This window comes from Mustela lutreola, chromosome X, assembly GCF_030435805.1.
Source record: "Mustela lutreola isolate mMusLut2 chromosome X, mMusLut2.pri, whole genome shotgun sequence".
NCBI lineage: Eukaryota > Metazoa > Chordata > Mammalia > Carnivora > Mustelidae > Mustela > Mustela lutreola.
This window is the reverse complement of record NC_081308.1, coordinates 38,010,015-38,082,103: the sequence shown is the minus strand read 5'-3', so window position 1 is coordinate 38,082,103 and position 72,089 is coordinate 38,010,015. Positions and strand designations below refer to the sequence as shown.

Sequence of the window (72,089 nt, the reverse complement as noted above, 5' to 3'; positions counted from 1 at the left end):
AAATCCCAACATTCCTGCTGGATAGTATCAGATAAGCCTTAGGTGGGAGCCAGTACTCTTACCTCCACAAGGTAATAATGAAGTTCCCCAATCCTCCCTTACTTTACCACATGGCATGAGTGGAAATGACATAGAAAACTTAGACTTCTTCTACCTGGTGGTAACAAAATGTCTCATCCCTTGTTCTTGGGATGGTGCCAGAGGAGACCTAGCAGAGAGTCATGATTTTTACCACCACTTAGTGGTAACAAGGTAAATCTCTTGTGGTGTCAGTGAAGGCCACGTGGTGAACTTCCCCTTACTAGCCATCATGGTATCAGAGAAGCCAAAATGGGAAGCCTGAATTCTTACCTGTGCCTAATAATATAAAGAGCCCTACTCCCCAGGTGTGAGCAGAGATTGAGTAGAGAAACTGGCAGTAACAAAATGGCACTGTCTTCACTCACCTAAGCAGTGTCACAAGAGGCCTGATAAAACACAAGATTTTAGGGGAGTTTGGGTGGCTCAGTTTATTAAGTAGCCAACTCTTGATTTTGGCTCAGGTTATGGTTTCAAGGTCCTGGGATATTGGGCTCTGTGTTCATCGGGATATCTCCCTGAGGATTTTCTCTCTTTTTCTCTCCTTCTGCCCCTCCCTCTGCTCATGCTCTCTCCCTAAAATGAATAAATAAATCTTTATTAAAAATCAAGATATTTTAAAGATCCCTAGAATCTTTTTTAAAAAAGACTTTACTTGTTTATTTGGCAGAGAGAGAGAGTGTGAGAGAGAGAGAGAAAAGGAGGAAGCATGAGCAGGGAGAGGGGCAGAGGGAGAGGGAGAATTAGGCTCCCTGCTGAACAAGGGGCCCAATATGGGGTTCAATCTCAGGACAATGAGATTATGACCTGAGCCAAAGGCAGATAGTTAACTGACTGAGCAGTTTAGGCCCCCCAGAATCTTAAAATATCTAAATATCCAGGCTTCAACTGAAAATCACTTGCCATACCAAGAACCAAAATATTAAACTGAACAAGAAAAGATAATCAACATATGCGAACATTGAGATGACATAGATGTTAGGATTATCTGACAAGAATATTGAAGCAGACATCCTAAAAGTATTTTAATGAGCAATCACACAGTCAAAAACAAAACAAAACAAAAACAAAACAGGAAGCCTTCACAAAGAAATAGAAGATACATGGAGTACCTAGGGGGCTCAGTCAGTAAAGTGGCTGCCCTTGACTCAGGTCCTGGGATCGAGCCCCACATCAGGCTTCTTACTCAGCAGGGAGCCTGCTTCTCCCCTGCCTGCTGCTCCCCCTTCTGGTGCTTGCTCTCTCCCTCTGTCTCTTTGTTAAATAAATAAATAAAATCTGAAGAAAAAAATGAAATAGAAGATATAAAGGGGAACACAAGAGAAATTTTGGAACTAAAATACTCAGTAACCAAAATGGAAAACTCAATGGATGCATTCATCAGCAGAATGAAGAGGACATGGGAAAGGATTGGAGAACTTCATAATAAAACAATAGAAATTACAAAAACTGAACCACAGAAAGAAAGTTGAATAAAAAATATAAAGAGATCCTAAGAGACAGGTGGAACTATAAAAAATGATCTAGCATTCATGTCTCTGGAATCTCAAAATGAAAGGAGAAATAGAGTGAGTTGAAAAGGTATTCAAAGAAATAATGACTGATGATTCCCTAAAGCAAAAGATGTAAACATATGGATTCAAGAAGCGAATGAAACCCTGAGAAATCTGCATAAACATATAATAGTCAAACTTTTGAAAACTGAAAACAAAGAAAACCAGATTGGAATCTGTAAGAGAGAAATAATACCATCCCAATTCAAATGAAAGCAGATTTTTCATCAAAGAACATGGATGCCTGAAGGAAGTGGCATGACACTTTTACAGTGTTGAAAGAAAAGAATCGTCAGCCCAGAATCCTGAGTCTATTGAAAATATCCTTCAGAATGAAGAGGTAATCAAGACATTCTCAGATGATGGAAAACTAAGAAAATTTGTCACCAGCAGACCTACCCCAAGAGAATGGATAAAGAAATTTTTCTAAACAGAAAGGAAATGATGCAAGAAAGAATCTTGGAACATTACCAAGGAAGAAAGAACTCAGAAAGACCAAAAATATGGGTAAATAAAACATTATTTGAATACACACACACACAAATAAATATATAAGTATATAAAAATATATATTATAATATAACTATATATAATATATAAATATATAAAAATATATAAATATATAAATAAAACATTACTTGCATACACACACACACACACACAAACACACACACACACACACACATATCCCTACAGCAACCACCAAGTAAGCTATATAAAGAGATACACTAAATGTACTGTAGATAAATCAAAATGAAATTTAAAAAAAATTTAAATTAAGCAATTAAAAAATTTCTTTAAAAAAAGAAAACAGAGAGAGAAAGAAGAGAGGAAGAACAAACAAACAAAAATTAATAAAATATCAAATTTAAGCCTTACTATATACATAATTACATTAAATGTTAAGGGTTAAATCCACCAATTAAAAGACATTGGCAGAGTGAATGAAAAAATATGACACCTCCCCAAATCAGTTAAATTAAAAGATAGAAAGGGAAAAGAGAACAGATGGGACAAATAGAAATTGATTAATAAGATGATAGATTTAAACCTGTATATCACTAATGACATTAAATGTAAATAGTTTAAATATCCTGGTTAAATGGAAGAGATTGCCAGAAAGGCTAAAAAAGCAATATTCAAATATATGCTGCCTATGATATTGCCAGATTAAATAAAAATATAAGGCCCAAGTACATGCTGTCTATAAGTAAGTTTAAAGTAAAAGGATAGAAAAAAAATTAATGGCAACACCAGTCAAAAGAGTGCCAGTTAGCCTTTATTAATATCAGATAAAGCAGATTTCATAGCAAATACTATTAGCAGTAATAGAGATACCATTTTATAATGATGAAATGTTCAATCCTTCATACGAGCATAATAATCCTAAATAAAGGTATTTGTACAATTCTATTCATGAAATTCTGGAAAAGGCAAAACTGCAGGGCAACAAAACAGTGAAATATTTGCCAGAGTTTGAGGGGTTGGGGTTGTTGGCCATAAAGTTACTGATTAATAATTTCTAAAGAATGGATGTTGAGAAAGTGGCTGGCTATTAACAAGTAGAGAGATATTTTCAATGACACTGTTCTTCATGGTACCACAATAACGGATACATCTCTGTACATTTGCCAAAACATACAGAAGTCTACACTACAAAGTGTCATTTTTCATGTATGCAATTAAAAAAGAAAGACACAAGATGCTGTGGAATCCCAGGTTGAAATGCAGACCATGACAAATGAAAATAACTGCATTTCCAAGAATGACATCGCACTGATGGGAGTGGAGAAGAAAAGAGGTGATGTAAATGTTTTGGAAATAGCATGTTGACTGTAAGGACAGACTACAGAATTCTATACAAAACTTCTCTAACTGGTAAGTTTATCTCAGAGGTATGGGTTAGCAATTCTGAAACTATATGAACACTAGGATTGAACAAACAGGGATCAGTTTACCAGGGCCCCATTGGCCAAATCTAGCTCATTTTTGGATGGCCTCAAAGAACTTTTTTTTTTTTTTTTTCAGTTTTAAAGGCCTGAAAAAAATCAATGGGAAAATAGTACTTCATGATATACCTGGCTCACTCATTTGGCAGAACACTTATCTCTTACTCTCAGGTCATGAGTTCTAGCCTCACACTGGGCCTAGAGATTACTTAAAATTATATGAAATTCAAAGCTGAGGAGGTATAGCAGTGACAGTTTGACCCACATATCCTAACCTATTTAATATCTGGCCTCTTATGGTAAACATTTCTTGACCCTTGTGGTAGATAATGAGGTTCAGGTTTCTCACTGTTGGAGAAAGCAGTTATAAATCAGTAAAGGGGGAAGACCAGAATCAACCTTGTGGTGCTGGATTAGAGTCAGAGTCATCACTATAAGCTCATGCTTACTTTAATAAACATATGAACAGAAAGGTAGGTATGTGTGTATACATGGGTTAGTATAGCTACATATATTTTCTATCTCTGTCCATTGTTTTAAGTGATCCTTTCTCATTTCTACTGTCTGTATTAAATATAAAATATGTTTGACTAAGCTGAACAATTCCATTAACAAATTAAGCACAAAAATGCTATTAGACCTTTTTTTCAAAAGCAGATCATTTTAAAAAGATTTATTTATTTTAGAGTGAGAGAAATAACACAAGCGTTGGCAGGGAGTGGCGGAGGGAGAGAAAGAGAGAATCCACAAGCAGACTACTGCTGAGCACAGAGCCTGATGCCAGGCTGGATTCCACCATCCTGAGACTATGACCTGAACAGAAATCAGGAGTCAGATGCTTAACTGACTGAGCCACCCAGGTGTCCCTCAAAGGCAGGTCTCTAAAGATTGTGTGAAAAGCAGAATCTGGACAAGAAAATTGAACTACGCCTAATCTAAGGAAGAATAGTTTAACATATTTCAAAAATCTGGAAAATAATTACCACCTCTAGTAAAATGCTTGGCAATTTTCCATAGACCTAAATGAGATTCACACCTGCTGCAACATTCTTTTCCTTTCCATATCAATCCATCAGTCAGGATGGTAAAGATATTAACCAGAGGTTCTGTATTATTTATTTGCTTATTCTTTTGTCGTGTCCTTTTGAACAGAGACTATCTAGTTACTCCTTGCTCCCCTACAAATATTCTGAAGTTGAGAGAAATCTTTCAATTTGTTTCCTTGCAGAAACAAATCTTGCAGAAAGCAAAATGTAGAACTTTTATACACCCTTGTAAACTACGTATTTTTCCAAACAATGGAGATATGTGAAAAGGACAGTCAAGGAAGAGAAAATGTGTGCAAAACAATACAAAATCTAATATATCAACATGGCCATCCATCCATCACCTCTCCACTTCTCCCATGTACTTACCCCAAAGCAGAAAATTTTTCTCCTCTCTAAACCTCTCTACTTTGACTTTTTTCATGTATAGAAATTATCCCTCCCATGAATATGTGAGCTCCCTGAAAGGCTAATTCTTGGACATATCTGCAGAGAAGCAAAATGCTATTCATTTGTTGAATGAAGAGCATTTTGCATAAATAGTAGAGATAGTATATGTCTGTGTGGCTCATCACAGAACATTAAAATAAAACATTTCCTAGGATTAATGCTTCTCCTTCTTATATGCTTTTCACATGTATTTACCTATATTCAGTGGGAGGTAGGGACCAGGAATCCTGCTTTCAGAAGCCAAATCTCCTTGCAGGAGTTCCTTGGCTAATCAGAATTTCAAAGAACACCTACAAAGCTTCTACTCTTTGTTCTGTTTTCCTGAGGTGTTTTAGCAGCTTATAGTTCTCCTCTGTGCCTCCTCCCCCCCCCCCCCCGCAATAACTCTTAGATTATACCAGAAGACAGTGGAGTTTGTTTTTACACAGATTTATTTATTTATTTATTTATTTCCTTCCTTCCTTCCTTACTTTGGTTTACCCTCACAGAAGAAAAAGGAAAAAAAAAATCTTACTGGTAGTCAGTAGAGGTAGCAGCAAATGCATAATGGAATTCTTGATCAATTTTATTAATTTACTCATTCCTCATTCAGTAAGTATTTGTTGATTTCTACTCTATGGTAGCTGCTATGGGGAATCAAATAACAAAATAGACCAAGTCTCTGCCCTTAAAAGATTTATGACCTATAGGGAGGAGTAAGTTTTCCTCAAGCCTCTTAGGGTCCTTTGCTGTGTCCGAAAATTAAACTGACAATTGACAGATTAAAAGGAGAATTGCATACATGTTTACTTAATATAACTCTGTGTGACAGGCAAACCTTTCATAAGGTAATGAAGACCCAAAGAAACAGACCTGTGTATATTTTGGTTGGTTTTGATGAAGAGCGGTCAGTCATGGAGGACTGTGAAAGGTTAAGGAGTATGCAAGAATTAGCTTGAAACTTAGTAATGTTTGTTTGTTAGGACTTTTGGCATCTCTTTGTCTTCAGTGATAGGGATGCTTCTTTCCTCTGGGTATGGGAAAGGCACCTCTCACATGAAGATTTTGTGACCTGTTTCAGGGAAGAAGTATGAGGGGGAAGGAGTTCATAGTGAGCTCCTATTCCTGTCCATAGTGAGGTTCTTGCTTCTGCTGTTTTCTCAAACTTCTTCAGCTTAAAATATTCAATATGCCAAGGTGCTGTATTCTGAAATAGCATGTTGTGAACCTCACAACCGATTTTCACAGTCTTAAATTGAAAAGTACATATAATGCTAATATGAAGTATTTCATTTCAGCAAGTTTAATCAACATGAATATAATCAACAAAATTCCTTTGGGCCAAATGTATAAATACATCACTACCATTAACAAACACATCATTAACCAAATACCTCACCATCTTTTCATCCCCCCAAATAGTAGGAAAAGGTAAAAAGCTTCAGAATTATACTTTATCAAGAAATGTCCGAAGTAATCATCATAATAAAACTCAGCATTCCCAAGCTAAATCATCCTTACTACAAATAGGTGATTAGGTAATATAGCAGGACAGGAATTCGGACTCACTCTGTCATTAAAAACAATGAAAAAATCTAAAGTTTAAAATCCTTAAAAGTAGCAAAGGACTGACATGTCAGAAATTCGTGAGGCCAGATCTAAGTAAGATTAAATCAGAGGGCTAGGAGAGCACTGAAGTTTCCATTGCATTGAGGACATTCCATATTTTTTAGGGATTGGGGAAAAAAATAAATCCCAGCATCTCCCCAAGTGTAAAATTCTGATGAGACACCTCTATTCCTTAAATTAGTAACCTCAAAAGCTATACCATCACATGTTTAATCAAGGCTGAATGAGAAGTATGTCTGTCCCAGTCCCTTGACTCTAGAGTATTGGTGCTGAATAAAGTACATAAAACATTTCCAAAAGTTGTAAGCATGAGTCAGGTCTTTCATGGTTTACAACCTATATCATCTGGTTGGTCACAAAAGCTTCAAGGAAATAATTTAGATTAATGTGGTTGAGGACTGATAATGTCATCCAGTATTGAGCAGGAGTAGATGCAGATCCTCTTTGTATGAATCATATTCATGCTAGACATCAAAGAGCTCATGTAAACAATTTTCCAAAAAGTGAGCAGCTGGTAATAAGTACAAAAATAAATAGAGCCAAGCACAAAAGAAACAAATTATAATGGCTAAGTATCAATAGAAAAAAATAGAACCCCCAAATTTATGCCCCCTGCCAACCATGACTTCAGATACTGAAGTTATCAGAAACAAATTTCAGAAACACTCTATAGCAGATGTGAATAAAAAACAACCTTGAAATAATTTGCATGGTACAGAAACCTTTAAAAAATGTATAAATATATTTAATGAAACCATACTAATTGAAAGTTAAATCTAAATGGATGGATTTATTAGCTAATTAAACCTAGGTGAACATAGAATTAGTGAAATTGTGGAAAAGTCAAAGGACATATTTCAGAGTGAATTAAAAAGACAAAAGAAATGGAAAATAAAAGAAGAAGATTAGTGACATAAAGGATAAATTAAGAATTTCTAATCAAGGTTCAAAGAGTTGAGGAAAGATAATGAATGAGGCAGAGTTTATATTGAAAGTGGTAATGCTCTAAATTTTCCAGAATGATTTAAATTCAATAATCTACAGAATAAAAAAGACCAGTAAATTCCAAATATGATATATAAAAAGAAATATATTGTGTATCTCTAAAATGCCAAAATGACTAAAACTTTGAAAAAAATCCAGGTCCAGTTGCCTTTAATGGGAAAATGTAGCAAATAGTTTAAAAAGAAATAATTTGGGGGGCTTAAGTGGGTAGGAGAAGAATAAATGAAACAAGATGGGATTGGGAGGGAGACAAACCATAAGTGACTCTTAATCTCACAAAACAAATTGAGGGTTGCTGGGGGAGGGGGTTTGGGAGAAGGGGGTGGGATTATGGACATTGGGGAGGGTATGTGCTTTGGTGAGTGCTGTGAAGTGTGTAAACCTGGTGATTCACAGATCTGTACCCCTGGGGATAAAAATATATGTTTATAAAAAATAAAAAATTTAAAAGTAAAAAAAAAAAAATGAAAGAATTTTCATCTTACACAAACTCTTCCCAGTCAACTGAGGAAACATACTACAAAGTTATTTTATGAAGCCAGTATAACCTTGATATTGAATGGTGGCAGAATATGCCACCCCAAAATATTTCTCTTGGCATAAAGATTGCATTGAGCTGATTGTTTTAGGAAACAGCAAACACAGGAGAACCTCTGAAAACAGTGTAGAATTTATTCTTTTGTAGAGGACACTTACATGTGTAAGGGAAATCTCCATATGTATCTCCCTCTGTACCAGGAAAAGAAGCAAGACTAAATCACAAGAAAGAGGTATTTCTTTTGTCCTTCAGTGAAGATGGTATTTATGTCTGAGTTCTTTTTAATTATTTTTTAAAAGATTTTATTTATGTATGACAAAGTGTCAGAGAGGAAACATAAGCACAGTGGAGCTGGAGAGGGAAAAGCAGGCTCACCACCCCAATAGGGACCCCAATATGGGGCTCGATCCCAGGATGCAGGGATCATGACCTGAGCCAAAGGCAGATGCTTAACGACTGAGCCACCCAGGTGCCCCTCTTTTTTATTAATTTTTAATTAACATATAATGGATTATTTGTTTCAGGGGTACAGGTCTGTGATTCATCAGTCTTACACAATGCCAGTGCTCACCACAACACATACCCTCCCCAATGTCCATCCCCCAGCCACCCTATCCCCTCCACTCCCCTCCAGTAACCCTCAGTTTGTTTCCTAAAATTAAAAGTCTCTTATGGTTTGTTTCCCTCTCTGGTTTCATCTTGTTTCATTTTTTCCTCTCTTCCCCTATGATCTCTGCCTTGTTTCTTACATTCCATATGTCAGTGAGATCATATGATAATCATTTTTCTCTGATTGACTTATTTTGCTTAGCATAATACCCTCTAGTTCCATCCACATCATTGCAAATGGCAAGATTTCAATTTTTATGGCTGCATAATATTCCATGGTATATATATACCACATCTTCTTTATCCATTCATCTGTTGATGGACATCTGGGCATTTTCCATAGTTTAGTTTATGTATTGTGGACATTGCTTTTATAAACATTGGGGTGCAGGTGCCCCTTCGGATCACTACATTTGTATCTTCTGGTTAAATACCTTAAGTCTGAATTCTAAGGCATTTCTGAGACTTACTCATTTTCCCCTGGGTGTTTCCCATGTATACATGAGGTATACATGTTAATAAACTTCTCTTTGTTTTCCTCTTGCATCTCTGCCTTTCATTATAGGGTTTCCAGTTGAGAAGTTAGAATGGTAGAGAGAACATTTTTTTTTTCCTCCCCTACAATATTCAAAGCCATTCAAAGATAATACAAGAAAAGATAAAGGTATATCTCACTCATGGCTATAGATGCAAATTTGCTAAACAAGATGTTAAACCCAATGCAGCAATATTTTAAAAGGATGATACATCCTGCTATATTAGCAGTATCCAGGAGTACAAGGATGATAAAACAGAAAATCTATTTATGGCATGCCTGGGTGGCTCAGTCCATTAAGTATCTGCATTCGGTTCAGGTCATGATCCCAGGTCCTGAGATCAAGCCCCATGCTGGGCTCAACTGCTTAGTGGGTACCCTGCTTCTCCCCCTCCCTCTGCCTCTTCCCTCACAGGTGTACACTCTGTCTCTTACCCACTTCCTCTCTCTCAAATAAATAAAATCTTAAAAAAATCAATTTATGTAATCTACCACATGAACAGATAGATTAAAAAAGAGTCTCTCTCACACATTTAAATATATTTACATAAATTCTGTTGTATTCAGAAAATTCTATTCAGAAATGAAAATGAAGGAAAAACAGCTGTATCCTGCTATTATAAACATAATGTTGAGCTAAAGAAGACAGTCACAAAAAATTCTAATGATATGTGTTCATTCATAAAAAGGTTCAAAAACAAGACAAAATAAACTATATTGCATCAGAATGTATACTTAAGTTAAAAAAAAAACTATAAAGAAAATTAAGGAAATCATTATCACAAATGTCAGGACCATGGTGGCTACTAGAAGAAAGGGAAAAGAATATGATGAGGAAGAGCCACAGTGGGGTTCTTAGGTGCAGGCATAGTTGTATTATTAACACGTATGGTAAAAATGATAGAGTTAAGGTGTCCTGCTATTTTTACATGGGTGCTTAATAACATTTTTAAATCTCTGGATTTGTTTTTTAGGACCCATCTTGAACTTTGCTCTGTATAAATTACATTAGGTACTTGATGAACATCATCTTGTAGGGCACCTGAGTGGCTCATTTGGTTGAACATCTGTCTTCTGCTCAGATCACAAACCCAGGGTCCTGCAATCAAGCCCTGCATTGGGCTCCCTACTCTGTGGGGAGCCTGCTTCTTCCTCGTCCTCTGATGCTAATCCCCCTGCTTGTGCTCTCTCTCCTCTCAAATCAGTCAGCCAATCTTTAAAAAAATAAACATCATCTTGTAATTCCTTCTGAATACTTCATTTTAATCATAAGTTTTTTTCACTGTAGATAAGTTGACTGAAATTAGGATCAAAGACATTATAGGAAATCCTGAAGCTTTACTGCAACACTGTAACTAAACCCATGAATTGTTCCCCGCCCTATCCCTCCCAGCCCTGGGGATAAAGAGCAAAGAAGAATCTTCACAACATCCTTAGAAATATTTCTACTTGGCCAAATTGTTTCAAAATATCAAGAAGCCTTATCAATGATATAATCCTAATTCAGGCTTTGAAAATTAATATAATGGGCAAAGTGAAATTACTAGACCTCACCTGGGAGAACATGCAACTGTTGATCTTGGAGTCATGAGTTCAAGCCACACACTGGGCATAGAGCTTGCTTAAAAAGAAGGGGGTGCGGGGGTCACCTGGGTGGCACAGTCAATTAAGAGTCCCACTTTTGGTTTTGGCACAGGTTGTGAGACTGAGCCCTGAGTGGGGCTCTATGCTCAGCAAGGAGTCTGCTTAAGACTGAACAAAATCAATGTACAGAAATCAGTTGCCGCCTTATATACTAACAATAAAAATACAGAAAGGGAAATCAGAGAATTGATTCCATTTACTATAGCACCAAGAACCATAAGATACTCGGAGTAAACCTAACCAAAGAGGGAAAACATCTGTACTCAAGGAACTACAGAACACTCATGAAAGAAATTGAAGAAGACACAGAAAGAAAGAAGACCATTCCATGCTCATGGATCGGAAGAATAAACATTGTTAAAATGTCTATACTTCCGGGGCGCCTGGGTGGCTCAGTGGGTTAAAGCCTCTGCCTTTGGCTCAGGTCATGATCCCAGGGTCCTGGGATGGAACCCCACATTGGGCTCTCTGCTCAGCAGGGAGCCTGCTTCCTCCTCTCTCTCTGCCTGCCTCTCAGCCTACTTGTAATCTCTGCCTGTCAAATAAATAAATAAAATCTTTTTAAAAAAAGTCTATACTGCCTAAAGCACTCTATACTTTCAATGCCATTCCAATAAAAATCCCACTGGCATTTTTCAAAGAGCTGGAACAAACAATCCTAAAATTTGTTTGGAACCAGAAGAGACCCTGAATTGCTAAGGAAATGTTGAAAAAGAAGAACAAAACTGGGGGCATCACATTGCCTGACTTCAACCTTTACTACAAGGCTGTGATCACCAGGACAGTGTGGTACTGGCACTAAAACAGACATATAGACCAGTGGAACAGTAGAGAGCCCAGATATGGACCCACAGCTTTATGGTCAACTGATCTTCGACAAAGCAGGAAAAAATATCCAGTGGAAAAAAGACAGTCTCTTCAATAAATTGTGCTGGGAAAATTGGACAGCTAAGTGTAGAAGAATGAAACTCGGCCATTCTCTTACACCATACACAAAGACAAATTCAAAATGGTTAAAAGACCTCAACGTGAGGCAGGAGTCCATCAGAATCCTAGAGGAGAACATAGGCAGTAACCTCTTCGAAATCAGCCACAGCAACTTCTTTCAAGATATGTCTCCAAAGGCAAAAGAAACAAAAGCGAAAATGAACTTTTGGGACTTCATCAAGATCAAAAGCTTCTGCACAGCAAAGGAAAAGGTCAAAAAAACAAAGAGGCAACCCACGAAATGGGAGAAGATATTCGCAAATGACAGTACAGACAAAGGGCTGATATCCAAAATCTATAAAGAACTCCTCAAACTCAACTCACACAAAACAGATAATCATGTCAATAAAATGGGCAGAAGACATGAAGAGACACTTCTCCAAAGAAGAAATACAAATGGCTAACAGACACATGAAAAAATGTTCATCACCACTAGCCATCAGGGAGATTCAAATCAAAACCATGTTGAGATACTACCTTACAACAGTTAAAATGGCCAAAATTGACAAGTCAGTAAACAACATGTGTTGGAAAGGATGGAATGCAAGTTGGTACAGCCACTTTGGAAAACAGTGTGGAGATTCCTTGAGAAATTAAAAATAGAGCTTTTCTGTGACTCTGCAATTGTACTATTGGGTATTTACCCCAAAGACACAGATGTAGTGAAAAGAAGGGCCATCTGTACCCCAGTGTTCATAGCAGCAGTGGTCACGGTCGCCAAACTGTGGAAAGAACCAAGATGTCCTTCAGTGGATGAATGGATAAAGAAGATGTGGTCCATATATACTATGGAGTATTATGCCTCCATCAGAAAGGATGAATACCCAAATTTTGTACCAACACGGACAGGACTGGAAGAGATTATGCTGAGTGAAATAAATCAAAAAGAGAGAGTCAATTATCACATGGTTTCACTTACTTGTGGAGCATAAGGAATAACACGGAGGACATGGGGAGATGGAGAGGAGAAGTGAGTTGGGGGATATTGGCGGGGGAGACAAATCATGAGAGACTGTGGACTCTGAGAAACAAACTGAGCATTTTGGAGGGGAGGGTGTGGGGTATTGGGTGAGCCTGGTGGTGGGTATTATGGAGGGCATTTATTGCATGGAGCACTGGGTGTGGTGCATAAACAATGAATTCTGGAACAGTGAAAAGAAATTTTAAAAAAGACTCTCCCTCTCCCTCTGCCTCTCACCACCATTCTCTCTCAAATAAATAAATAATCTTTAAAAAGGTGGGAGGAATGTCCAAATAGGAATCAACCACAGATGAGTTATCTGTGATGGTAAAAGATGTTTCTTATGCTTTCAAGTTTTCTTTGTCCTGTCCAGAATATTATAGGAAAACACAGATGACTCAATTACTTTTTCATGCCTCTCCACTTAGCTTTGCCTTTTCCTTTTGAATCCTTGATACCATCTTTGTCCTGCTTAGGCATTTTGAAGCCAACCCATTTTTTCCTGTAGCACAGCCCCTTGCCACCAGGCCTGGAGCTTTATAATGCTGTGTAATTACAAGTCATCCCATTTTACTTCCTTCCTGGTCTTCTCCTGCTCTATATGATCTGTAATCATGACCTGTTTATATTCTCCTAGCATCTTTGCAAGGCCTTGAAGGTGTGCTAAGTCAAAGACCTTTGCAGCTTTGAGAGCATCTAGTTCATTCTGTTTATATTCATTTATATTCATTTCTGTGTGCATATTGAATTCCTCCTTCCAGAAGCCTAGCTTCTCCACCAATTTCTGCAGCTTCTTTCTAAGGAACATTTCAATCTCCATATGAATCCAGTTCTTGTCTTTGGTATTCAGACTTAAGTTTCTCAGTCTCAGTCCTACAAGAGTTCCTCTGTGTCACATTTGTTCTGGCACTGTGAACTATTTGGTTCAGTGTTTCTCTTCAGGCAGGAGTTCTCTGTGCTGGTTTTGGCCATTATCTCTTGTATCTGGTCCTTGAGGTGAGTAATATGCTCATTCTGAATCTGTACTTCAAGTTGCCATTTTTTTATATTAAGTAGCTGTTTTTGAAAAGATTTTTATCTGTTTTATTGTTTGTTTGTTTTGTTACCACTGTTTTTGTTTTTTCCCTTTTCCTCCAATTCTAGAGGCTGGAGAGTCCAAGATCAAGGCACCAGCTGATTTGCTGTCTGGTGAGGCTATCTTTCTGGTTCACAGTTTTCATATTGCATCCTCACATAGTGAAAGGCTGGACTCTATGTATGGTTTTTATATACCCTTAATTCTGTCATGTATCATTTTTTTTTTTTTCAAACGGTTAAATTAAGTAATCATTTCTTCTCTTTACTGCCTCTTTCTGTAGTGGTATCTTATGGTAATGCCTACCAATAGGCCTGCTGTTCCTCCTGCCACTGCTGTGCCCACAGAATCTGTGCAGAGGTAGTAATGGCCAGCCCTCACTCCTAGTATCACTGATCCCTGCTCATATGGTGTCTTTCTGAGGTCACCCACCTCAGGGCCCTAGTTCCTGGATTATGATTGGCAAGGTATTTTCTGAACACAATGTATTTGACCTCCCATGATGAATAAAAAAAATTTAGATAATCATATTCTACATGAAAACAGAAGGAAAGTGCATCTAGGATGCATGGAAGAAGTGAGTCCCTAATTGTATGCTATTTTTCATTACCAGCAAAGGTACCTAAACTAACATGGTTGATGTCTTGTCATACCAGTGGCCTTAGACATGAATTCTTCATTCATTCTTTTATTAGTGCCTCATCATGCTGGGGCTTAGGCATGAATTTGTTGGAGCTGGACTGGAAGAATGAGTAACAACTAGAGTAACTGGTTCTTTTTTATTATTGTTATCTTTCAGAATTTCTCTTTTCCCTCAGATATTGGCCACTGTCTTTCACCAAATACCCCTTGTGATTCTTCTTCCACATGGAAAGTCTTTCCCAGGAGGCAAATCAGCCTCTCACATAAGTAGATTATTCTAACTACCTCCTTGGTCAGATCCAAGCATGTAGAAATCCTCCAAAGAAAGGAGAAGCCTGGGTCCATGTTGCCAAGATTTATGGCAGTTTTACCTGGACATTGCAGTGATCAGTTACAGTCTTTGTCACCCTTCTGGCTTATTCTTCCCAATTGTAGCAGCCCATGGGAAGGTTGCTTGTGGAAAAATAATCTTATTTCTTCTGATTTTGTCATGTATGAGTCAGTATATGATGGTCATGGCAGGGAGACATGTATAAATATGGTATTAGTAATTGGAATTCCTGCATACATAGTGAAAGGCTCAATAAATAGACTTAAAATTTCTCCTGACATTTAAAATATTGTGTTGTCTAAAATAATGATTTCAGCAACTTCACTTTTATAGTCTTATGAAAGATGTGGTTTTGCCTTCAGTGAAGTTTATGCCACAAGCCAATCAGATTTCAAATTAGAGAAGGCAACAACAGGTGTGGGTGAGGATGTGGAGAAAGGGGATCTCTCTTACACTGTTGGTGGGAATGCAAACTGGTGCAGTCACTCTGGAAAATAGTGTGGAGGTCCCTCCAAAAGTTAAAAACAGAACTACACTAGGATCCAGGAGTTGCACTATTAGATATTTAACCAAATGATACAAAAATACTGTTTGGAAGGGATATATGTACCCTGGTATTTATAGCAGTATTATCAATAATAGCCAACCTATGGAAAGAGCCCAAATATGCCAATAGATGGCTGAGTAACTCAGCCATCAAAAAAGAATGAAATCTTGCCATTTGCAATGACACGAATGGAGCTAGAGAGTGTGACGCTAAGGGAAATCAGCAGTCAGAGAAAGATAAATACCATATGATTTCACTCATATGTGGAATTTAAGAAACAAAACAAATGAACATGGGGGTAGAAAAGAGAGAGGCAAAGCAAGAAACAGACCCTTAACTATAGAAAACAAACTGAGGGTTATTAAAAGGGAGGTGGGTGGTGGAGGGTGGCCTGGGGGGAGATGGGCTAAATAGATGATGGAAATGATGGAGGGCACTTGCGATGAATACTGGGTATTGTATGTAATTGATGAGCCACTAAATTCTATACTTGATACTAATGTTCCACTGTATGCTAATAACTGGAATTTAAATAAAAATTTGGAGAAAGGAAAAAAAGAGAGAGAAGTCAAAAGAATGAGTCTGTATTAGATCCATCTTGTGAGGTTAGTGGGGACCAAGGACACTCATGTCTAAGCTGACATATTGTGGCCCCGGAATCTGGGTTAGGCTTGGGGGCTGTAATTCAAAAGGCTTAATAAGTAGGCCTTATAAGCTTGTGGACAAGCTGAACCAAGAGCTATACTTTCTATCCTAATGAGATCAGTTTAAATGAGATCATCAAGTATACTAATGATCCCTTTCTTTGAACTTTGCTTTTTTAGTTCTGCTGAGGCATAATTGATACATAAAACACACATATTTATGGATACTTTTTGGTGAGTTTGGACATACACATACACCTGTGATACCATCACCACAATCAAGATTCTACACATTTCTGTCACCTCCATTTTTGTTTTGTTTTGTTTTGTGTGTGTGTGTTTGTGTGTGTGTATGCGTTTTCCTTTGCAATTTCTAAGCACTGTTCTTCCAGTCTGGTGTGTTTTTGTTTTCAACAGCACACACCTGGTGTTGTCTTTACAGGTCTACTCCTGGGCTGCTGGATCTGCTTTTTTCCAACAGCAGAAAGTTGGAATTACCAGGGAGATCACATGCCCTTTGCCCACTGCCAACCCATTTGTGTCTGTTCGGGCTGCTATAACAAAATAACAAAACACCACAGACTGGGTGGTTGATAAACAACAGAAATGTTGCTCTGGAGCCTGGAAGTCTGAGACCAGGTTGTTAGCATGATCAAGTGATGGCCCTCTTCTGGGTCATAGACTTCTTGTGCATTTCCTTGGAGGAAGGGGCCAGGGAGCTCTGTGGGGTCTCTTTTATCAGGGCGCTAATCCCATTCATGGTGGCTCTACTCTCATAACCTAATCACCATTCAAAGACACCCCCCCACTTCCTGATACCACCATCTTGAAGATTAGGTTTTCAACATATGAATGTTTGGGGGAAACAAACATTCAGATCAGAGCACTGGGCAACCTTTACCCAATGACTGATGGGTGCAGGAGTAAGAAAGCCCAGCTGTTGCTTTAGAAATAGCAAAATGTCTGAGGTGTAACTTCCTCAGGATCAGATAGAGGTCAAGACCTGGCCTGAGATGTATGTTTGCTTGCTTTTTTCCCCTCCCTGTTTCTTCCCCTTTGGCCAGGCTCCCCTCAAAACCTATCCGTCATGAAACACTTCTATCAGAATCTTTACTGTAGGATGTGCTTTTGGGTAACTGATGGTGACAGTCCACAGTTAGCCAATGTATTAGAAAGCCACTACTTCTACTCAAGAAGAAACTTCAAGGAGCCGGGTTCCTTTCTTTGAAATTCCTCTGCCCTAAATAGAAAATAAATGGCATTCAAAAAGAAAAGTTGGATGGATGTTGAAATAAACAAATTAAATTTCATTTCATTGCACATATGTTTAGAGTTAACTGAAAAATCACATTTCATAACTTTATTAGTAGAGGAAGTAGAAGAGAAATGACACTCGGTGCCTGTCCATTAATAAATACGTGTGTACTAGTAACTGCTTGAAAACAGTCAGCTTTGAATCAGGTTCAAATTGGCTGCTGCTGAGATGGTGGGAATGAAATTCAATGTCTGAGCCAGTTTTCAAAATGTTCTGCTTTCAGTTTGAATCATAAGGAAAAAAAAAAAAAGCCTTTCCCTAACTTTATTTCTTTTCTCTTCCCTTTTAGAGTTGGCTTAAAAATCCAGAATACTGCACTGCTAAATAAATTTGTAGATTTACTGGTACCATTTCTGTTTATTATGTTTCAAATTCGATGAAACAACATTTGACATAAATTGACTTCATGTTTCAATGCACAGCAGGATTTGTTTTTGGTTCTGAATTAATGTTATTCCGTAGCATGCATTGTTGCCATCGAGAAGCCAAATCAGAGAATCAGAATGGCAACACTAATCAACTTGGAGGCTTTTTCAAATTTCATGTTTTGGAATCCCTGTGAATTTGGAACATCTTCTGAATTTGAAAAAGTAACCAAACTCTTTCATCAGTTTTTGTTGGATACTTAAGACTATACAAAGGACCGGAGGATTCCATGCTTAGAAATCTCTTTCCAGTGGCTATTTTAGGGATGTTTCTCTATCCATGGGCACCAGGGTGCTCCCCTTTGCTGTGGGAACTGTTTCCTCTTAATCGCAGCATTAAGATTTATACAGTGTTACTCTACCACCTGCACAGAGTTGAAGGACCTTTGTTTTCCAGTCAGAATCTGTACTTGGAATAGGAGCTAAGACAATCTGGTGTCCATCTCTGCTGATCTCTTAGAAGAGAGGTAACACTTGGGACTAGAGTTACTATTGATTAGTGTATTAGTTTCCTAGGGCCTCCATTGCAAACTATCCCACACTGAGTAGCTTGAAACACCATAAATTTATTTCACATTCCAGAGCCAGAAGTCTGAAATCAAGGCCATCTTCTCTTTTGTGGCTCTAGGGGACAATTCTTCTTTGCCTCTTCTAGCTTCTTGTGTTTGCTGCAATCCTTAGCATATTTTGGCTGGAAAGTATCTCACTCAAGTCACATGGCCATCTTCTCCCTGTGTCTCCCCTCTGCATGTCCATCTGTGTCCAGATATCCCTCTTTTCCATGGATACTGGTCGTATTGGATTAGGGTCCACCCTAATGATCTCATCTTAACTAATTACATCTGCGGTGATCTTATTTCCAACATATCTTTTTTGGGGGAACACCATTTAATGTGTAATAGTTAGGTCTCCCTGAAGGAGACTCTGCAATGAAATATATCTGCAAATAAATCATTAGGTAAGTGTTCACAGGAAAAATCAGTCACGGACTAAGGGAAACAGGGTAGGAAAAGGGAAAAGCAAAAGTCCCACAGAGGGTAGGGGAGCTAAGTCTTATTCCATGTAAAACCTGTAAATATAAAGTATATCTTGGAGTTTTCCTGATTAGAGGCAAGGAAGCAGAGCATTCACATGCCTTCAGACATTATCATTGTCTGAGGGCTACCCTAGGGACACCTGGGTTACTCATTCAGTTAAGCATCTTCCCTCAGCTCAGGTCATGATCTCAGGGTCCTAGATCGAGCCCCACATTGGGCTCCCTGCTCAGAGGAGTCTGCTTCTTCCTCTCCTTCTTCCTCTCCCCTCTGCTTGTATTATGTCTCTCTCTGTCAAATAAATGAAATAAAATCTTAAAATATATATGTGAATAAGAGCTACCCTAGAGGTGGAGGAATGTAAATTCCAAGCACTTCCATTTCTGCTACATGACTGCAAATGACTCCAGGACCACCTCAGTTGCCCCCTAAATGGATTACAGGTGCTAACTGTTGGAAGGAAAAGTATACCAGAGCCAAGGGATCCACAAAAAGGACAAAAACGGTAGGATGGTGGTCTGGGTAGAACACTGACGTTGGCTACAGGGGCATGGCCACTCCCAGCATATTACCTGAGCAAAAGACCAATCTTCAGGGACAGAAAAAGGAAGCCAGCCCAAGAAAGAGGGCCCAGAGACAGAGCTCTTTCTGGATACTTTATGTCTCTCCTTCAAGCTATAATCTCTTTCTGAGGCTCTGCTATATTTTCTCCAAGTAATTTCACAGTATTCTCCTGTTTTGTAGTAAATACCCAGTTTTATAAGATTGATTATAAGATTTTTTATAAGATTAGGTGCACCTGGGTGGAGCAGTCAGTTGAGCTTCCAACTCTTGGTTTTGGCTCAGGTCATGATTTCAGGGTTCTGGAATTGGGCCCCTCATTGGGGTCTATGCTCAGCATGGAGTCTGCTTTAGATTCTCTTTCCCTCTGTGCCCGGCCCTTCCACTTGTGTGCGTTCTTTCTCACTTTCTCTCACAAATAAATGAATAAATCTTTTAAAAAGATTTCTTATAAGATTAATTACCCAAATTTCCCAAATTCAGCTTATCATTCCTCCCTGGAATTTTTTCCCTTTCTCTGGATGACACCACTGTTCATTTGTTCAGTTACACAAGTTAACCGCTGTGAGTTATCATTACTGCCCAGATCCTGTCAGATCCCAGGTCCCATGGAATCATCTCTACAACATGTCTGAGACCTATATCCTCTCCATTTTCACTACTTTCCCTCTGTTTCAAAACCTCTTTAGTTATATATACATGTATATCTATATATTTGTTACGATTCCAGCAGTTTTCAACCAGTTTCTCTTCCTCCCATCTGTCCTATTTTATTCTGCACAGTACTACTGTTTATCTTTACGCACGCACACACCTGTTCATTTCTCAACTATTTACTGAGCACCCATATTTCAAGAAAAAGTGGAAAATACAAATATGAATGTGATGTTGATAACAGCAACATATATTATTGTGCCTGGCACTGTTTTAAGTGCTTTACATGTCTTAGCTCATTAAATTCTCATTAAAAAATATGAACAAGGTACAATTTGTACCCTTTAGAAGTTAAAATGAAAAAAACAAAAAACAAAAAAAACCCAGATGTGGAAAAGAGAAGTGATTTATTCAGCCTGCAACTACCCTTGTAAGGGGTTTGGTGTGAGAGTTAAGTGCTAGAGAAAAAGATTCGAGTGAATGTTTTCTCCTTTCTTCCGAAGAGAACACAGCCAACACCATTTTAGGTACATAGGAGAGAAATTCATGTGTTGCATCCAGTGACTGTTTCAGGGCATTAGGGCCTAATTCTCCAGTGGAACCCCATTGAAAATAGAAATCCTATTGCGATAATCATTTTGCAATATACATGAATATCCATTGTTATGCTGTACACTGGAACCTAATATAATGTTGTGTTCCATTATACCTCAACTGAAAAGAAAATGGGAGAGAAGTGAGATTATAGGGTTGGCAAATGTTGGATCCAGTATTGGATCTCAGCCTTTGGACTCTAGTTGCCCATGTTCTCAGCCACTATGGATTGCTAACACATGCTGTCATGGACAGTTTTCCTTGTCACAGCTGTCTAGTATTCATCCTCTTCCTATTGTTGGTATAAGGGGAAGAGAACTAATTTTTCTCCTATACTGGGTTCTTGGCTGAAACTCTGTCCCCAGCTAATAAAAGATTCATGGGAGGAAAACAAACGTAAGTTTAATAACACATATACTTCTGTATACATGGAAAAGTCCCAGGAACTGCATAACTCCCTGAAATGGCTCAAGCCACCACCTTCTATACTATCTCCAGCTAAAGAGAAAGAAAACGCGCGCGCGCGTGTGTGTGTGTGTGTGTGTGTATTGGGGGCCAGTTGTGGAAGGTTATCAAGCAAAGCACACTAAACGAGGGTAAGATTGTTATGCAGACTTTTCCATTGATAAGAGTTTCTAGAGCTTTAGAGTCCTTTCCCTCCTCTTGATACAGAGAAAAAGACATCCTTACAAAGGGAGTTCACTTTACAAACGGATACCTTCTAGTCAGTTTTCAAAGCTTCTCCTGTGTCTGTTGTTTCTTAAAAATAATAGTTCAAGATAATCCTAATGCCAAAAAGGCATATTTTGGATTGTTATATTCTACTTCCCCTTCCTTGAGAATCCCATTTTCCGTGCAGAGCTTTGCCTCCCATCAGGGAACATGAAATTGCCCAGGCATAAACCCATAACCCATTCCATGATGAGGTTGTGCACCCACACCCACGACTTTAAGACTAGAGAGAGTAACTCAGCAACACAAGGTAAATTTAGGGTATCCTCCCCATTACTGAGACCATGTTAATAGGTGTCTAGCATCAGTGGTATCCACTGATTCAAAACACGGATTTACCTCACCTTAGGGGTTTTCTTCACCTTAAGATTTGTTAAAGAAAAAGTTATTCACAACACTTGTAAAAGAATGAGAAGGCAGACTTTACTGAGAACCACCACAATTGGTGTATGAACCACTACAATGGTATTTTGCAGTGGGGGAGACAGATAGGACTCAATTCCAAATACATGAATGAAAAATGGAATTTTTAGCCAAGGAGGAGTGTGAGGGACATTTTGATGGAAAAATTAGTGAAAAGAAACATCAGAGTGAAGGGTTGCTAGATTCTCTGGCTAAAGTGACCTAATAGAATTCTTCGAAGGCAGGCTGTCACTAGGGGGAAGTGTACATCACTTAGGGGATGGATGGTAGAGGATGAATAATGTGGTCAGAACTTGAAAGTGGTTAGGTATCAATGGCTGGTGATTCAGGCTAAACTGGCTTAGCAGGGTTCTTGTTAGAAGTGGACAATACAAAGATGAACATGGAGGCCCAAAAATCAGGACCTAGTTGAAAAGACAAATCAGAGGAGCCTGATTAGAGATTGGGCTAAGACATAATCTTTGTCAAATATGTGTGTGTAATCTTTATGTATATATATAACCATTAACAGAGTTCGTGTACATATTATAAAATAGGAAGTGAACCACTGTTTATAGTTTACCATTATTATTACACAGTGACTTTTTAAAGATAGGGCTGATTTCTGAACATGTGCCTCATGGAGTTGTAAGGATTAAAATTTTACCTCTATATAGATGTATACAGAGATTCATTGGAGATATAGTGAACCAGCATCTCCAGTAGTAGGTATAAATCCATGCCTAATATATATAAAATTATATATATATAATGTATACTGTGCACCCTAAAGATATAGACCTATTAACAGGGATTATATGCTCTCTCTCACTCTCTCTTTTTTTTTTTTTTTTTTGGATGGATATAGCAGTGGTCTTCAAACTTTTTTGATCAACACCCTAAATGTGTTGTTTAAAATCTCTTTTGCTTTCTTTTTGGATTTTATTCATTTTTATTTTTATTTTTTAAAAAACTTTATTTATTTAAATAAGTAATCTGTATACCCAACCCAGGGCTCAAACTCACTACCCTGAGATCAGGAGTTGCATGCTCTTTTTTTTTTTTTTTAATTTTATTTATTTATATGACAGAGAGATCACAAGTAGGCAGAGAGGCAGACAAAAAGAGAGGGGGAAGCAGGCTCCCTGCTGAGCAGAGAGCCCGATGCGGGGCTCAATCCCAGGACCCTGAGATCATGACCTGAGTTGAAGGCAGCAGCTTAACCCACTGAGCCACCCAGGCGCCCCTTGCATGCTCTTCTGACTGAGCCAGCCAGGGTCCCCTTTTCTTGGATTTTAAATGCTTCATTATGTTTAAACATTTCATATCTTTGGAATTTATTTTGGCTAATGGAGTGAGGGAGAATTCCCTCTATTGCTTCCCCCAATTTATTTTACTTTTTTTTTTTAAGATTTTGCTTATTTAGTTAACAGAGAGAGAGCGAGCACAAGTAGGGGGAACATGCAAAGGGAGAGGGAGAAGCAGGCTCCCCGCCAAGCACGGAGCCTGATGCAGGGCTCGATTCCAGAACCCTGGGATCATGACCTGAGCTGAAGGCAGGCCTTCAGGCCACCCAGGCACCGCCCCCTGCCCCAGACCAATTTATTTTCCAATGACCAACCAACACCATGTGCTGTGAATAATCTGCCTGGAGCCCAAATAAAACTATCTTCAAAATGTGCTGCAGGACATTTGTTATAGACTGTTGGCTGAAGAATTGTGTGTGAAGGACACCTGAGGCTTCAGCCTGCTTGGTTTTAAATCCAGAATGTCAGAACAGGTTCATGTGGATTGTGAGGCTCGGGCTGACAAGATCGGCTGGGTGGTCTTGCAGTAAAGCCCCCTGTTGAGTGATGACTTGGCATTTGGTCTTCTCTGGGTAAGAATGAGCTACAGGTTGGTTGCCTCCTGAAGGAGGGTAAAATATAACATCCTAAAATATGACTCTTTGGCATATTGATTTTTTGAAGCTCATTTTTAAGAAACCGCAAACACAGGTGCAATTCTGAAAAGTGAGAAATTACCCTTTTGTAAAAAACATTTGTACGTGTATGAGAAATCTCTATTTGTAAGAGTATCTTCCTTGCTGAACTAGCAAGAGAAGGGTGGCTAAATCTCTAGGAACTCTTAGCAATGGGGAAGGCAAAGACCTAAATCCCCATGATGATGGTACCCTTGTTTACTGTGCCTGGTAACCTCTCATAAGGGACACCCTCCCCTCCCCCAACATCTTTTGTCTTTTGCTGAAGATGGTATTTAGGGCCACTTCAGAGAGATACTCCATTCTCCTGGGTCTCTCCCATGCATACAGGAGGCATACATGTTATTAAACATCTGTTTATTTTTTCTCTTGTATGTCTGTCTTTTATCAATTATTAGACCAGCCAAAGAACCTTGAAGGGAAGAAGGAAAAAAACTTCCCACTGCTACATTTTCTACCCCCCACCCCCACCTTGCTGCCACACTAACTGCCTGTTTCTGGAAGATGCTTTGATCAGGGCTGCCTTCCCTGCCACTTTATGTCAGAGAGTAGCTCTAAGGAGTCTCCTCCCTGTTTGAGGATTTCTTTTACCTTTAGTGCCTGAGGTTCTTGGTCACACCACTTTGAAGAATGAAGAGAGGTAGACCACTCTTCATCTGGTCTAATGAGTGGTGGGCAGCAAAGCAAAGTTTATTGAGTGATAGTACCAAGCTCCCGAAGGGGGGGGGGACCCAAGAGGGTTGCCATTTTGACATTTAAATCTAGGGGTTTTATGACATTGTTGATGGGCTGTTTTAATCTGATTAACCCTCCTTGCACCTGTCACCCAATTAGGTTTTTGCCCATGCGCTCATCTACCTATCAGGCAGTTGCTTACATGGGAAAGGGTGGAGGGCTTCTTCCAGGGTGGTGTACAATTACAGGTTGGGGGTCTTCCTCCTTTTAAGGGTAGTTTCCTCTTAGGAGGGGGGCCCCTTGCCCATGCCTTCCTTTCTTCAACCTGTCCTCTGTTATCCCTTACCTCAGACCAGCCCTGCACTAGAACTTGCTTTGTTAAGCAGGGGATTCTTGTGCTACTTATTTTTTGAAAAGCTTTATGCTCTACTCAAATTCCAGAGTTCACACTCAAATTCTGATAATTAGTAGCTGTGTGATAATTAGGGGCCAAGGCCAAGCTGCCCCAAGAAGGTCCACTTTGGCATGAACATTATTTTGAGTTAAAAAGCAATCACAAATCAGCTGATCCAGGAAAAGCTCTATAGAAGCAAAGGGCAGGCTGCCTCAAAATGTGCCACTTTGGCATATTGATTATTTTAAATAAAAGTTACTTAAGAGACAGCCTGTGTAGCAAGGACACTTAGAGCCTCCTCTGTCCCTCTGAACACAAGAAATAAACCTCTCATGTGAAAGGTACCCTCCTTGTACCAGAATGTAAAGAAAAATCCTTCACCAAAAACAGAAAACTTAAAGCCCAGAAAGCTGTATATACAACACTTGTAATATTTTACTAATTTACTACCCTAGTCCAAATTCTGTTTAGAACTCATCATTCACTGGAGCTCCCAAAGTTCAGTTTTTTTGTCCTGCCAGTTCCTTGCAGACTGATTGTCTCTTTGTCTAAAAATGTAAAAAATGCCTGCCTTGGTCATTTCTTTGGTCTCCATTCTATGATTGGGCCTCCATGCACATTTAATAAAACTTTGTTTTTTTTAACTCCTGTTAATCTGTTTTATGTCAATTGAATTCTTAGACCAGCTGAAAGACCTTGAGAGTAGAGAAGAATTGTTTCTTCCCTTCAGCTCTTTACCTGCCCCCCCCACCCCCAATTGTGTGAAAGAATTTAGGTAGAGGGCCTGTCCCAGGAAGAAAGCTGTCACCAGAGATAACTACATTACAATTGAAATTATGCAGGATGGACTGGGAGGAACCTAGCAAGGCCTGTTTGATCAAAGTCCTCTCTGTGTCCCATTTTTTGAGCAGGTATTTGTTTACCAAACGTGGACTCTTTTTCGTTCTTCTTCAGAATTGTACTTCTTTCCTTTGAAGTGCCAGCCCCCATCTCCTTCTTACTTCAGGATGACTTACAGACCTCATTTTGCCTGTCTATGGAGTTTCCATGTCTGTGTGGATTCCCCATATTTAATTTGGTTTTCTCATGTTAATCTGTCCCATATCAATTTGATTCTTAGTCTGTCTAGAAGGACCTTGAAAGGGACAAATTCTTGCTCCCCAGCAGTGATCTTTAGTGAGTCGCTGACTTTCTCTGTGCCTCTGTTTCATTGTTTTTTAATGGGGATAATAAAAGTACCTACCTCACGGGGCTGTTAGGATTAAATTAGTTAATATTTAGAACATATCCTAGCATACAGTACATCCTTTGTAGTTATTACAATTAGTCCCCAGTATCTGCAATATTTTAAGTCTGTCGTGGCATTTTCTTCTTTAGGTTGGAGTTACATTGCATTTAGCTGATAGTCATTTAGGTTATAGTTGGTTATTATGGCTCTTTCTTGATATTGTTTGAAATGCAATTTCCTTCCATTTTATACTTTCTTTGGGTGACGGTGGGGGTTGATTTCGTATGGGAAGAAGTATCTTTTCACAGTTTTTTAATTTAAGATAAAGAGATCATTCTATACAGATGTAATGTATCCCTGATCATTTCTGTCTTTAAAATAAGAAGATACATATTCTCTTTCTCTGTGCTTCAATTGTATTTGATATTTACTTGGATATTGTAAAGAACACATCTATTCAGAAAGAATTCAGAAACTTTGAAATGTTTTGTTGTTGTTTTCACTTGTGTTTTGTTATCTTAAAAATCCCTAACCGTTTATCTGATAGAAATGCTACTCCATTTGATGCATGGAGGGTGTGATACAATTGCCTTTAAATAATAACTGGAAAAGAACAGGTACAATTCAATTTGGATAAATTTCAAAATCCCTTTCTCCAGCAATTACACAAAGTTACAGAAATCTATAAGCAACAGACATTTATTTTTATTTTCTTAATTTTATTTTGTGTAAATACAGCTGTTGTTCTCTCTGTGAACTTGCCTTTAAATTTTATTGTGTTTCTCCATTGCCTCTCTAAAGTAGGGTTGCATTTCTCCACTTGTGCCTAATGGAGGTGTTGTGTGGACCAAATCAGATAATGTATGTAAAGTAGTGAGAACCCCAAAGGTGCCTGGCATGCTGTAAGCTCTCAATGAATACTTGCTATTTTTCTTAGCCTCTCTAGCACTGCAGGAGGAAATGTATCCCCTTAGAATATCTTCCTAAGCATGGAGCTGGGGTCATTTCCACTGCATGCAGAGCTCCTTTCCAGATCTCCTTCCCTATTTGTGGACACCTTTAAAGAATCTCCACAGGGTTGCAAAGGCCTCCTTTGGGGGCCTTTTTTCTAAATTAAATTTTGTAACTCATCCCAGCTTCTTTTTCTTATTTGATTTAGATTTAAAAACGCGTGGTGAGGGTCCCCTGTGTGGCTCAGTTGGTTAAGCGTCTGCCTTTGGCTCAAGTCCTGATCCTGGGATCCTGGGATCAAGCCTTGCTTCCAGTCCCCTGCTCTGTGGGGAGTTTGCTTCTTCCTTTGCACCCACCACTTATACTCTCACTCTCACACATTTTCTCTCTCAACTAAATAAAATATTAAAAAAAAAAAAAAAAAACAACCCTTGGTGAAATCACCTTCCAACTGTACTTGAAGTGCAGGGTGCAGACTGCTTCTGTGGTACCTATGGTAACTGATGCTTTTGAAGGCTAAAATGCAGCAGTGCAGCTTTGTATTTGAATTTGCTGACTGTCTGTGGAAAGGCCTCCATTTCTGATGATTTTATCTAGAACTCATGTCTAGAGTCAGGATACAGCAGGCCTAATGGTTGAAAGGCACAGCACTGAGCCTCCATTTGAGGTTTTTGGTAGCTATGTGACCAAGATGAGGTACCTAAAATCTCAGTGCCTCAAATTTTCATCTGGGAAGTGGGGACAACAATAATTCGTACCTCACTGGGTGAAGGTAAGGGCTACATGAGATACTAATTTAATTTATTTTAATTGATTTCATTGTATTTTTTATGTGTAGTTGTTTAAGTGAATTATTTATCTATTTATTTTAGCATTTCAAAATGAGACATCTATTTATTTATTTAAAGACTTAATGGTTTATTTTAGGAAGATGAGGAGGCAGAGAAATCGCACAGAGTTTGTGGGGAGGGGCAGAGGGGGGAGAGAGAATCTCAAGCCAACACTGAGGGCAGAGCCTGATCCAGGGCTCAATCTCATGAACCATGAGATCATGACCTGTGCTGAAATCATGAGTCAGACACTTAACCAACTGAACCACACCACTGAGGTGCCTCAGTGCAATATGTTTTTAAGCATGTGAGACATGGGCCCACCTACATCAACATCACACAGCAGATGGGATTAAGAATTAAGATCACCTGCTTCAATATCACTTAGTTATTTGTTCGAGGAAAGATAAAACTGTAAGACAATAAGTAGCTTCCCTCTTTGCTTCAGGAAATTCCTGTAAGAAAAGTTTACTTTACTTTCCTGGAAGCAATTCATTTACCAAACAACAGTGTACTTGCTAAGGCTTACTCCGAGACCATGTATCTACCAATGAATACTAAGATATTATGTTAAAATTTTAGCCCAATTAGGCCACCACTGAGAGTCACACTTTATTTCTTTTTAAGATTTTATTTATTTATTTGACATAGAGAGAGGAGATACAAGCAGGGGGAGTGGGAGAGAGAGAAGCAGGCTTCCCGCTGAGCAGGGAGCCTGAAGCGGGGCTCCATCCCAGGATCTTGGGATCATGACCAGAGCCAAAGGCAGACACTTAATGGCTGAGCCACCCAGGTGCTCCTGAAAGTCACACTTTAAACTAGACCCTGGAGTGCCTGGTTGGCTCAGTCAGTTAAAACATGTCCAACTCTTCATTTTGGCTCAGGCCATGATATCAAGCCCTGTGTCAGGCTCTGTGCCCAGTTAGGAGTCTGCTTGAGATTCTTTCTCTCCTCTCTCTTTGTCCTCACCCCTCTCATGCTCTCTAAATAAATAAAATCGTCAAGAATAAATAAATAAATAAACTAGGCCCCAAACTCTTGAACTATCTCTCTTTCACCCTCTTTATTCTGATCTGACCCTTGACCTGGGTCTGACCTCTTCTTGTATTACATCCCACTCATCTTCACTCAGTGCCAGCCACATCAATGCCCTTGCTGTTTTTCAAATAGTCTTGCTACGTTCCCCCTACTGGGTTTTAAATTTGATCTTCCCTGCAAATATCCATTTGACTCATTCTCTTGTTTCCTTCAAGTCTTTGTTCAAATGTCCCACTATCAGAGTGATTTTCCTAACTACTTCATAGAAAATCCACCTGCCCAATGTTGACTGGCCCTGGTATGCTTTCCTCCAGAGTGCTTCTCAAAACATAATGTATTGTACCCATGTGGGGTGTGTGTGTGTGTGTGTGTGTGTGTGTGTTTATGTGTCTTCCTCCTACCAGAATGTAAGCATCATGAGAAATGCAACCTTATTTTTATTTGTTCTTACATCCCGAATGCCTAAATAGTGCCGGGATCATAGTGAGACCTCAATAAATATTTTTGAAATAAAGGGATAAAGTGAATGAAAAGTGAAAGTATAAGGAGACTGACTCTCAGTTGCTGATGCTTTGTAGAAACAGCCATTTCATCTAGGCTGGAATTCCCTGAGGATTTTTCTGGCATGAACCAGACAGAGTCCTTGTTGTCCATCCTGGTGTCCATGGTGTTTTGGACACCATGTCCTGCTTATAACCCTTGCCATACTCATCAGGAGTTGGCAAACAATGGCCCAAGTGCCAAATCCATTCCAGTGCCTGTTTTTGTAAATAAAGGTTTATTGGAACAGAGCCATGCTCCTTCATTTATGTATTGTCTATGGCTGCTTTCCTGCTACAACAGCAGAACTGAGTAGTTGCAACAGGCCATATGGCCCACAAAGCCTAAAATATTTATGATATGATCCTCTATAAAAACAGTTTTATGGGGTGCCTGGGTGGCTCATTTGGTTAAGCGGCTGACTCTTGGTTTTGGCTTATCTCATGATCTCGTGGGTCCTGGGATTGAGCCCTATGTCAGGCTCTGCACTCAGAGGAGAGTCTGCTTCAGGATTCTCTCTCTCTCTTGGCCTCTCTCCCAGCTCTTTCTTTAAAACAAATAAATCTTAAAGAACGTAAAAACAGTTTTATGACATTTGCTATGGGCTAAGATGAAGTACAGTGTTCTTTAGACCTGTCTTCTACTTAGAAAAGCAGTGTGGGATTTGGCTAAGAGTTTGGAATCACATAGGTTCAGATGTCCACCCTGCCAGTTATCAGCTGTGGGAACTTGGGTGAGTTACTCAACCTTTCTAAGCCTTAGTTTTCTCATCTGAAAAATGGACATGATAGTGGTGCTTACCTCGGCTGTTGTTAGAATTCAATTGCTGTCTGTACGTATCATTCTTGCCACAGAGCCTGGCATATGGCAGGCACATATGCAATTTAGGCTATGATTTTTATAGCTGACTCTCCAGCAACTTCATGTCCTATGCTTCATTTATTATTAACACTCAACTGCTGAGTATTCCTGTATACTTCAAGTTGCTTTCTACTTCCATAATTTGCCTACTGATTTTCTTGGCCTGGAACATTTCATTGGAATATTAATTGCATTTGTAGACCTCCACTAAGGTTCCATATCCTGTTAGAAGACTTCCCTGGAAGCCATGGGTAGAGTCATTGGTCCACTGTGGTCTCATAGTACCCTTGCAGTTAATGCCCACTCTTAAGACTCAACACATCAAATTGAAACAATGTAAGTCTCTGTCTCCCAAACTAAAACCCCCTCAGTGGTGGCAGTAGTGGTGCATAGGGGACAGGGTGGGGGAAATGCTTCTCTCATTTTTCTATACCCAGTACCCAGTGCAGTACTTGCAACATACTGGTTGTGACTAAATCAGTTACTCGAAGGAGGAGATAATTCCTTTTGTTCTTTCCCATTGGTTCACATGTTGCTTGTAGCTATTTCTAATTGAAAGGAGAGCATTGATTTTGGCTTAAGCTTCCTGTGAAGGAGGGTGGTGGTGGGGAGCTGCCTCAGCTCATAGAGTTTGCTTTGAAAGGCTCTGTTGGCTCAGGGCAGACTTCAGGGACAGAGCAGTCAATTTCCTATACAATTTGCTGTGGCAGAGGAAAATAAGCAATGCACTCTCTTTCTGATGACATTTGGTGTCTTGAGTCCTACCTCTGCCACTTACTAATGATATGATTTTAGTTTGTCATTTCCCTCAGCTACAGGTTCTGTGTTGTAAACCTGGGGAACATTCTTCAGTCGAGAGATGAAGTTAGGAAAAGCTCCTGATAAATTGATAAATATACATAAAATATAATTATACTTTGGGTATTGAGATGGTCCCATTGTTTTGGTTCATTGGGTGAGGAGCAGAAATGGGACCTTCATGGATTTGTTTATAAATGGGTTCATTCCAGAAAGACAAGGCTGGTCTTATGTGGTTGGCTCATTCCATCAGGTTAGTGTAGGCCACTAGAACTTGTGTGCCAAAAACATTGACACAAGACAATTCTTTGACCCAAAGATGCAATACTTTTGAAAATTTTCCTTCACAGAAGAAATAACCTAATTATCCAAAAATGAATGAAGTATTTTATTTTGAAAAGTGATAATTAGCTCTGTGATCTAAAAGTAGGATCACAATTGTGTTTTGTGTTAATTTTCTCTGCCATATTAAAAAATACTACAATGTTTATTATCCCCCAGTTCCTATGGGTCACAAGTCCAGGCAAAGCTTAGATGGATCCTCTGCTTCATGTCTCACAAAGCTGCAATCAATGTATTGGGCAGGAGTAGGTTCCCATCAGAGGTTCAGCTGGGGAAGGATTTGCTCTGAAACTCCCTCAGCTTGCTGAAAGAATTCTTTTCCTTGAGTCTATGGGATTCATGGCAGTGTAGGGAGGAAAAGTTTTCTTTGACTCTTAGGATCCCTGGCTAGGTCTGAAAATTAAACTGACAAAGGTAGATAAACAGGAAAAAGGCATATAAATTTATTTAATATGTTTTACATGACAAGGAGCCTTCATAAGGAAATGCACCCAAAGAAACAGTTAGACCTCAGTATTTTTATGCTAGATTTGATGAAGAGTAGACAGGCATGGAGGAATATGATAGGTCAAGGAATAGAAGGTAAGTGTTGTGAACTGGGGTGAACTCAGCAAGGCCTGTTGGTTCACATTTTTCTCAGGGTCCCTTCATCTTTGGAGATAAGAATGCTCCTTTCCTCTGAGTATAAGCAGGGCACCCCTCATATGAGGGATGGATGTATGACCTGCTTCAGGGGAGAAGGACAGGGGGAAGGCCAGAGTGACTTTCCTATTCCTGCTGTTTTTCCAAACTCCTTTAGTTTAAATTACTCAGTATGCCAAGGTGCCATATTTTGGCATAGATTGTCCTGAGCTCCCATTAACAGCTAGATTTTTCGAAGCCAGAAGTAGAGAAAGAGGGAGAAAAAGAGGGCGCATAATTCTAACAAGACAGATGTTACACACTTACGTGATCATATACACAAAATGACCTACATCCCATCATCTCTGCCACATTGGATTGATTAAAAGAAGCCAGAGATCCTGCTCATATACTCAATAGGAAAGGATTACACAGAGGGCCTGTGACTTGTTTTTAACCTGTACACCAGTAACACAGGTGTAACCAGTAACCAGGTGTCCTTCATAAGTCACTTATGCCCTGGAGACAGGGATCTTGGCATCATGGTGCCTGGAGGCCGTGGTCTTAGAAAATGTACATGATGACCTGGTCTAGTCACTCCTTAGATGTTATCTATGGTGCAGGAAGGCTCCGAAGAAACCATTAAATCCCTGACCTTTACAAGGAGGATATACATTAAGATAAACATAAGGCAGAAGTAAAGCAGGAAAAGGAGCAAAGGACAAAATGGCATTTTTTCATGGGGTCCCTTCAGTTTCCCTATCTCAGTAACCAGGGAAAAATGAGTAACTCTCAGATATGGCTTAGAATTCACGCTTAAATACTATCTTCAGCTAAAAACAAAAGAAAGAAAGGTAAGGGGGAGGCCAAATACGAGCAGGTGACCTAGAAAAAGTAAGGTAAACCAAATAAGATTTGTTATGCAGATTTAATTCAGTGCTTTCTTCATTGATAAGAGTCTCTTGTGATTTATAGTCATCCTTCCATTCCTGGTAGAGTGAAGGAGACATCTTTAGAAATGGAGATTTCCAGGGGTGCGTGGGTGGTTTAGTCAGTGAGGCATCTGACTTGATTTCAGCTCAGGTCATGATCTCAGAGTCATGGGATCAAGAGCTCCATTCTCAACCAGAGTCGGCTTGGGTATCTCTCTCCTTCTCCCTCTGCCACCCACCTTCCATGCTTGTATGTGTGTGCATTCTCTCTCTTTCTCCAATAAATAAAATCTTAAAAAAAAAAAAAAAGAAACAGAAATTTCTTTTATATCCATAAATGTCCCATACAAAAAAAGTAACTTCTACTCTTTTCAGAGCTTCTCCTGTGTCTCCTGTTTCTCAAAATAATCCTTATGTCAAATAACGTTATTTTGGGTTGGCATATTCGGCCATCCTCTGGTGTAAGTACCAGGAGACAGGAATCCCAGAAGGCACAAAATCAGACTACCAAACTGTAGAACCACTAAGGTATGTCACTCCTTAATTTAACACAGATACGCATGTGTGTGTGTCTGTGTGTGTTTCAAGTGGTGTTACGCTCCATAAGAAAAGAGATTTTTATCTCTCTTGTTCACAGTTACACCTTAAGCTCCCAGACCAATACCCAAGAAAGGAGATGCTCATTACATATTTATGGGATGAATGAATTGACGAACAAGTGGATCCCCACTGTGTGCCTGACACTGACAATTATTGTGGGCTGTGGTAGTGCATAATATATTTACTTTGCAGCATTTCTTACACCCAAATAGCATAAATTTTTATCCTCTTAGTGACTATAAACTCTGAATTATTGAATGTAAAACATTTGACAAGAATTGTGGGATTATTTTGAACTCAGTGGAGATGTGTAACTATTAAATTTCTGAAGCCCAGTGATTTTTTATGATGTAAAATTTATGACCAAGTCACCTTTCCGAAACTAATTATGAGAAAATAGAACTTTCAAGTCGGATAATTTTAATGTGATTAAAAAAGCACTTGACCCTGCCCCTTCTCCATCAAATCTCTCTTCTCTTTTGTGTGGGCACAAATTTTTATCTTAGCCTCTGAAGAGTTATGTCCTACAGTAACTTGTAATGACTGCCATCTGTTAGGGAGAAATCCTTAACATTACAGAATTATCGAGTGTTATAGCTTTAGGGTTTCCTGACCCAGAATACAGAAAAATACAATCTCGTGGCTTTGGCTGATTTTTTTTTTTTTTTTTTTTTTTTTTTTTTTTTTTTTTGCTTATTTACACTGAAATGGCAGTGTCAAAAATCCAGTCCTTGCTCCATCCTCACCAGAAGACAATATTCCAAATTCCATAGTGGAGTAAGAAGGAGGAAAAAACAAGGGGTGGGGGAAGAAAGCAGAATGTTTTAGATGCCAAACAGCACATGGAGAGTTTTGTACTCGGGGACGTCTGGGAACATCAGTGACAGGATGCCTTCTCACAGCTGCTGGAGTCCCTCTGATGAGAAGGCTTTATGGAAAAAAAATAGGCAATCAGCATTCTGCAAAGGATGACATTTTCTATTAAATTGTCCCCACTTTTTATATAACACAGCTGCAACGGCTTTATGTGGCTTTTCCTAATGATACCTCGTCTTACGAGCACACACAGTAACAAAATAGTTTGTCAATGGCTTCTTCCAAATTCAGTGTTTCAGAGTAAAGACTTCCCACTCACCTGAGATTCCCCATCCCCACCCCCTGAGAGTCCCAGATGCCATATTTACTGGTGCCTGTAACAATACAGAACCAAAACATGGGCCACTGCGTATGAAGGACAGACTATATCATAGTGGCTTCCCAGTAATATCCTCCAAAGGTAGACAGTGTTGTTCTTCAAAAAAGCTACAATTGGGGTTGATGATTGATGATTTAGTAAAGTGTCTTCTATACCCACTTCATAAGTACTGACTGAGTGAATGAATGGTCAATTAACTTCTCTAGGTTTCCTTTTAATTAAAAAGACAGGTATTTTTGTAGTTTTCATGTTTAGCAAGTTGCTTTTAAGTGCAATGGTTGCAAATTGGTATGTCTTCCAAATGCTCTCAGCTGGTGCTGATCCCCTTCCTCTCTATTAAATTGCTGCTGTTTTGGAGATTGTGTAATACACTGAATTATACATACTACTGATAAATAACATGATCTCCTGAAGAAATTGTCCACATTAGTCTCAATCGAGCACTTTTGGCTGTGAGATTTGATGTCTCATATTAAGGTGCTCGTTTTGAACATTAAAGGTAAAATTCAAACCTTCTAACTTTTATTGGGCTGTAATGTTCACAGGAAGTTCTGTAATTATTTAGCTATATTTCAGATAGATCCTAAAATCAATTTCATGAAGTTTAAGACTCAGTTTTACAGCATTTACGCTAAAAGATAACAACACATCTCTAGTTTTCTGGTTTATGTATTATTATTTGTTTCCACAGGGCATTTTCGATAACATAGTGAAAATGAAAGAAAGCAAAAATAACTAATATAAGGTACTTTGAAGTTTAAAATGTAAAAAAATTTTGAAAATGTTGTCATTAACATAATACCCTACAATTTAGTTTGGAAAATCCTTCTCTATTTCTGTTGATACCAGTTAACCCTATTATCTTTTCTTAGATCATTGTATATTTTCCTTTCTTGGTACAGATTTGTCATATATTTGGGTTATATAAGAATAGGAAGAATAGGAACTGGGTATGTTTTGCTTACCAGTGATTCCTAGCACAGATTTTTGGCACAAAATGGATTATCAGTAAATTTTCTTGAATAAATGAAAGAGTAGAACATGGCTAGGGGAAGTTCAGCTAACACATTTATTTTTAATATCTGAGTAGAGTTTAGCTGAGTGAGTGGTAGATATGTCATAATTTGATGATCTCATCCCATTAGACATTAATCTTTTACCATTTTAAGTAATCTAATTATTAGTTATATTTGCCTATGAAATGTGTCGTAGCATTTCAAACTAATATCAGAAGATTTTAGTGAAGTAGCCTGCAAACATCTGGGAAAACAGCAGAAACAATATTAATGTTAACTTATGCATTGATCCTGTGGATATGAGACTAAATATCCATATTCCATGATTGACATTTTCTTTTTTTCTTATAACTTCATATTGAAATCTCAAAATGTCCTTGATGTTTTCATGCCCTTAATATTTTCACATTCTGACATAAAGTATTTAAGTCAAGCATACACTTATTTGTAAGAGAGATAATTTCCACTCCAATCATAAAAAAATAAAAACTATTTTTCTGCTAATTTGTTGAGCTCTCACCCTTGTCTGGCTGCTGGGATGTACTGATATGGCACAGCTGCCCTGAGAAGTAGCACTGTTTTTGATTTCTGGTAGAAATGAAAACAGTGCCACATGTGCAGCCTAGCTCAGAGCCCAAATCACAATGGTCTCTACTTTAAAAAGATTGTATCATAAGTATGCATCTAACTGACAAAATTATTTGTTACTGTGTTGGGGAGTAAATGATAGGGGAGAAAACTGGCCACAAAATATATCCATATGTTCAAAATCAAATAGTATTTCAGAAACAAGTAGTGCTTGCTTTGGTTTCTGTCATGGACTGTGTTCCCTCAAATGGCAAGGTATAATGACAGTGAAGATATAGGTCAATTTCACACCAACTACAGGGTAGAATGGAAAGCAAATGTCTCTTTCTTTACACAATATGCATCATGGAAGCATAATAAAGCTTGGACACATGTGGGAAAAAAAACAGACCTGCGTTATGAAGCGTAAAGGAAGGAGAGTATGGGTGATAAATCAGGTAGCCAGTATGGTCAAGCCTGGTTTGAGCTCTGGAGGTGGCAACACTGTAAGACTTTCTGGGGAGTGGCCCAGGATATATCCAGGGCAAGACTAGTAGATAATGAATGGAAAAATGGATGGGATCCAAAGGGGGAAGCAAAAAAATAAGAAGGGGTGCTATGGTGTAAATATGTAAACCTGAGTGTTTGGAAAATCCTGGGATGATATAGCCTATTTTTCTTTCCTGTTGACTCAGTCCGTGATCACATACACAAATCAGTGGTGCTGGCTAATTATTGTCTTTCTCCTGCTGATTCTACTCTACCATAAAATGCTGGGGAAGGCACACTCCTTGGGCAAGAGTACATTGACTTAGGATGGTAGTCATTTGCAGGTACCTCTCTCAGAGCCTCTGATAGTCCTATATCAAAAATCCTTTGATTGGCTCTGTTCATGGATGACAGAGACTATTCTGTATGGGGAAGCAAGTAGATTGAAGACGTGAGAACAACCCGCAGAATAGCTTGCCCAGGTATAAATGAGAGGATTGGGTTTGGTCTGCAAAACTTCTAATTCACATATTGCATGACTTCTTTCTCTTATTCCACTCCTCTTCTCCCCACCCAGAGTATCAGTAAAACCAGTGTGTTCCCCATTAGGCTTAAAATATGCTGAGCTTCCCAGCCTCTTTGCCTTTACCCCTATGGTACCTTACACTAGAAAAGCCCTCCCTGCATTGCCAACTCTCAGACTTACTTATATTCAAAGACTTATCTCAAACTCCTTATCTGTCATGACATTCATTCATGAGGACCTTTTTTTTCTCTCTTTTTGAAGTCTGAGAGCTTTTTGTTTCTAGCTTCCATAACTCTCTGTGTCTATATTTGTGTTATGTAAGCGCATTTTTCTTATTGCTCTTTAACAAACATCGAACATGAATGTTAAGGTGGTAAATTTGAAAACCCTTAGCTATTCTAACACATAGACTCAGCTAAATAAATTTATACAGACTAGAGAGAAACTAAATAAAGGGTCAGAATTAGTCGAGCTCACTTGATGTGCTTTTCACATCTCCAGTCCCTGAGGTACTCCACATTTCTGTGTTTAAACAGTAGATCTGAAATAAACAATGAAGGTAAAGTGATCTGAAGGCACACATACACAAAGAACTTGAGTTATTTCACTTGGTTTTTTGAATTGAAATTTCTTCTTTTTAATGTTTTTTTGTTTTACAACTGAAGAATGAATCAAGAAAATAATTAACAAGACAGTAAACAACACGTGTTGGACAGAATGTAGAGAAAGGGGAACCCTCTTACACTGTTGGTGGGAATGAATACAAGTTGGTGTAGCCACTTTGGAGAAGAGTGTGGAGATTCCCTATGAAATTAAGAATAGAGCTTCCCTATGACCCTGCAATTATACTACTGGGTATTTACCCCAAAGGGTATTTACCCCAACTGGGTATTTACAGATGTAGTGAAAAGAAGGGCCATCTGTACCCCAATGTTTATAGCAGCAATGGCCACAGTCACCAAACTGTGGAAAGAACCAAGATGCCCTTCAACAGACAAATGGATAAGGAAGATGTGGTCCATATAATCTATAGAGTATTATGACTCCATCAGAAAGGATGAATACCCAAGTTTTGTATCAACGTGGATGGGAGTGGAATAGATTATGCTGAGTGAAATAAGTCAAGCAGAGAGAGTCAATTATCATATGGTTTTACTTATTTGTGAAGCATAAGAAGTAACACGGCAGACATGGGGAGATGGAGAGGAGAAGTGAGTTGGGGGAAATTGGAGGGGGAGATGAATCATGAGAGACTATGGACTCTGAGAAACAAACTGAGGGTTTTGGAGGGGTGGGGGTGGGAGGTTGGGGGAGCCTGGTGGTGGGTATTATGGAGGGCACGTATTGCATGGAGCACTAGATGAGGTGCATAAACAATGAATTCTGGAACACTGAAAAGAAATTAAAAATAAATAAATAAATAAAATTTAAAAAGAAAATAATAATAACTTAATTATTCTATGACTTTTACTGAAATCAATTTGGTCATATGGAAGATTGGAGTAGGGAAAAAAAAGGATCCACTGCAGATTTCAAATATACTAGGAAGGCCACTGATGTATACTGTTTCCTAATTTGAAAAATAGGAGTACTGTTGCTCTACTCACAGGGAAGTTGTGGAAACCTAATGAGATAGCACACACAAAGGCCTCATCCCAGTGTCTGGCACCAAGCGAAGTATCAGTTCTTATTTTGATGAATGTAATGATGTGGTATCTCAGAGTAAAAAACAATGTAAATGAATAAAAAAATATATGCTATATTAGATAGGGATAGATGTCAGGAAGGAAACGCAAATCAGTGTCAAGTGGCAGGGTAGTGAATTGGAATTTTAGGGTAAGGATGATCACTGAGTAAATGCACAAAGTCCGAGGTTACTGCAAGTGCTGTCTGGGGGAATAACATTCCATGAAGGGGAAAAGAAAGGGCAAAGTTCCTAGGAAAGGAGTGTGCTTGGAATGTTTGAGGTGTAGCAAGGGACCAAAAAGAGGGGGAGCCTTAGGAGACAAGGTTAGCAGGTAAAAACAGGATGATACAGGTCTTGTCAGGTTTTACAAATCATAGAAAATCTTTACTTTTTCTCTGAGGGACATGGGATGCACTTGGAAGGTTTGAGCACAGTAGTGATAGGAATTGACTACGTTTTAACAGCTCTGGCTCCTGAGCTGAAAAGAGAGTAAACGGTTCTGCCAAGTTGAAAGCTAATCCCATGGTCCAGGAGAGGTACAATGACAGGTTGGACCAGGAAGGTGGCAGTGGTGGTCATGAGAACTGGCTTTATTCTGGGTACATTTCAAAGTTAGGGATGCGTAAGTTGAGAACATTATTGTCAGCTTCTCTTCTGTTACTCTGTCTTCCTTAACATTTATTCTAGCTTTTTACAGTACTAATCACACCTGAGGATTTCGGTAATCAGCTGGTCCAATTGGAAGCCTCTGAGTCCCAGTGAAGCACACAACTGGTCTTTTTATCACAGAACAACAATCAACAGTGAGTTGACGATATTTTTCAAGTAAGAAAATTATATCATGTGTCCTGGTGTCTTGGGAATTCCATTTTCCTTCTACCTACACATTGTGAATCCTTTAAATTGAATGAGACTAACCTTCATTTTTCTTTTTCCAAAGGTCTTCTTCCTTTCTTTTTTGTGCCAAGTCTTGTCTAATACAGGCCATTAATGGGCCTTTGACTTCTATTAACTTTTGGCTTATCAGTATGGAGGAAGGGATCCATTTTTCCAAACTTATTATCTCGAAATCTTTTTATTCACATAGAATACTCATGTTCTAGCTGGTAAAGTCAACAATCCCTCAATATCCATTTTAATTACATTAAATTAATGTCATCAAAAAATCTGTTGAGCATGATGCCAGACACTATCCAAATGATAAGCAAGATAGGTTTCCTTCCACTAGTAACTTCTTATCTCAGAGGCAGATTTAAGCTGATCAAAAGCTCTGTATTACAATGTGATAAGTTCTTTGGTAAAGAAGAAACAAATAATTTTTCCTGGCTAGGGTGGTCTCTCATAACACGGAAGGCATCTGAGAGAGGTATAGATGAGTTTCACCAGTGAAGAATGAGGGAAGGGTGTTCCTGGAAATAGGAAGCACGAAGAAGACTCAGAGCTGTGATGATATGCATTCTGCCCAAGGGGAATAAAAAAAGTAGTCCATTACCTCTATATGTCATGTTCTATGTGTGGATGGATGGATGGAGATGAGGTTGGAAAGATAGACTGAGAAATGGTTATGAAGGCCCTAATATTAAATCATCATCTTATTCTGCCAAATTGACTTGCTGATTTTGCACAGAAGCCAGAAGTGCTCATTATAATGGAGAATCTTTTAATCATCCAATACCAGCTGGGATCTAAGCCTATTCTTCAATTTTTCTAGGGAGGGAATAATCCTGGGGCCTCAGAAACATACCAGTTATGCATATTTGTGCAACAACAGTCCATTTCATTACATCTATATAAAAATTTTTTTCTTTCGAAATAATTACAGACTCTTAGGAAATTGCAAAAAAAGTTACAAAAGTTCTCATTTATCCTTCACCTGGCTTTCTCCAATGGTGGCATCTTGTAGACTTAAAGGTAATGCAACAGCAAATCCAGAAATTGACATCAGTACATTATTATCAATAAGAATACAGACCTTTCTTCAGTTATCACCATTTTTTAACCTACATTTTATGTATATGTGTGTATATGTATATTTCCATATCAGTTTCTTCTTTGTATAGATTGTAATAATCATCACTACAGTCAAAATATAGAACTAGTCCATCACCACAAAAGAACTCCCTCATACTACCTCTGAATTCATACCCACTCACTGCCTACTCTTGTTCTGTCCCTTGGAAACCATTAATCTGTTTGTCATTTCTATAGCTTTGTCATTTCAAGAATGCTATATAAGTGGATTCATGTATTTATAATCTTTGATACGTTTTTAAAAGATTCATTTATTTATTCATTTATTTAGAGCTCATGAACTCAGGGAGGGGCAGAGGGAGAAGGAGAGGGAAAGAATCTGCAGCACACTTCCCCCTGAGCAGGGAGCCCAATGAGGGACTGTATTCTAAGACCCGAGATCATGATCTGAGCCAAAATCAAGAGTCCATCGCTTAACCAACTGAGCCACCCAGGCACCCCAAGACATTTTGTATTAAGTACAATGCCTTTGAGGTCCAACCAGGTTGTTACATATGTCATTAGTTCATTCATTTTTATTGCTAAGCAGTATTACATTGTATTTATGTACCAGAGTTTTTTCAACCATTCACCTATTGAAGAGCATTTGGATTATTTCTAGTATTTTGCTGTTGTGAACAAAGCCACTATGAGTATTCATGGACAAGTGTTTTGGTGAACATATATTTTCATTTTTCTGAGATCATGCCCAGCAGTGTGATTGCCAGGTCATATAAGTGCATGTTCAGATTTGTAAGAAATAGTCAAAACTACTTTTTAGAGTGGCTGTACCATTTGACATTCCCACCAGTAACATATGAAAGCTCATTTATTCATTTCTTTGCCAACATGTAGCACTATTACTGACTTTTATTTTAGCTTTTTAAAAGGTATGTAGTGATATCTCATTGTGGTTTTAAAGTCCATCTCCCTAATGACCAGTGAGTGACTTTGAACATTTTCACATGTTTCTCACCATCTGTATCTTCTCTTTGTAGAAATATCTTTTTGTGGATTTTTACCTATTTTAAATTGAGTTATTTGTAAAAAAAAAAAAAAAAAAACAGTTGTGTTTTGAGAGTTATTTATAAATTCTAGATAATAAGATGTTTTTTAGAATATGGTTTGCAGTTAATTTTCTCCCCGTCTGTAGCTTGTCTTTTCATCTTCACCATAGGGTATTATTGTTAGCATAAAAGTTTTTAGTTTGGAAGAGGCCCAATTTATGACTTTTCTGTAGATGGGATATGTCTTTGGGGTCATGTTTAAGCAGTAGGTCATCACCTAGAATTAAGTCCCAAATATGTTCTCCTATGTTTTCTTCTAAAATGTTTATAGTTCCTCATTTGACATTTAAATTCATGATCTATTTTGAATTAATTTTTATATGCAGTCTGAGGATTAAATCAAAGGTTTTCTGTTGTTGTTGTTTGGTTTTTGCCTGTGGATGCCTAATTGTTCTAGCACAATTTGTTGAAAACAACTATCCTTCCTCCATTGAGCTGTTTTTGCAACTTTATCAAAAATCATCTGGATGTATCTGTAAATCTATTTTTGGATTCTGTGTTCTGTTACATTGATCTTTATGTCTCTTCCTTCTTTAACAGCACATGGTCTTGCTTGATGTAGATATATAGTAAGTCGTGATTTCATATTCCTCACTTTATTCTTTGTAAAAATCCTTTTAATTATTCTAGTTCCTTTGCCTTTCCATAGAAATTTTAGAGTATGTTTATCTGTATCTAAAAAAAAAAAAAAAAAAAAAAACCCTCACTAGGCCTATGATAGGAATTGCATTAAAGCAATAGATCAAGTTGGGGAAAAACTAACATCTTTACTATAGTGAGTCTTCTAATCCATGAATACAATATATCTGTCTGTCTGTTTAGATTTTCTTTGCTTGCCTTTCTTGATGTTTTGTAATCTTTAGTTCATAGATGCTATATGTGTTTTGTTAGATTTTTTTACCCAATTATAAATAGTATTGCATTTTAATTTTGGTTTCTATGTTTTTGTTGCTAGTATATAGTATACAATTAGTGTGTGTTGATCCTGCATCTTGTGTCTTTACTAAACTTGTTAACTTCTAGCAGCTTATTGGTGTTTTCTACAGAGACAATGATGTCATCTGAAAATAGGATACTTCTATTTCTTTTTTTTTCCAATCTGCATTCCTTTGTTTCTTTTTCTTGCCCTATCGCAATGGCTAGATGTTTTTGTACTAGATTGAATGTAAGTGGTGAGATTGGACATCTTTAACTGGCTTCCAGTCTTAGGGGGAAAACGTTGTCTTTTACCTTTAAATACAATGTTAGTTATAGATTTCTTTTTTGGTAGATTATCTTTATCAACCTGAGGAAGTCCCCTTCTATTTTGAATTTACTTTTTTAAAAAATTTCCTAGGAGTTTTGAATCATGAATGGGTTTTGAATTTTATCAAATATTTTTCTTCGTTTTGATTGATATGATCATGTGATTTTTCTTTGTCACTATGGTAGATTATATTTATTAAGTTTCAAATAGCACTGCATTCCTGAAATAAACCTCACTTGTCTCTGAAGTATAATTCTTTTTATATATTGATTCAGTTTGTTAGTATATTGTTGAGGATTGTTGCCTTTAAATTTGTGAGAAATTTGTGCTTCTAAATTCATGAGAGATCTTTCTTTGTATTTTTCTATTTTCAGAATATAAAAAAACTCTCAGAGATGTATTTCCACAGCCGTATCTTTAAAAAATGACTTTTGTTTTAAGAATGCAGATTCTGAAAAAGCTTAATTTGGTCAACCTCTTGGCTTCTGTCTCAACCTCTTATAGCTCTGTAAAGGTAGAAGGGAAATTAGAAAACTTAGTTACCACTTTGAAATCTCAGCCAGGCATTTGGTATTATATGCAAACAATGAATTATGGAACACTACATCAAAAACTAATGATGTACTATATGGTGACTAATATAACATTAAAAGTTTTTTAAGAATTAAAAATTTTAAAAAAAATCTCAGCTAAGAGTATATATTATCCTTCTATGGCTAGTTCTTTACTTTTCCTGATGCTTCACATGTTCTAAGGAAAAGAATGTCAGGCGCAAAAAGCCAGTGTTTTGCATCTTCTCAACTCATCACCAATACTACATTGTTATTTGTGATAACAGGTTAAACTTGCATGGTTACCTCTAAAAATTAAGTGTATTTGCAAATTAATCAAACAATAACATATGATTACACAATGGTAAAATTATTTTCTGTATTCTTCAATTTATCTTATGTCTTCACTGATATAATAACATTATATGTGTCACATAAGACCATGCATGTAAAATTATAATCATCAAGGTAAGACCAAATCCCTTATTTTGCATTTTTTTAAAAGAGCTTATTTATTTGACAGGCGGAGATCACAAGTAGGTAGAGAAGCAGACAGAGAGAGGAGGAAGCAGGCTCCCTGCTGAGCAGAGAGCCCCATGCGGGGCTCGATTCCAGGACCCTGAGATCATGACCTGAGCCGAAGGCAGAGCCTTAACCCACCGAGCCACCCAGGTGCCCCTTTGCATTTATTCATACAGAATTCTGGAAGATTTTGGGTATGTGCTTGTACAGGGCTGAAATGGTGCCTTCTGAAGTTTTCTTTTATATTTTTAGGGTTTTTTGTTTATCTCATTTTATATTCATTATCTATAACACTTTTTTCTGCTTTCTAAGGGTGCAGTAATAGCCTCTTAAATTATTTTGTGACTGTGCTCAGTAGAATACAATCATAGAACTTCAAGATTGTAAAACAAGGGATCAAATAAAATCTCAGACTCATACTGGTTAAGTGACTTACTAAAGGTTATAAAGAGTCAGCATCAGAATCCTAACTTGATACCAGCTCTCTTATCTGTCAAAACAATGTAAGACTTGTAACCTACAGTTTTATCTTAATGAATTGCTGACTGCAAACATTAGCTTAATCTGAATGTTTCCTACAAATATACAGAATCTGGCCTTGTTTAATTTTAGGGAGTGTGAAACTCACATGGAGGTGTTGATTCCACAAGAAAAAGATTTCGGGAGTCAGTAGTGGAGTCTCAGACTTCATTTCAAAAGACCTCTGGTGATTCCAATGCTGATGACCCGAGGAATCAGTGTATGGTGACTCTTGTCCTTCTGGTATTCCCTGGCCCTCTCAACCTGCTGTTTAATCAATTTTTTAAAGTTTTTATTTAAATTCCATGTAGTTATCATACAGTGTCATGTTTGTTTCAGGTGTACGATACAGTGATTCAACACTTCTGTATATCACCCACTCTGCTTTACCAAAATTTATTTATTTATTATGTTCAATTGGCCAATATATAGTACATCATTGGCTTTTTTTTTTTTTTTTTTTTATAAACATATATTTTTATCCCCAGGGGTACAGGTCTGTGAATCACCAGGTTTACACACTTCACAGCACTCACCAAATCACATGCCCTCCCCAATGTCCATAATCCCAACCCCTTCTCCCAAACCCCCTCCCCTCAGCAACCCTCAGTTTGTTTTGTGAGATTAAGAGTCACTTATGGTTTGTCTCCCTCCCAATCCCATCTTGTTTCATTTATTCTTCTTCTACCCACTTAAGCCTCCATGTTGCATCACCACTTCCTTATATCAGGGAGATCATATGATAGTTGTCTTTCTCTGCTTGACTTATTTCGCTAAGCATGATACGCTCTAGTTCCATCCATGTTGTTGCAAATGGCAAGATTTCATTTCTTTTGATGGCTGCATAGTATTCCATTGTGTATATATACCACATCTTCTTGATCCATTCATCTGTTGATGGACATCTAGGTTCTTTCCATAGTTTGGCTATTGTGGACATTGCTGCTATAAACATTCGGGTGCATGTGCCCCTTTGGATCACTACATTTGTATCTTTAGGGTAAATACCCAATAGTGCAATTGCTGGATCATAGGGCAGTTCTATTTTCAACATTTTGAGGAACCTCCATGCTGTTTTCCAGAGTGGCTGCACCAGCTTGCATTCCCACCAACAGTGTAGGAGGGTTCCCCTTTCTCCGCATCCTCGCCAGCATCTGTCATTTCCTGACTTGTTGATTTTAGCCGTTCTGACTGGTGTGAGGTGATATCTCATTGTGGTTTTGATTTGTATTTCCCTGATGCCGAGTGATATGGAGCACTTTTTCATGTGTCTGTTCGCCATCTGGATGTCTTCTTTGCAGAAATGTCTGTTCATGTCCTCTGCCCATTTCTTGATTGGATTATTTGTTCTTTGGGTGTTGAGTTTGCTAAGTTCTTTATAGATTCTGGACACTAGTCCTTTATCTGATATGTCGTTTGCAAATATCTTCTCCCATTCTGTCAGTTGTCTTTTGGTTTTGTTAACTGTTTCCTTTGCTGTGCAAAAGCTTTTGATCTTGATGAAATCCCAGTAGTTCATTTTTTCCCTTGCTTCCCTTGCCTTTTGCGTTGTTCCTAGGAAGATGTTGCTGCGGCAGAGGTCGAAGAGGTTGCTGCCCGTGTTCTCCTCAAGGATTTTGATGGATTCCTTTCGTACGTTGAGGTCCTTCATCCATTTTGAGTCTATTTTTGTGTGTGGTGTAAGGAAATGGTCCAATTTCATTTTTCTGCATGTGGCTGTCCAATTTTCCCAGCACCATTTATTGAAAAGGCTGTCTTTTTTCCATTGGACATTCTTTCCTGCTTTGTCGAAGATTAGTTGACCATAGATTTGAGGGTCTATTTCTGGGCTCTCTATTCTGTTCCATTGATCTATGTGTCTGTTTTTGTGCCAGTACCATGCTGTCTTGATGATGACAGCTTTGTAATAGAGCTTGAAGTCCGGAATTGTGATGCCACCAACGTTGGCTTTCTTTTTCAATATCCCTTTGGCTATTCGAGGTCTTTTCTGGTTCCATATAAATTTTAGCATTATTTGTTCCATTTCTTTGAAAAAGATGGATGGTACTTTGATAGGAATTGCATTAAATGTGTAGATTGCTTTAGGTAGCATAGACATTTTCACAATATTTATTCTTCCAATCCAGGAGCATGGAACATTTTTCCATTTCTTTGTGTCTTCCTCAATTTCTTTCATGAGTACTTTATAGTTTTCTGAGTATAGATTCTGTGTCTCTTTGGTTAGGTTTATTCCTAGGTATCTTATGGTTTTGGATGCAATTGTAAATGGGATTGACTCCTTAATATCTCTTTCTTCTGTCTTGCTGTTGGTGTAGAGAAATGCAACTGATTTCTGTGCATTGATTTTATATCCTGACACTTTACTGAATTCCTGTATAAGTTCTAGCAGTTTTGGAGTGGAGTCTTTTGGGTTTTCCACATATAGTATCATATCATCTGCGAAGAGTGATAATTTGACTTCTTCTTTGCCGATTTGGATGCCTTTAATTTCCTTTTGTTGTCTGATTGCTGAGGCTAGAACCTCTAGTACGATGTTGAATAGCAGTGGTGATAATGGACATCCCTGCCGTGTTCCTGACCTTAGCGGAAAAGCTTTCAGTTTTTCTCCATTGAGAATGATATTTTCGGTGGGTTTTTCATAGATGGCTTTGATGATATTGAGGTATGTGCCCTTTATCCCTACACTTTGAAGAGTTTTGATCAGGAAGGGATGTTGTACTTTGTCAAATGCTTTTTCAGCATCTATTGAGAGTATCATATGGTTCTTGTTCTTTCTTTTATTGATGTGTTGTATCACATTGACTGATTTGCGGATGTTGAACCAACCTTGCAGCCCTGGAATAAATCCCACTTGGTCGTGGTGAATAATCTTTTTAATGTACTGTTGAATCCTATTGGCTAGTATTTTGTTGAGTATTTTCGCATCTGTGTTCATCAAGGATATCGGTCTATAGCTCTCTTTTTTGGTGGGATCCTTGTCTGGTTTTGGGATCAAGGTGATGCTGGCTTCATAAAATGAGTTTGGAAGTTTTCCTTCCATTTCTATTTTTTGGAACAGTTTCAGGAGAACAGGAATTAGTTCTTCTTTAAATGTTTGGTAGAATTCCCCCGGGAAGCCGTCTGGCCCTGGGCTTTTGTTTGTTTGGAGATTTTTAATGACTGTTTCAATCTCCTTACTGGTTATGGGTCTGTTCAGGCTTTCTATTTCTTCCTTGTTCAGTTGTGGTAGTTTATATGTTTCTAGGAATGCATCCATTTCTTCTAGATTGTCAAATTTATTGCCATAGAGTTGCTCATAGTATGTTCTTATAATAGTTTGTATTTCTTTGGTGTTAGTTGTGATCTCTCCTCTTTCATTCATGATTTTATTTATTTGGGTCCTTTCTCTTTTCATTTTGATAAGTCGGGCCAGGGGTTTATCAATTTTATTAATTCTTTCAAAGAACCAGCTCCTAGTTTCGTTGATTTGTTCTATTGTTTTTTTGGTTTCTATTTCATCGATTTCTGCTCTGATCTTTATGATTTCTCTTCTCCTTCTGGGCTTAGGGTTTCTTTCTTGTTCTTTCTCCAGCTCCTTTAGGTGTAGGGTTAGGTTGTGTACCTGAGACCTTTCTTGTTTCTTGAGAAAGGCTTGTACCGCTATATATTTTCCTCTCAGGACTGCCTTTGTTGTGTCCCACAGATTTTGAACCGTTGTATTTTCATTATCATTTGTTTCCATGATTTTTTTCAATTCTTCTTTAATTTCCCGGTTGACCCATTCATTCTTTAGAAGGATACTGTTTAGTCTCCATGTATTTGGGTTCTTTCCAAACTTCCTTTTGTGGTTGAGTTCTAGCTTTAGAGCATTGTGGTCTGAAAATATGCAGGGAATGATCCCAATCTTTTGATACCGGTTGAGTCCTGATTTAGGACCGAGGATGTGATCTATTCTGGAGAATGTTCCATGTGCACTAGAGAAGAATGTGTATTCTGTTGCTTTGGGATGAAATGCTCTGAATATATCTGTGATGTCCATCTGGTCCAGTGTGTCGTTTAAGGCCTTTATTTCCTTGCTGATCTTTTGCTTGGATGACCTGTCTATTTCAGTGAGGGGAGTGTTAAAGTCCCCTACTATTATTGTATTATTGTTGATGTGTTTCTTTGATTTTGTTATTAATTGGTTTATATAGTTGGCTGCTCCCACATTGGGGGCATAGATATTTAAAATTGTTAAATCTTCTTGTTGGACAGACCCTTTGAGTATGATATAGTGTCCTTCCTCATCTCTTATTATAGTCTTTGGCTTAAAATCTAATTGATCTGATATAAGGATTGCCACTCCTGCTTTCTTCTGATGTCCATTAGCATGGTAAATTTTTTTCCACCCCCTCACTTTAAATCTGGAGGTGTCTTCGGGCTTAAAATGTGTTTCTTGGAGGCAACATATAGATGGGTTTTGTTTTTTAATCCATTCTGATACCCTGTGTCTTTTGACAGGGGCATTTAGCCCATTCACATTCAGGGTAAGTATTGAGAGATATGAATTTAGTGCCATTGTATTGCCTGTAAGGTGACTGTTACTGTATATGGTCTCTGTTCCTTTCTTTTTTTTTTTTTTTTTTTTAATTTATTTTTTATTTTCAGTGTAACAGTATTCATTATTTTTGCACCACACCCAGTGCTCCACACAATCCGTGCCCTCTATAATACCCACCACTTGGTTCCCCCAACCTCCCACCCCCCGCCCCTTCAAAACCCTCAGATTGGTTTTCAGAGTCCATAGTCTCTCATGGTTCACCTCCCCTTCCAATTTCCCCCAACTCCCTTCTCCTCTCTATCTCCCCATGTCCTCCATGCTATTTGTTATGCTCCACAAATAAGTGAAACCATATGATAATTGACTCTCTCATCTTAACTTATTTCACTCAGCATAATCTCTTCCAGTCCGGTCCATGTTGCTACAAAAGTTGGGTATTCGTCCTTTCTGATGGAGGCATAATACTCCATAGTGTATATGGACCACATCTTCCTTATCCATTTGTCTGTTAAAAGGCACCTTGGTTCTTTCCACAGTTTAGCGACCGTGGCCATTGCTGTTATAAACATTGGGGTACAGATGGCCCTTCTTTTCACTACATCTGTATCTTTGGGGTAAATACCCAGTAGTGCAATGGCAGGGTCATAGGGAAGTTGTATTTTTAATTTCTTGAGGAATCTCCACACTGTTTTCCAAAGAGGCTGCACCAACTTGCATTCCCACCAACAGTGTAAGAGGGTTCCCCTTTCTCCACGTCCCCTCCAACACATGTTGTTTCCTATCTTGCTAATTTTGGCCATTCTAACCAGTGTAAGGTGATATCTCAATGTGGTTTTAATTTGAATCTCCCAGATGGCTAGTGATGATGAACATTTTTTCATGTGTCTGATAGCCATTTGTATGTCTTCATTGGAGAAGTGTCTGTTCATATCTTCTGCCCATTTTTTTTTTTTTTTTTTTACATTTCTTTTTTTTTTTTTTATTTTTTTTTTATTTTTTATAAACATATATTTTTTATATACATATATTTTTATCCCCAGGTCTGTGAATCACCAGGTTTACACACTTCACAGCACTCACCAAATCACATACCCTCCCCAATGTCCATAATCCCACCCCCTTCTCCCCAACCCCCTCCCCCCGGCAACCCTCAGTTTGTTTTGTGAGATTAAGAGTCACTTATGGTTTGTCTCCCTCCCAATCCCATCTTGTTTCATTTATTCTTCTACCCACTTAAGCCTCCATGTTGCATCACCACTTCCTCATATCAGGGAGATCATATGATAGTTGTCTTTCTCTGCTTGACTTATTTCGCTAAGCATGATACGCTCTAGTTCCATCCATGTTGTTGCAAATGGCAAGATTTCATTTCTTTTGATGGCTGCATAGTATTCCATTGTGTATATATACCACATCTTCTTGATCCATTCATCTGTTGATGGACATCTAGGTTCTTTCCATAGTTTGGCTATTGTGGACATTGCTGCTATAAACATTCGGGTGCATGTGTCCCTTTGGATCACTACATTTGTATCTTTAGGGTAAATACCCAATAGTGCAATTGCTGGGTCATAGGGCAGTTCTATTTTCAACATTTTGAGGAACCTCCATGCTGTTTTCCAGAGTGGCTGCACCAGCTTGCATTCCCACCAACAGTGTAGGAGGGTTCCCCTTTCTCCGCATCCTCGCCAGCATCTGTCATTTCCTGACTTGTTGATTTTAGCCATTCTGACTGGTGTGAGGTGATATCTCATTGTGGTTTTGATTTGTATTTCCCTGATGCCAAGTGATATGGAGCACTTTTTCATGTGTCTGTTGGCCATCTGGATGTCTTCTTTGCAGAAATGTCTGTTCATGTCTTCTGCCCATTTCTTGATTGGATTATTTGTTCTTTGGGTGTTGAGTTTGCTAAGTTCTTTATAGATTCTGGACACTAGTCCTTTATCTGATATGTCGTTTGCAAATATCTTCTCCCATTCTGTCAGTTGTCTTTTGATTTTGTTAACTGTTTCCTTTGCTGTGCAAAAGCTTTTGATCTTGATGAAATCCCAGTAGTTCATTTTTTCCCTTGCTTCCCTTGCCTTTTGCGTTGTTCCTAGGAAGATGTTGCTGCGGCAGAGGTCGAAGAGGTTGCTGCCCGTGTTCTCCTCAAGGATTTTGATGGATTCCTTTCGTACGTTGAGGTCCTTCATCCATTTTGAGTCTATTTTTGTGTGTGGTGTAAGGAAATGGTCCAATTTCATTTTTCTGCATGTGGCTGTCCAATTTTCCCAGCACCATTTATTGAAAAGGCTGTCTTTTTTCCATTGGACATTCTTTCCTGCTTTGTCGAAGATTAGTTGACCATAGATTTGAGGGTCTATTTCTGGGCTCTCTATTCTGTTCCATTGATCTATGTGTCTGTTTTTGTGCCAGTACCATGCTGTCTTGATGATGACAGCTTTGTAATAGAGCTTGAAGTCCGGAATTGTGATGCCACCAACGTTGGCTTTCTTTTTCAATATCCCTTTGGCTATTCGAGGTCTTTTCTGGTTCCATATAAATTTTAGCATTATTTGTTCCATTTCTTTGAAAAAGATGGATGGTACTTTGATAGGAATTGCATTAAATGTGTAGATTGCTTTAGGTAGCATAGACATTTTCACAATATTTATTCTTCCAATCCAGGAGCATGGAACATTTTTCCATTTCTTTGTGTCTTCCTCAATTTCTTTCATGAGTACTTTATAGTTTTCTGAGTATAGATTCTGTGTCTCTTTGGTTAGGTTTATTCCTAGGTATCTTATGGTTTTGGATGCAATTGTAAATGGGATTGACTCCTTAATATCTCTTTCTTCTGTCTTGCTGTTGGTGTAGAGAAATGCAACTGATTTCTGTGCATTGATTTTATATCCTGACACTTTACTGAATTCCTGTATAAGTTCTAGCAGTTTTGGAGTGGAGTCTTTTGGGTTTTCCACATATAGTATCATATCATCTGCGAAGAGTGATAATTTGACTTCTTCTTTGCCGATTTGGATGCCTTTAATTTCCTTTTGTTGTCTGATTGCTGAGGCTAGAACCTCTAGTACGATGTTGAATAGCAGTGGTGATAATGGACATCCCTGCCGTGTTCCTGACCTTAGCGGAAAAGCTTTCAGTTTTTCTCCATTGAGAATGATATTTTCGGTGGGTTTTTCATAGATGGCTTTGATGATATTGAGGTATGTGCCCTTTATCCCTACACTTTGAAGAGTTTTGATCAGGAAGGGATGTTGTACTTTGTCAAATGCTTTTTCAGCATCTATTGAGAGTATCATATGGTTCTTGTTCTTTCTTTTATTGATGTGTTGTATCACATTGACTGATTTGCGGATGTTGAACCAACCTTGCAGCCCTGGAATAAATCCCACTTGGTCGTGGTGAATAATCTTTTTAATGTACTGTTGAATCCTATTGGCTAGTATTTTGTTGAGTATTTTCGCATCTGTGTTCATCAAGGATATCGGTCTATAGCTCTCTTTTTTGGTGGGATCCTTGTCTGGTTTTGGGATCAAGGTGATGCTGGCTTCATAAAATGAGTTTGGAAGTTTTCCTTCCATTTCTATTTTTTGGAACAGTTTCAGGAGAACAGGAATTAGTTCTTCTTTAAATGTTTGGTAGAATTCCCCCGGGAAGCCGTCTGGCCCTGGGCTTTTGTTTGTTTGGAGATTTTTAATGACTGTTTCAATCTCCTTACTGGTTATGGGTCTGTTCAGGCTTTCTATTTCTTCCTTGTTCAGTTGTGGTAGTTTATATGTTTCTAGGAATGCATCCATTTCTTCTAGATTGTCAAATTTATTGCCATAGAGTTGCTCATAGTATGTTCTTATAATAGTTTGTATTTCTTTGGTGTTAGTTGTGATCTCTCCTCTTTCATTCATGATTTTATTTATTTGGGTCCTTTCTCTTTTCATTTTGATAAGTCGGGCCAGGGGTTTATCAATTTTATTAATTCTTTCAAAGAACCAGCTCCTAGTTTCGTTGATTTGTTCTATTGTTTTTTTGGTTTCTATTTCATCGATTTCTGCTCTGATCTTTATGATTTCTCTTCTCCTTCTGGGCTTAGGGTTTCTTTCTTGTTCTTTCTCCAGCTCCTTTAGGTGTAGGGTTAGGTTGTGTACCTGAGACCTTTCTTGTTTCTTGAGAAAGGCTTGTACCGCTATATATTTTCCTCTCAGGACTGCCTTTGTTGTGTCCCACAGATTTTGAACCGTTGTATTTTCATTATCATTTGTTTCCATGATTTTTTTCAATTCTTCTTTAATTTCCCGGTTGACCCATTCATTCTTTAGAAGGATACTGTTTAGTCTCCATGTATTTGGGTTCTTTCCAAACTTCCTTTTGTGGTTGAGTTCTAGCTTTAGAGCATTGTGGTCTGAAAATATGCAGGGAATGATCCCAATCTTTTGATACCGGTTGAGTCCTGATTTAGGACCGAGGATGTGATCTATTCTGGAGAATGTTCCATGTGCACTAGAGAAGAATGTGTATTCTGTTGCTTTGGGATGAAATGCTCTGAATATATCTGTGATGTCCATCTGGTCCAGTGTGTCGTTTAAGGCCTTTATTTCCTTGCTGATCTTTTGCTTGGATGACCTGTCTATTTCAGTGAGGGGAGTGTTAAAGTCCCCTACTATTATTGTATTATTGTTGATGTGTTTCTTTGATTTTGTTATTAATTGGTTTATATAGTTGGCTGCTCCCACATTGGGGGCATAGATATTTAAAATTGTTAAATCTTCTTGTTGGACAGACCCTTTGAGTATGATATAGTGTCCTTCCTCATCTCTTATTATAGTCTTTGGCTTAAAATCTAATTGATCTGATATAAGGATTGCCACTCCTGCTTTCTTCTGATGTCCATTAGCATGGTAAATTTTTTTCCACCCCCTCACTTTAAATCTGGAGGTGTCTTCGGGCTTAAAATGTGTTTCTTGGAGGCAACATATAGATGGGTTTTGTTTTTTAATCCATTCTGATACCCTGTGTCTTTTGACAGGGGCATTTAGCCCATTCACATTCAGGGTAAGTATTGAGAGATATGAATTTAGTGCCATTGTATTGCCTGTAAGGTGACTGTTACTGTATATGGTCTCTGTTCCTTTCTGATCTACCACTTGTAGGCTCTCTCTTTGCTTAGAGGACCCCTTTCAATATTTCCTGTAGAGCTGGTTTGGTATTTGCAAATTCTTTCAGTTGTTGTTTGTCCTGGAAGCTTTTAATCTCTCCTTCTATTTTCAATGATAGCCTAGCTGGATATAGTATTCTTGGCTGCATGTTTTTCTCGTTTAGTGCTCTGAAAATATCATGCCAGCTCTTTCTGGCCTGCCAGGTCTCTGTGGATAAGTCAGCTGCCAATCTAATATTTTTACCATTGTATGTTACAGACTTCTTTTCCCGGGCTGCTTTCAGGATTTTCTCTTTGTCACTGAGACTTGTAAATTTTACTATTAGGTGACGGGGTGTGGGCCTATTCTTATTGACTTTGAGGGGCGTTCTCTGAACCTCCTGAATTTTGATGCTCGTTCCCTTTGCCATATTGGGGAAATTCTCCCCAATAATTCTCTCCAGTATACCTTCTGCTCCCCTCTCTCTTTCTTCTTCTTCTGGAATCCCAATTATTCTAATGTTGTTTCGTCTTATGGTGTCACTTATCTCTCGAATTCTCCCCTCGTGGTCCAGTAGCTGTTTGTCCCTCTTTTGCTCAGCTTCTTTATTCTCTGTCATTTGGTCTTCTATATCACTAATTCTTTCTTCTGCCTCATTTATCCTAGCAGTTAGAGCCTCCATTTTTGATTGCACCTCATTAATAGCTTTTTTGATTTCACCTTGGTTAGATTTTAGTTCTTTTATTTCTCCAGAAAGGGCTTTTATATCTCTCGAGAGGGTTTCTCTAATATCTTCCATGCCTTTTTCGAGCCCTGCTAGAACCTTGAGAATTGTCATTCTGAACTCTAGATCTGACATATTACCGATGTCTGTATTGATTAGGTCCCTAGCCTTCAGTACTGCCTCTTGTTCTTTTTTTTGTGTTGAATTTTTATGTCTTGTCATTTTGTCCAGATAAGAGTAAATGAAGGGGCAAGTAAAATGCTAAAAGGGTGGCAACAACCCCAGGAAAATATGCTTTAACCAAATTAGAAGAGATCCAAAATCGTGAGTGGGGAGAAAGGGGATAAAAAGAGGTTCAAAAAGGAAGAAAGAAAGAAAAAAAAACAAAAAGAAAAGAAAAAAAAAAAGAAAAGAAAAGAAAAGAATTTTTAAAAAAAGAAAACACCTAAGAAAAATGTAAAAAAGAAAAAATATATATATTAGATAAACTAGTAAAAAATCGTTAAAAAAGAAAAAGGTAATAGTTAAACAAAAAAATTTTACCCGAAGGCGAGAAAAAAAAAAAAATGAAAAAGAAAAAATTAAATTAACCGCAAGACTAAAAAAAATCACAGGAAAAAAGCCATGAGTTCCGTGTTTGGCTTTCTCCTCCTCTGGAATTCTGCTGCTCTCCTTGGTATTGAAACCGCACTCCTTGGTAGGTGAACTTGGTCTCGGCTGGATTTCTTGTTGATCTTCTGGGGGAGGGGCCTGGTGTAGTGATTCTCAAGTGTATTTGCCCCAGGCGGAATTACACCGCCCTTACCCGGGGCCGGGGTTAGTAATCCGCTCGGGTTTGCTTTCAGGAGCTTTTGTTACCTGAGCGCTTTCCGTAGAGTTCCGGAGGACGGGAATACAAATGGCGGCCTCCTGGTCTCTGGCCCGGAGGAGCCGAGAGCCCGGGCCCCCACTCCTCAGTGCGCCCTCAGAGAACCGCGCCCAGTTACTCCCGTCTGCCTGACCTCCGGCCGCGCTCCGAGCTCACCGAGCCTGCGACCGGTTCAAGGTAACACGGAGCTGCGAGCTTACTGTCGGCTCTGCCTCTGTAGCCGGCTTTCCCGTTCCAATACCCGCAAGCTCTGCGACACTCAGACACCCCCATCCTTCTGTGACCCTGCGGGACCTGAGGCCACGCTGACCCCGCGTGGGCTTCGCCCCGGTTTAGCCTCTGGAGCGATGTCCCTCAGCGGAACAGACTTTTAAAAGTCCTGATTTTGTGCACGGTTGCTCCGCCGCTTGCCGGGAGCCGGCCCCTCCCCCCGGGGTCTATCTTCCCGTCGCTTTGGATTCACTTCTCCGCTGGTCCTACCTTTCAGAAAGTGGTTGTTTTTCTGTTTCCAGAATTGCTGTTCTTCTTCTCTTCGATCTGCCGATGGATTTTCAGGTGTTTGCAATCTTTAGATAAGCTATCTAGCTGATCTCCGGCTAGCTGAAGCAGTCTCAGCTTGCTACTTCTCCGCCATCTTGACTCAGTCTCCTCCATCATTGGCTTTTGATGTAGTGTTCAATGATTTGTTAGTTGCGTATAACACCCAGTTCTCATCCCAACATGTGCCCTCCTTAATACCATCACCCGGCTATCCCATCTCCAGCCCCTCTCTTCTGAAACCCTCAGTTTATGGATCTGCATACTCTCTGCTGCTGTTATTTTATCAATTAGGAGCCCCTCTTAAGTTGAAAAGGAAAGGAAAGAGGGAATGGGAGGTCCTCTTTCAGTTGCCCAGAGCTCCTGAAACTTAAGTAGGGCAAGTGTAGTGGCTGGCTCCGACAGTTAGAATTGCAGCCCCAGGAAGAAGAAGCTAATTGAATGGACTAAAAGAAATCCCTAGTAGCTTCTCTGTAAAATACAGATGTAAGAGAAAAGGTGCACTGGCAGACTGAGATCAGAATAGCAAAGTATCTTGAAAATATAAAACCATTGTGAAAAAGACTTTGTTTCAACATTGTCAGTTTCGGAGTGATTTCTTATTTGTCTTCGTATCCCTTGTAGCACTTTGCACACAGCAGAAACTCAATAATAGTTTTTTTTTAAGATTTTATTTACTTATTTGAGAGAGCATAGTGAGAGAGAGCACAAGTAGGGGGAGGGACAGAGGGAGCCCGATACAGGTTTGATTCTAGCACCCCAGTATCATAACCTGAGTCAAAGGCAGACACTTAACCCACTGAGCCACCCAGACACCTGACAATGATAGTTGTTGAAGAAGTATCCCCCAATGAATTCCTCTACTTAACTGTCAAAGGTCACTCTCTATATATACTGCAATGAAGTGAATGCAGTTCTTTTATTTTCCACCAAGTTCACTGCTTGCTAATTTGAAAACCTTTTGGAGTTTGTATGTAGGTAAGTAGAGTGTACTGGTTAACAGAATGGGCTTTGGCATCTCACCTCCACGATTTTTGAATTGTATGGACTCCTGAAAGTAACTTTGTGACTCCATGTCAGAGGTTCCCAAACTTTAGAATGGAGATCACAATGTTAATGACCTCATGGGGCTGTTGGAAGGATAAATGACATAATGCATATAAAGTGCATATAAAATGGTTGGCGGAGAGGAGAAGGGAATTGGGGGACATTGGAGGGGGAGGTGAATCATGAGAGACTATGGACTCTGAAAAACAATCTGAGGGATTTTGAAGTGGTGGGGGGTTGGGAAGTTGGGGTACCAGGTGGTGGTTATTATAGAGGGCATGGATTGCATGGAGCACTGGGTGTGGTGCAAAAATAATGAATACTGTTATGCTGAAAATAAATAAATAAATTAAAAAAAATGGTTGGCAAAGAGAAAGGATGTGCTGAAGACATGTTTGCAAGTAAGATAAATTATAAGATAAATTCTCCAAAATCAATAGTTGAGTTATTTACCAGATGTTACATGCCAAGTACTATGCTTATTAGGAGTTAGGGCTGAGTTTCCAAAACACTCTCAGTTCACAGAACCTTTAGCGTCTCAGTCAATTTTTCACAGTCTTAGGCCAAAAGGAAAAAAAAAAAAGACCAACAACTAATAGCTCCACTTACTGAGTAGTCCAAGCCAAGCAACTTAATTGTTATAGTTCATGCTGTGTCATTCTGCTTCTTTGCAAATTTTAATTACTCCGATGACAGCCCTTGTGACTTCCCCACACCCCTCTGGGGTATCTCGGATGTATTTTGGGAATCAAGGAGTTAGTGATACAAAAATAAATAAAAATAGTTCCTTCACTAAAGGAGTTTTCAATTTTGCCATTATAAATGCATGCAAGCAAGTTACTAAAATGTTATGAATGCTTTTCTGAAGTATTGCCAACATCTCTCGGAGACATAAAAGGAGTTAGGGTATGGAAGACATCATAAAGGAAGAATTACTTGGCTAATTATTCAAGTTTGAGTAGAAGATAACCAGGCAGAGAAGAAGAGGAAAGACAGAGGGAGGGAACAGTGTCAGGATCATGATGTATAAAAGTTTGTATACATTCAGAAGATGGCAACTTTGTCTGTTGGCAATGAACGTGAAAATAAAGAATTGGAATTGGGAATAAAGATAATGAAGATGATGGCAGCCATGGAGGCAGTTATGGATGCACAGATTGCTCCATAAGAGAACGTTGTCGAAGGAGTACCACTAGCTGACAGTCCCAAGCTGCTATATTTTTGGGATCAGCCACAGCATTCCTCCTAGGCCACACTCCCTTCAGACTGCTCCTACCCAATGACGTATACTAATAACAAAGCTGGGGATTCCTGTCTGGCATGGACTTCTTAGTCTTTGCTCTGGGGCAATCCATCGGCTTGGAGTTGATACTTTCTCAGACCTCGGCTGTGCCTGAGGTTCTTCCTATGCAGCTGTCCTTCCTTTGTCTTTCCTTTTCACAGTTGTCAGACCTGCACTGCAGTCTGAAGACTCTTGCCTATACCCTCTCTTGCTCTCTCCCCCTTTATCTACTGCAGGCCTTTCCACTCATAAAGCTCTTGTGCTTCTATCTTGATGCTTGTTTTCTGGAGGATCTAAACTAATACAGTGCTAAAACTGAATTAAAGAAAATGTGTTAGCTTAGTTGAAATACATTGAATCATATTTCCCCAGATCCACAGTTGAAATGTTGGCAGTAGAGATTCAGTTTTAGATGTTCTTTTAGTTTGGACTATGTTATAGAATAGGGAGGTCTTAAGAGCCATATTACTATGTGGGAAATGGGTTTGAGAGGCTCTCCTGGGACACATGATGGAAAATTCCTCTCTTAGCTAATCCAAGGCCAGGATCTGGATAGAAATTGACTAAAGCTTTCCCTATCAAAAGCATCTTAGTTACTTTTTTTCCTCTTGGGAGCCTAAATTACCTCCTGAGATAGATGTGGAATGCAGTAAGGTAAGTCCAGGGCATAAGATGGGTGGGTGAAGACCCTGTGAGAAGACATACTAGAGGGGCACCTGGATGGCTCAGTGGGTTAAACCTCTGCCTTCGGCCCAGGTCATGATCTCAGGGTCCTGGGATCGAGCCCTGCATCGGGCTCTCTGCTCAGTGGGGAGCCTGCTTCCCCCTCTCTGCCTGCCTCTCTGCCTGTTTGTGATCTCTTTCTGTCAAATAAATAAATAAAATATTAAAAAAATAAAAAGAAGAAGACATACTAGAAGGGTTCTCCAGGTTGGGCTCATGAGTTTAAAACTTAACATTTAGGAAATGAGGAGTCATCAAAGGTTTAGAAGCGAAGTATTGATATATTTTTTCTCATATGTAGATGAGCCTAATGATATTCAGGGTATTAAGTGGATAATCAGGCCATGAATTAGGAGGAAAACCTGACTGTGGTAGGGGAAAAAACAGTGTGTTTAGAGATATTGGCTTTGAGGCCCTAGCAAAATGTTTTGTATTTCTAGCAGGCAGAGCTATTTGTTGTATTCCTGGGGAATGAATAAGGAGGGTCTTTGACTTTACTGTATTGGCGAGGTGCCTGAAGAATAATGCTATGCTATTCTCTCCTTGCTTGCTTGTCACAATGGACAGCATCATGATTGATGCAAAGACACAGATGGTCCCTGCTAGAGGATGTCAACTTTCTTCAATGGCAAAGGTCATAGAAATTTATGAAGATGGTTACATGCAGCAGGAAATAATGCAGCATGTCCTCAGATAGAGATATGACATCCTAAGCCCACCATCCTGCCTGCCACTCTAGAGATGGCCTCTGGGCCAGCCCGCTCACCAGATGTAATCCTCATGCGTACTGCTTTCAGATGAGCCTTTAGAGTGGCTGGGAAATCCCACTGTTTCTTCCAGGTCAATTCATTCTCCCATTCTTTTAGAGCATTCTTTTCATGCCTTTTTCTCTTTCCACAAACCACCAATACCTCCTGCCCTTGCTCATTCTCAATGGATGGTCTTGTTTCTGACTTCGCTGAGAAGATCAAAGCATTCAAAAGGGAGCATTCCATAACTTCCCATTGAAGTCATATTCCATCTTCTGTATCTGTCTCTTTATTCTACATCTTCCGTTGCTCTTCAACAAATGAGCTTTCTATTCACATATAAGGTCAACTCCTCTCCTTGGGCAGATGATCCCATCCTTGACTTCTCACTCAAGGACATTGCTCTAGGACTTGTCCACCTCTCTCCCTTACATCATTGACTATCCCCTCTGCACTGGATCAGTCCTTTCAGCATGGAAACCTGCAATACCACTTCTCTCTTATTATTGTACATTCTTCTCCAACAACTCTACCATTTCTCCGTTGCCATTTGAACAAAGCTCCCCAGTAGCTGTTTCTTGCTTGCTATCTTCCCCTCTCTTATTTTCTGTCAAACCCACTCCAGTCAGGCTTCCATCCCCATCAGTTCACCACAGGTTTCTTGTCAAGGTCAGTGATTTTCACATTGCCAAATCCAATGATCATTTCTCAGTTTTCATCTTATTGGATTTGTCCCCTTCGTGCAACATAGCTGATCCCTCTGTCCTTTGAAAAATACTGTACTTTATTCACTTTGTTGCTGGGACACCATTCTCTGAGGCCTTGTCCTTCTCTGTTGGTGTCAGATAAATGAACACCCCCCTGCTGTAACTTGCTATCCCTTTAAACTACTTCACATCATGAAAAAGACCATGATATATGGCATCTATATTTATTTGCTGTTCATCTGTCTCTTGTGATTCCAAAATGTAAACTCCCTGAAAGCAGCAATTCGTGCCTTATTTACTATTGTACCTTGAGCAGTACCAGCCACATTTGATGCCAAATAAATGTTTGTTGAAAAAATTGATGAAAATAACTTCAGTATAATCCTGAAGGTTATCTTCAAGTCTAAGAAATGCATGTGCCATTTCTTTAGGACCATCCCTTGCGCTTCAGAACTGTCCCCCCAGGCTTTATTCCTCATTTAGTTTCATTCTTCTACTAGATAAAAGAGAATTAAACATTACATTGCTATGTTGAGGATTTAGATAGTCCAAAAATTTTGGCTTAAAATGTTCATAAAAGTCTTATTTTATGTAGGAATGAGTTTTGAAAGTTAGCCTTTAAGATAAAAATCCCCTACAGTCTAAAATATCCTTGAAAGACCCTTAAATCAACTAGAAGGTATGGTACAGATGTACCATACCTTTGGTATGTACAGTCCTTCATATTAATTGTTAGGCACACAAGAGTTTGCAAGTTAAAGAGCTCTACTAAAGGAGCAAAATGAAAGTCAGTGTGTAGATTCTGACATTCAAACCAACCTATCTTTAAAATAAGTATCAAGTCACTCACTATGAATAAGAGGTGCATTGATATTTCTGATGTTTTCACATTTCCTGCAGACTTGACTCCATTCTACAATAATATTAAGACTCTGTTGCCTTAATACAGATTAGATTTGCTTTCTGTTGTGGGGATTATACAAAATACATTTGGATAAGCATCGAGCACAAGGCCTGACACATTTTCAGGTGCTCAGAATATGTTGGCTAGGGCCACCTAGGAGGCTCAGTCAGATAAGTGACTCTTGATTTTGGCTCAGCTCATGATTTCAGGGTTGTGAGATCAAGTCCTGCATCAGGCTCAGTGTTCAGCTTGGAGTCTGCTTGAGATTCTCTCTCTCTTTCTCCCTCTGCCTCTTTCCCCACTTGAACATACTCTCTCTCAAATAAACAAACAAATAAAAGCTTTTAAGAAATGTTGGTTGGATTTGAATCTAAGTCTTGTTTGATCAGAGTTACAGAGAAGTGTAGAAAAGAACCTAAAATCCTTTCTACTTTTCAGAGTTACTCTTTCCTGATGTGGTTCCAATAACAGACATCATTTCTGATCTTGGGCATAGGCTTCATGGAATCACCTTCTAGGTGCAGTTGAGGGAATGGAATCTCTACATTGGCCTGTAGTTAATTGCCTGAATGAAATTATTGCACCTGTCATGAATAAGAAGACGTATTCATAATGACTGGAAAAAGTTTACCTGGTAGAATATTGTTATTTATTAAGCTTGTCTTTCTCAATGGGATAAAGCAGTTGAGCTATTCATAATTAGATCATGCCCCACCTCCCCTCCATACTGCTTTGATAGGTTTGAAATTAAAGAAGGAAACGTCCAAGTTCAGGTAGAAGTGTTGATGGCCCTGCACAAACATGGGGGCCAGCTAGAAATGCAGCTGGTTTATGTTTATTCCATTTAGAAAGGAAATACCTCAGCTTCTCCTTTTCCAACAGTGTTGTGATACTTTTTTTTTTTAAAGAGGGAGAGAGAGAAGGTAGGGGGAGGGGCATAGGGAGAAGGAGAGGGAAAATCTTATGCAGGCTCCATGCCCAGTGCAGAGCCAGATGTAAGGCTCTATCTCACAAACCTGAGATCATGACCTGAGCCAAAATCAAGTCGGATGCTTAACAGATTGAACCATCCAGGCACTGCCAGGGTTGTGATACTTTTATGATTGGCTAGATCTGGTTCTGGGTGGTCCATGAAATTTGTTTATAGTCATCTTCTCCTTAGATATTGCTCCTCTCTGCTTTCCTGGATTCCTAAAACTGTCATAGGCACAGAGGTTCAGTTCAACGTTTTGGAGTCAGTAAGCATAGCTTTTTCTGATAACAACATCAAAGACAACTGAGATTTTTGCACATGTACTGTGTCTCAAGCTCAGCGCATTGCAAATATAGTAGTCCTCCCTTCTCTGTGGTTCTGCTTTCTTTGGTTTCAGACATCCATGATCAGCTGTAGTCTACCAGCAGTTGATCCTTATTCTTACCTATGGACAGGTTCACAAGAGCATGCTGCTATGTCAAAATGCCTACATCGTTTACTTCACTTCATCTATCATGTAGGCATTTTATTGTCTCACATTATCACAAGAAGAGTGAGTACAGTACACCAAGATATTCTGAGAGAGAGAGACCACACTAACTTTTATTTTCATACTTTTTTACAATTGTTCTGTTTTATGATTAATTATTATTAATCTCTTACTGTGTCTAATTTATAAATTAAACTTTATCATAAGTATGTACATATAGGAAAAAAACAGTACATACAGTAGGGTTCGGTACTATCTGTGGTTTCAGGCACCTGCGGGAGGTCTTGGAATAGATCTCCCACAGATAAAGTGAGGACCACTGTATTCTCTCTTTTAATCTTCACAAGGCCCTGTGTTGCAGGATCTCAAAGATTGACCCTCAGACCAGCAGCAGCAGTAGCAGCAGGAGCTGGGAACCTGTTAAAAATGTTAATTCTTGGGGTGCCTGGGTGGCTCAGTCAGTTGACTCTTGATTTCAGCTCAGGTCATGATCTCAGGGTCCGTGAGGTCAAGCCCCATGTTGGGCTCAATGGTCCGTGGGGAGTCTGCTTGGGAGTCTCTCTCCCTCTCTCTCTGCTCCCTGCCCCTTTGCTCCTTTGCTCTCTCCCTCCCTCAAATAATAAATAAATCTTTTTAAAAAAGAAATGCCAATTCCCAGGCCCTACCCCAGACCTACTGACTCTGACACTTTTGAATTGGGAACCAGCCATCTGTGTTTTATTAAGCCCTCTGGAATTTAGATACAAGCTAAAGTTTGAGAAGCCCTGTCCTTTGTTGGCATAGGATAAACTGTCATTGCTGTCTCATACATGAAGAAAGGAGACATGGTTATACTGAACTGAAACTGGGCAGGTCTCCAGAGCTGGTAAGCCATAAATCCATAATGCCTGGTCCTTAAAATACTCCACCCTGGGAAAATGAGATTTATGATGGTACTACTTTGCTTTTGCCCCAGCTACTCGAATTAGCATGTATCTGTTTGGGTCAGCTCCTGAAAATAACTCTAAGGGGAGATTAGCCTGCAGGGAGTTTATAGGGAAAGGCCTTTGGGATCCCTACCTGTGTGGTGTGAAGGAAATCACTGGATGCAGGTAGCCCCAGGAGATGGGGTGTGACCTTGGGCCAGGTCATCTTACTAGAGAGCTTTCAGCTGCCAATGCCCCCAGAAGCTGGGGGAATAAGTGCCTCTACCCTGAAGGGGAGATGGTGGAGGACCCAGGACCCCGTAATATACACCATAACATTGCCCCACCAACCTTTTTATAAGGCAGATACTGTAACTGGTTAATGTGATTAAAGCATTTCGAGAGGTCAGGGAGAATTGAAATTGGCCTTAACCAGCCTTTCTACAGTATTATCAGAGATCAGGAACCTGAGCTTAGCAACAAAGGGAAGGAAAGTGAGCAGGAGGATTTTAGAAACCAATTATGGAGGAAGAGTAGAGAAGAGAGAAACCATATGGAACCAAAACTATTGGGCTTCAGAAAAGTAGGAGGACTCTCAGAGTCAGATGTTTTGGAGAGCCCTCCCCAAACAGGCCATTGCTATTAGTAGGTGACAAATTATCTGGGGCCCTTGGAAGGCAGTGCTAGTGGGATGGTGGTGGCAGTTGCATAGAGGACATGAAATAAATCAAAGATGGCCCTTTGATGTAAAGGAGAAGCCACTCTTTGCAGAGACTATTGCTCTTCTGTTTTCTTACATGACAAGAACATGTATTATTTTGGCTCAGAACCTCTGCAATAAGGTATGATAAGCCACTTTAAAGAAAATGTCTTGAATCATTTTTTTCTCCATTTAGTTCTATTATCAAGATACTCCCCTACTTTGTCACCATGATATGTAATGGAGGGAGCTGGTTTGCTTGCTCATTATTATTGTTATTATTACTATTATTTTGCCATTTGGGGTTGGGCCCCCAAAACTGTGTAAGTAAATATGAAGTACCAATTATCCTTTACCTTTAGGACTCCCAATCTGAATCATAGAGAACTTATGTTGCAGATTTTTAAAATTCTTTAAAAGACTTATTTATTGGGGCGCCTGGGTGCCTCAAGGGGTTAAGCCTCTGCCTCCAGTCATGATCTCAGGGTCCTGGGATTGAGCCCCACATCAGGATTTCTGCTCAGCAGGGAGCCTGCTACCCCCACTCTGCTTACTTGAGATGTCTGTCAAATAAATAAATAAAATCTTAAAAAAAAGACATTTATTTATTCATTCGTTTGAGAGAAAGAGAGCATGAGTGGGGGGAGGGGCATGAGATGTGGGGGAAGGGAGAGGGAGAAACAGGCTCCCCACTCAACGGGGAGCCTGATGCAGGACTCATCCCAGGATCACGGGATCATGAAATTGAGCTGAAGTCAAACACTTAACTGACTGAGCCACTCAGACGCACCTTATTAATTTACTTTAGAGAGAGATAGTGTATGCATGCAGGGGTAGGGAGGGGCAGAGGGAGAGGGAGAATCTCAAGCAAATTCCCCAGTGAGCACGGGGTGGTGGGGGCACAATCCCAGGACACCGAGATCAGGACCTGAGCTGAAAACCAAGAGTCAGTAGCTCAGCTGACTGAGCCACCCAGGTGCCCCGTGACAGAAGCATTCATAAAAGTTTAAGAAAATTAAACTTTATTTGTATGAGGAATTCTAATGATACGTGGTAAATCCAACAAACAGCCCTACTACCATTTTTCTCCAAACCCACTAAGCTGACCACAAAGGGGATTCAAGGGTTATTTCACAAAAAGACTAAGACACTAAGAGAGGAAATAGAAGTGAAGAAATGCAAGCTGGAGAGCAAATTGGGCAGGTGGAAGCTGCTCTCACAGACCAGAGAAAGCTGATGTGTCAAGCTATCATGCTAGAAGCACAGAAGTGGATGAGTCCAACCAGAGAACTCCAGGAAGCTTCAGGAAGCATGAGTTGTTTCTGACAGACAGATACTTGGTTGATAGGCTGTATATAAGTAGCACTTAAATGCTACTTATATCCCACATCCCACACCTACTCCCTGGTGTGTGTGGAAGAACAGAGATTTATTTATTTATTTATTTGACAAAGAGAGACACAGCAAGAGAGGGAACACAAGCAGGGGGAGTGGGGGAGGGAGAAGCAGGCCTCCTGCTGAGCAGGAAGCCAGATGCAGGGCTCAATCCCAGGACCCTTGGATCATGACCTGAACCAAAGGCAGATGCTTAACAACTGAACCACCCAGGTGTCCCTGGAAGAGCAGAGATTTTACCCTGTAGAGAGATTTTACCAGAGAGAGTCCGACCTCAGGTACCCCAGGCATTGTGGAGGATTGGTCACAAGTTCAGAGGGCAAAGGAAAAATTTGAACATCTTAAATCTGAACTATGAGAAACTCCCCTTCATTCTCTTTTCAACTCAACTCTGGGGATGCCTGGGTCGCTCAGTCAGTTAAGTGTCTGCTTTTGGCTCAGGTCATGATCTCAGAGTCAGGGATCAAGCCCTGCATCGGGCTCCCTGCTTAGTGGGAAGCTTGCTTCTCCCTCTCCCTCTGCTGCTCCCCCAGCTTGTGGTCCCCTTCTCTCTCTCTGACAAAAAAAATAAATAAAATCTTTAAAAAAAACCCAACCCAATTCAACTCTGAGAATACAGACACAGAGAAACTAATTGGTGGTGGTGGTGGTGGTGGGCTGTGGGGGGTGGGGGAGAATATAAATTGCAGGAAAATTTTTAAAAAACCAAGTTTTACAAGAAATTAAATACAAACATGGAGATTCTGTGGCTCAATCTGGAATTATGTGAAACTTAATAACAATGTAAAACAAAGTGTTGATCTTTACAAAAATTAAGGAGAAGGGAAAAGTTTTAATTGGGAGGTGTGTGTGTGAAGGATCTGGTTGAGGAGTACCTAAGAACGCTGAACACTGCTTTTCCATATTAGGACGTCAATAGATAGTATTGAAAATAAAAGAAAAAATCAAGACTTATCTGTAGGGGTGTTATATACTGAAATCAAGAGTGCTAAAGGAGTTAGAGGTGGTTTCCTCAGAGCAGTGATCAGCTTGTGAGGGATAGAAAAGCATCTGTTCTTTTCTTTATAAACCTTATAATAACGTTTGTCTTTTAAAACATTAAAACTATAAAACTGGATACAAATGCTTAAGATAATGTTATGCACACCCAAGTACTTTGAGAGGCCCACCTCTGGCATTTTTTGTGAACAGGTTGCAGAAAATAGATAGACTCTTTTATAATTTTTCTTTGTAATTAATGAAGTAATCTTTGCATGTACCAAGGGTATGATACATTACTTACCCACTGGAGTGTATTGTGCCTGCTGTAAAAGTCTTTGTGGAAATGAGGGCAGAAAATTAGGCTCTTAAATTACAAAGACTTAAGGTGATCATACCTACAACATAAGCCCACGTATGGGGATGGTAGCAGGAAGCGCCATTTTTTTAAGTCAAATGGAGACAGACAGCATGGTGGGCAGCTGTGTTTGATTAACTTCATGGATGTAATAACAGAATTTCCTTTTATCTCAAATAAATGATTCAGGTAAGACAGAACAGTACGTAACAGTGAAATGTCGCCTTGACCATTGTGTCCTCAGTTACACTGAGTAGAGTTGACTTATATTTCACCTGAATCTCAATAATCATTAACTGTTGGCACTGATTTGTGACCACTTTCAATATGGAGTACATGCTTTTTATAGACTGGACTTTGCAGCTTGACTGTGTTCCAGTTTATAAAGTCAGAGGTTTTATAAATCATAGAAAAACATGTCTACCCCTTCATGTCACTCTTTAGCATAAGCTCTGTTCTTCTCTATGGGTTAATTTTAGTGTATTTAAAATTTTAGTGTGTTTAAAATTTTCATTATTAATAATATTTTATGTATGAGAAAAGTGCTTTTCCTTGACAAATTCTAAATTTGTGAGTTCTATAGTTGGAAGGAAGATTATTTGAGTCATTGAGGGGATTACATTTCAAGACACCTAATTTTCCCCCACTTTGATATTTCCTTGAGCATCACAAATAGGAATTAACCTCATTGTTGCCCTAATGGAGCATAAAGTCTGAATGGAGAGATAAACATGCACGCGCGCACACACACACGTGCGCGTGCACTTGCGCGCGCGCGCGCACACACACACACACACACACAGAGGCTTAAATATGGCAGAAATTGTTGTGTGCCTCAAAACAGGTAAACATAAAGCACTTTGAGAGTCCAGTCACTTCCAAAGTGATATTTGAGTCATATCTTGGAAGGAAGTCTTCATTTCTTGATCGGTCATTCATTAATGTATGGATCATAGAGATTAAGGCTGCTCCTACTTTTTTAGAATGGGTTTTCAGGCCTCAAAAGCTAGGGCCAGGCCAGGGAAGCTGAGGCTTTGCCTTGAGAAATGAATGTGCCCACTGAATGTGGTTCAGGTGCTTATAGATAAGTCCAGACATATGTCAGAGAGGAGCCTGAGCAGACAGAGGAGGCTGAGGCTGGGTGGTAGTAGGTGGTGAAGAAGGTTGATAGGGGCAGGAAGGTAGCAATGGGTTGCTCATCAGACAGGAAATTAATGGTGTCAGAAGATCTGTGACAGTATATCTGGGACAAAAGGTGGCCTGAGATTCATACTTGTTTTCATGCATCTCAAGAACTTTTTCTGGAGCAAAACCAGACACAAATGCACACATATAGTATGGAATTATATCAAACTCTTAAAAAAGGCAAATGTGACCTATCATGACAGGTAGCAGGTGAGTGGTTGCCTGGGGCTATAAGTAGCTTACTGATTGCAAAGGGGCAGGAGGGAGCTTTGGGGGTGATGTGAATGCTCTACTTTGATTGTGGTAGTGGTATGCATTTGCCCAAACTCATCAAATGTATACTTAATAAGGATTGATTTTATTGTATTTAAATCATACCTCAAGGTTAATTTTCAAAAAAGCAATTCCTCAGTAAATTCTTTTCTGGTCACACCCTCCTCAAACTAGGCTAAGCTCCCTAGTATGCACACAGTTCATAAGCTCTATTTTCTTCCACTGCGTTTCTCCGAGTTTGTGATTATGTTTTTATTGGTTTCCTGTTAATTAAGTGCCTCTACATGGGAAGCACCAGCAGGTCCTGTTCCCATCCCTCTGGCTCAGCATGGATTGGACTGGAATAGAGGCAGCAGAGGTTGGGAAGGAAGCCAGCCCTCAGTCACGTGGCTGGAGTCCCAGGGCAAGGCCACGATTACTAGCATAAGTGGAGAAAGCAGGACTAAGCCTCATCCTTGAAGGGATGAGGCTCTGAGGATGAGGCTCTGATGCAGATTGCATTGGGTTTGAATCCTGGCCCCATCACTTGGTTAGTTAAACACACAGCTTGTAGTAAGGCCTCAGTAAATTACAGTTAGAGACATAATCTTTATGGACATTTGTATAAGACAGAGACTCAGGGTTAGAATTGAAGCAAAATACCGGAAACAGATTCATAGCAAGTCTTATGTAAACTGTAATTTCTTATTGATTTGTCTATCACATTGATTGATTTATGAATGTTGAACCATCCTTGCTACCCAGGGATGAATCCCATCTGGTCATGTTGGATAATCTTTTTAATGTGCTGCTGGATCCTATTTGCTAGGATCTTGTTGAGAATCTTAGCATCCATGTTCATCAGGGATATTGATCTGAAATTCTCCTTTTTGGGGGGGTCTTTGTCTGGTTTGGGGATCAGGGTAATGCTGACTTCATAAAAAGAGTCTGGAAGTTTTCCTTCTGCTTCAATTTTTTGAAACAGCTTCAAGATAATAGGTATTATTTGTTCTTTGAAAGTTTGGTAGAATTCCCCAGGGAATCTGTCAGGTCCTGGGCTCTTGTTTTTTTGGGAGGTTTTTGATCACTGCTTCAATCTCGTTACTAGATAACGGTCTATTCAGGTTGTCAATTTCTTCCTGGTTCAATTTTGGAAGTTTATAGTTTTCCAGGAATGTATCCATTTCATCTAGGTTGCTTAACTTATTGACATATAACTGTTGATAATAATTTCTGATGATTGTTTCGATTTCCTTGGTGTTAGTTGTGATCTCTCCCTTTTCATTCATAATTTTATTGATTTGGGCCTTCTTTCTTTTCTTTTGGATTAGTTTGGCCAATGGTTTATCGATCTTATTGATTCTTCCAGAAAACCAGCTTCTAGTTTCATTGATGCGTTCTACTGTATCTCTAGTTTTTATCTTATTGATCTCTGCTCTAATCTTAGAATGAACTCAAATTTTCATAATTTTCTATGGTAAAAATTTACCTCTGTGAACCACAGTTTCTTCAGCTGTAAAATGGGGCTCAGAGAATCGACCTCATAAACTGATTGTGAAGATAAGGTGCTTTCATGTTTGTAAACATCTCCATGTGGTGGTCTGGCAAACTGTGCTTGGTGAAGAGTAGCGGCCATTATTATTGTCACCAGCTCTGCTGGAGCAGTCAACACTGAACTACCATTCACACGAAGAACAGGCCATGTTTCCCCGCATATTACTTGAATATGAAGTTTGCGGACCTTGTGGCAGGGTGGAGCTCCATCCTGCTTCTCCTCCTTATGTTTATACATTTAGACAGCACACACAGGGTTAGGTCTCAAAGTCTGGGATAAGGTGAGCTTTCAGGGAAAGCAGAAGTGGATCTCTCTTCTGGAAAGATGACACACATGGGAGAAGGAAAAGGACAGGTGGATCACACACGTACAGGCAGTGCTTGAAAGGTTTCTGGTTTCAACTGAAAGCTGACAAATTAAAAAATGATTATTTAAGCCATTATTGCTATTTAAAATGGAGAACTCCAGTGGATGGTTCAAGGAGCTAGCAAGCACTTAGTGTCTCTGTTTTCCTGGCAACCTCCCGCCAGTGAACTCTGCTGGGTTCTCTCATAGATGAATGGCACTCTTACTCATGAAAGCTACTTGCAAGTCTACAAATATAATTAAGTTGTTGGGTATTCTTGGGAGTGCAGCCAGGAGTGTGAAATGGAAGATGGCAACATGTGGAAAAAATCCTTCCAACTTACAAAATTTCCCCAAACAATGTAGATACCCAGAAGGAAATGTTGACCTAAAAGCCCTTTATGGGGAATAATGGACATGCTGTGAAAATTACGGCACTTAAAATATAAAAAATATTCTAGGTCTTTTCCCTTCAGAGTAAGCACATATTGTGATTCAGGAAGGCTCAGAAGTTTGATTTAATCCGTTTCAAGTATTTGTTGACCGTCATGTATTAGGCACTGAACTGAGAGAGAGATAGGCACCAAGAAATAATAGTGGTTGTCTTCAAGCAGGAGGCAAACAATGGTAACACAGGAGCTGTCATACAGGCATGAGAC

The 72,089-nt window shown here is 39.1% G+C and overlaps 1 pseudogene; it reads right to left on the bottom strand.

Moving 5' to 3' along the window:
- Positions 1–13,365: 13,365 nt before the first annotated feature.
- On the bottom strand, positions 13,366–71,322 carry LOC131820923 (dynein regulatory complex protein 9-like; annotated as a pseudogene).
- Positions 71,323–72,089: the final 767 nt, after the last annotated feature.